The sequence below is a fragment of the Urtica dioica genome, chromosome 3 (assembly GCF_054948205.1).
Source record: "Urtica dioica subsp. dioica isolate 48M chromosome 3, U.dioica_male_clone48M_v1_H2, whole genome shotgun sequence".
NCBI classification, from domain to species: Eukaryota; Viridiplantae; Streptophyta; class Magnoliopsida; order Rosales; family Urticaceae; genus Urtica; species Urtica dioica.
Genome location: NC_142758.1, coordinates 598,839 through 670,927, shown reverse-complemented (window position 1 = coordinate 670,927; position 72,089 = coordinate 598,839). Strand labels below are relative to the sequence as shown.

Sequence of the window (72,089 nt, the reverse complement as noted above, 5' to 3'; positions counted from 1 at the left end):
GCTCTGGGTAGAAGAGAGGAAAAATAAAACTTAATACGATAAGAAAAGTGTGTGTGAGAATGTCAGTGAGAAGCATTTATTTATAAGTATTTGAATTATGTCGGCCGATTTTTTTTTAATTTTTTTTTTAATTCGCCACATATGGAAGAATATGTTGATCCGATAACCTAAATGACAAACTTAACCGCTTCACGTTTTTTTTCTCATTAAAAAAGAAATATGTAGATGAATGGGCTAAGCTATTGTATATATCACCGCCTTATATGGATAGTAAACACCGCTAACAGGTTTTGGGGTTTGTTTTTTTGCTTGTGTATGTCAGATAACTTGTCAAAGGCGGTTACATATACACAAATTTACTTGACACAGCTGAGCCATTATTCTAATAAAGAATGAAAAGTTAACCACAACGTGGCATTCAATCCATAGCATAGATATTAAGTATCTACGCTCCTTAAACTCCTAACCACGCTCTGCCACGTGGAAATCCTTTGCCCCCTTCCTTGAGCGCCACGTGGCGAAATTTTTACTAGTCTCTTAATGAACTCTTAGTGACACGTGGATTCTTGCTGGTCTTCTCAGCTTGATTTTCTTGACCTGTCTTCTCCTCTTCTTCGACCTAATGTCCATGGTTCTTTAAAAAAAAAAAAAAAGGAACCTAAAGGAGGAAATTAAGAGGGTTGCGGCAAAGATAAAGCTTCAAATCACGCTCTTTCTTGGAATCAGCGGACTCGCAAAGGCGAGGGGTCTCTGTCTTGTGGCCTCCGGCGATGGGCCGCTGGACGACGGTGGCGACACTGCCGCAGACGCAGCAAACTCATCTGAGACGACTCTCTGATCGTGAAGAGGCGCTTGTGGAGGTTGGCCGACTCCCCGTAGGCCAGCAAACAGTTCATCTCCATCTCCCCGAACTTGACTCAGCCGAACCGCTTCCGGTCCGACATCGGCCGCGCTTTTGTCACGCCTTCGTGGTTAGTTCTATCCACTCTAATCTCCTTCAATGTTCGTCTTTGACAGTGATTTCGTTGCAGTCGCGGCCTAAAAGCCCTCTCTTGTTATTTTATCTTGTGTGTTGTCTTGATTATATCTTCTTCTCTTATTATCAGCCGTAATTTCAAACAATTCCAATTACGCACAACTTGGTTGTACGGCTAGCGCGCGGAAGAAGAGGATCTTGTTTTTAAATGAAAAAAGAAATAAAAAACGTCAACTTCTATTGTGCACGGCTGCTGACTCCGGTATGCAGGGTCGACCCCCAGGCGAGCTCGACCTCCAGGCAGGGTCGACCTCCAACCAGGGTCGACCTCCAGGCCAGGCTCGACCTCCAGGCGAGCTCGACCTCCAGGCGATCTCGACCCCTAGGCGAGCTCGACCTCCAGGTCTGTATCTTTTTTTTTTGTTGTTATTTTTTCTTGCCCAGGGCAATGGTTTAGTGGCAAGGAAATGGAACTAATGTGGTTTCAATTAGGAAATAGGTTTTCTGGTCCATTTTTTAAGATATCAAGTTAGTTTAAAATATTTTAGTTGCAAGTCAACTTGATTAATAATCATGTCAGCTTAATCTTATCTCATGTCACTTCATCAATTAAAATAAGAAGAGACACCTAATAGAATACCAACAGCCAGCCTCTACAACTTTTGCTATGGTGTGGACTATAAATTAGTGTACCTTAATCTGAGTACTTCATATATGTCACCTAAAATATTATATTTTCTTTTGCTCTCTCAGCTCTCTACGTGATGGTTTCAAGGTTAGTTTACATGGTGTTAGAAAAGTATCCCTTTTTCTTCAGATTTTTTTTACATTCTATTCAATCTTCTTTGTGATTGTACGTGTGTCAACAGTTCTGAGATTACCTCAAACAAATATAAGTTGATACCTGAAATACAAAAAGATGAACTGGGCTGGACATCGAAAGTCGTTATTGCGGAAAAGACAACACCCCGTTCTTCAACTCGAAGCCCTGTCAAATACCAATCGTTGATTTTAGTAGACCCGGAGGTTTTTCATCTTTCTTAACAAATGTTATTAACGAATATTCTCTGCTATATTTACCTTTGTTGTTGATTTTGTCACAGGGAAACAAAATACGGGCAGCGATGTTTGATTCAGCGATTACAGCTTTCCAAAACAAACTCCAACTGACTAAAACATATCTCATCTCAAATGCATCTGTTAAGGAAGCAAAGACAGAGTACAAACAGTGCCATGACGAACTGTACTGGACTCTAAATTCGCGAACAACGATTCAAGAAGTAGAAGAAAACCATGCAACCTTATTGGAATCGACTTACAGCTTCACACCTTTCTCAGATCTTCAACTTCATATGGACAAAATGTCACACATTAGTAATACATGCTTACAACCTGTGGTTCTTTTCTTGTTCACTTTCTAAAATCTGTGTCACTGCAACATAATTGACAAAATACATGTGCAGATATCCTCGCTGCTGCTATAGACATATGTCCAAAGAGGAAAATCCAGACGATATCCTCTACTACAAGCACAATACAAGAAGTGGTTCTTCTGAATGCATAGTGAGAATTTCAAAATTCTGAAATTACATATTTGATTGTGCATACTGTACTTGCTGATTGACATAAGTATAGTACATAAACAGTCAATTATTTTGCCAACCCTATTTGTTCATCCTAAACGAGGAAGACTTATTATCCGAGTAAGGGAAAAGAAATATATAAATGGACAAGGGCTATTGAACAGCATTTGAATAGTTGAATTAATACCATTTTTTTGTACCTATATATTAGCTCTGTTTGACATACCTATCTCCAATTATATTTTTTTTTCCAACAAATTAGTAGCAAATATATAAACTTGATATTCTGTCATCTTAATTTTTTTATTTGTTTTAAACTTTCGTCTGTAACGCGATATAAATAACTTTTGTCACGAACATGATCCAATTAATGGAAGTAAATTGACCATTTAATCAGGATGGAGCCAGAAACAATTTTTAGGAGTGCCATGTATCTATATTTTTTTTAAAAAAAAGATAAAAATTAATTATAAATCGTAGGACATACAAACTTAAACTTGATAAATGAGTTAAAATATATTTCTTTTTATTAAATAAAACTTTAGCATGATTCTTAATTATAGAGGTATTAAAGGGGGTCTGTTTTAAAAAATTTCATCTTGGTTCACCATTTGTAGTCGATTCAACAAATCCAAGTCACAAAATAGAGCATCTATTCGATTCCTCTAACTAAGTCAGCACCTGTTATTATTCTGTGACAATATCAATAAATTAACAAGATAGGAAAGGCATTTTTCATATTCAATTATGCACGTAAAATCTGCTATCTATTTAATAGCATATATTATTTTATATATCAATTTTTTTTTCATAAAAAATTTCTTAATATTATTCCTTATTTTATGCCTGGTATTGATTCATACTCCAGAATATTTGTTTCTATTTACAATGATGACATGACTCTTTTGCTATTTCATTACCGAAGGTTTCAAACCATGACTTTAACGATGTGGGATTCTTTCACTAAAAATGAATGCGAAACACGCTCAAACATTATTCATAGAAGGCCAATTATTGCTACCATTCAATTACAAGTTGTTTCTCACAATGGTTAGTTCACCAACAATAACATCCTTATTTGTATGTATCTAAAAATAGAAATGCGAAATTTACAATGTTTATATGTGTTTTTATTTTTATTTTCAGGAGCTGTTAGTGTTCAGACGAAACCTACGACATGCTTCGTCATTGAACCTGAATTCGACACCGCAAAGCAACTTCGCGGATGGTCTAATTTCTTACACAACACACATGCCAAAAAATTTAAATCTATTTTTTCTTTAAGTTCATGTTCTGTTTATTATTTTTATCTCATCTCTTCCCATTGACTTTTAACAGGATCATCGACAACTCTAAAAAAATTGCTGATCTGATTGACGACAAAAGCTATGAAGCTTTATCCATTCCACTTCGTCCTCCTCCTGGTGATCAAATTATTCCAATCAGTCATGTGCATGATATGGCTCTGATGGTATGAATGCTTAGACATGTTTGTCATATCTTTTTTTATTTACATTTACATATATTAGACATGTTTCCCTTTATGTACAGAGATCGGCATTTTGGGTGAAGGGCAAGTTGAAAGTCACAGACTTTAAACAACCATTTTGGTACGTTTCTTCCGAAAGATGTCACAGAGCAACTGGATCAGTTTTACAAACCGTGTTCGAATGTCTTTTATGTGATACTCCACAAGCAAGAGCTATTCCCTGGTTCGACCAACTAACTTTCGTATTTCCTGTATACAAATAACGAACACTTCTTGACTCTCTACGGTAGTAAACAAATAACAAATTATTCTACCATGTTCTAGGCCTAGAATTGAAGTGGATATAGAAGACTCAACAGGGCTCATATCAGCTACTCTCTTTGGAAAAACTGCTGAAAACATATTCTCATGTCTAGCAACGGACATCGTCGATGCAACATCGATGGTAAGTTACAAAGTTGATCAAACTTCATATTCTTTTGCTACAGCTTTACGACTTATTCATGTTCGTATTTCTTAATTAGGCTCCTAATCAAGCGCCTCCACAGTCCTTTTTTGAGCTGTCATACAAGAACAACTTCCTTGTGTATATCAAAGCTCCAAAAAATGATATGCCTACTGCCATGAGAACAAAGTTCACGGTTGTTTTTGCTGCTGAAGAAACTAAAGACATTGGACATGACACTCTACCCAATATCTCAACATCTGTTGTACTCATCGAACATAAGTCTGAAAAGCAAGATGACCCAGTCATTATTCCAACTCAGACAAAAGACGTAGAATCGAATGAACTTTCGGTTCAAAAATCCGTTGAGAAATATAAACTCATATCTACACCATCCCAACCCGAGGCACAACAAAGTGACGGTCACTCCTCCAAGGTCAGAGCTTCTAACCGTGAAGATCTCAACACCAAGCTCAAGAAGAAGGCAAAAATCGAAAGAAAAACAAACTAAAGTGTTACTTTTGTTGAAATCGAACTATGGTTTTTGATGACTTGCCCTTGAATCACTCTGTGTAATTGTAGCTATATTATGTGGGCTGTTTTTGAAGTTTTTTTTTGGATATTGTATTATCTGAATGTTTCTCTTATCAATCTAAATTTTTCAGCCATGTCAAAATCAACTGTTGCATGTATTTTGAACAACATTTTCAACTTCAAAATGACAAGTATATATTTATCTTATGATTCCAGGTATTTAAAGTCTCATTTACTTCATTGTTTCTCACTTATATATAAGTACAATTTTGTTCAATTAATTGGTAAATGCATACTGTTGTGTGGGATTTTTCCCCATCCAAAAAACATCAAGGCCCAACTCAAGCGAGGATGCATGGCAACCCCGGCCCAAAGAGTAGAACCCGGGATTAAGACAAGTCGAGCTCACCCATGAGGGGACCTCTCATCCTGGCGTCCAGGCTCGACCTCCAGGCCAGGCTCGACCTCCAGGCCAGGCTCGACCTCCAGGCAGGCTCGACCTCCAGGCCAGGCTCGACCTCCAGGCGAGCTCGACCTCCAGGAGAGACCTCCAGTCAGGCTCGACCTCCAGGCGAGCTCGACCTCCAGGCAGGCTCGACCTCCAGGCGAGCTCGACCTCCAGGCAGGCTCGATCTCCAAGCCAGGCTCGACCTCCAGGCCAGGCTCGACCTCCAGGCGAGCTCGACCTCCAGGAGGGCTCGACCTCCAGGCAGGCTCGACCTAAAGGCAGGCTCGATCTCCAGGCCAGGCTCGACCTCCAGCCAGGCTCGACCTCCAGCCAGGCTCGACCTCCAGGCGAGCTCGACCTCCAGGCGAGCTCGACCTCCAGGCGAGCTCGACCTCCAGGCGAGCTCGACCTTCAGGCAATCTCGACCTCCAGGCGAGCTCGACTTCCAGGCAGGCTCGATCTCCAGGCCAGGCTCGACCTCCAGGCAGGCTCGACCTCCAGGCGAGCTCGACCTCCAGGCGGGCTCGACCTCCGCGCAGGCTCGACCTAAAGACAGGCTCGATCTCCAGGCCAGGCTCGACCTCCAGCCAGGCTCGACCACCAGGCCAGGCTCGACCTCCAAACGAGCTCGATCTCCAGGCAGGCCTGATCTCTAAGCCGGCTCGACCTCCAGGCAGGCTCGACCTCCAGGCAGGATTGACCTAAAGGCCGGATCGACCTCCAGTCAGGCTCGACCTCCAGGCGAGCTCGACTTCCAGGCAGGCTCGACTTCCAGACCAGGCACGACCTCCAGGCCAGGCTCGACCTCTAGGCAGGCTCGACCTCCAGGCGAGCTCGACCTCCAGGCGGGCTAGACCTCCAGACAGGCTCGACCTAAAGGCAGGCTCGATCTCTAGGCCAGGCTCGACCTACAGCCAGGCTCGACCTCCAGGCCAAGCTCGACCTCCAAACGAGCTCGATCTCCAGGCAGGCCCGATCTCCAAGCCGGCTCAACCTCCAGGCAGGCTCGACCTCCAGGCGAGCTCAACCTCCAGGTAGGCTCGACCTCCAGGCGAGCTCGACCTCCAAGAAAGCTCGATCTCCAGGCCAGGCTCGACCTCCAGCCAGGCTCGCCCTCCAGGCCAGGCTCGACCTCCAGGCAGGCTCAACCTCCAGGCAGGCCCGATCTCCAAGCCAGGCTCGACCTCTAGCCAGGCTCGCCCTCCAGGCCAGGCTCGACCTCCAGGCCAGGCTCGACCTTCAGCCAGGCTCGACTTCCAGGCCAGGCTCGACCCGAGCTCGACCCCCAGGCGAGCTCGACCTCCAGGCAGGGTCGACCTCCAGCCAGGGTCGACCTCCAGGCCAGGCTCGACCTCCAGGCGAGCTCGACCCCTAGGCGAGCTCGACCTCCAGGCAGGCTCGACCTCCAGGCCAGGCTCGACCTTCAACCAGGCTCGACGGCTCGACCTCCAGCCAGGCTCGCCCTCCAGGCCAGGCTCGACCTCCAGGCGAGCTCGACCTCCAGGCAGGCCCGATCTCCAAGCCAAGCTCGACCTCCAGCTAGGCTCGACCTCCAGGCCAGGCTCGACCTCCAGCCAGGCTCGACTTCCAGGCCTGGCTCGACCCGAGCTCGACCCCCAGGCGAGCTCGACCTCCAGGCAGGGTCGACCTCCAGCCAGGGTCGACCTCTAGGCCAGGCTCGACCTCCAGGCGAGCTCGGCCACCAGGCGATCTCGACCCCCAGGCGAGCTCGACCTCCAGGCAGGCTCGACCTCCAGGCCAGGTTCGACCTACAGGAGGAAGTCCAACCCAAAAATTGTGAAGGCAATCCCAGCCCTGCCAAGGGCTAGGAAAGAAAAGTCCCAGCCCTGCCAAGGGCCAGGAAGGAAAAATCACAGCCCTGCCAAGGGCCAGGAAGGAAAAGTCTCAGCCCTGCCAAGGGCCAGGAAGGAAAAATCTAAGCCCTGCCAAGGGCCAGGAAAACCGATGCCCTGCCATGGGCAAGGAAGGAAAAATCCCAGCCCCGCCGAGGGCAAGGAAAGAAATGTCTCGGCCTTACTAAGGGCAAGGGGGGAGACATCCCGACCCGTCCAAGGGCAAGGAAAACTCCAACCCGACCAAGGGCAAGGAAAACCCCGGCCCTGTCGTGGGCAAGGAAGGAAAAATCCCACCCGCCAAGGGCAAGGAAAATCCCTGCCCTGCCATGGGCAAGGAAGGAAAAATCCCAGCCCCGCCGAGGGCAAGGAAGGTTCAAGCATTGTCCATGGTCAGCCCCTACAAAAATCAAGGGAAAAGGAAAAGACCATCCTACCCCGACTCAGCACACTCCTATAAATACCTTCAGATTCCTCGTTTGGAGGTAAGTTCTCGGACGACTTACAAAACCTCTGCCTCTCTCTCATCTGAGACTTTCTCTCTCTAGAACCTTGAACCAAGACACTTGGACTAATGTTGAGCATCGGAGTGCCCGCCGGAGGAAACCCCTCCGGGGTTCTTTAGCTCACGTTTCTCTCTTTTTCAGGTGAAGAGACGTCGGAAACCCTTTTCTGACACGGCGGAGGCGACAAGTGCCGAGACAACTTCCCCGTTCGACCACCGCGGTCATAGGGTCCGGCCATAGGCCGAACCGCGGACCGGTTTTCGTGTTGATCCATTTTCAGGCATTAACACATACTTTTACCAAAATTTTCATCAACGATTTGAATTTCTTCGAACTTGCTTGTTTTCGTTTTACGATCATTCGCGCGTAGCGCGTACCCATTACTAGTAAATGAAGAAGTAACGTGGACTTTTTCGATTGGACAAAAAAACGGTGGATATGCTATTTTTTGCATTACATGTGTAGGCCATTTTTTTTCTTTCAACTTTGTATCATGTATCATGATATTTCTAATATCATGTTATCCACAGTTATAGTTTGGTTTTCTTACAAAAAATGTGTCAAGCAATATGTCATTAATAAATTTTGTATATATATTTTATATAGATTATGTACGGCCTTGAAATATTATAATAATGATAAAGAATTTTTTTTTTGATCGAATAATAATAAAGAATTAAGATATTAAATAAAACTATATGTCATAACCACCAACTCACTACGTCCAATATTTTTTCTTTGTAAACCATGCATTTTGACTATTGGGATAGTTTCACAGTAGTCAAAATTGCCGACGAATCAAATTTGAGAGTGTAATGAGTTTGGCTTTATTGGGATAGTTTCACGGCAGTCAAAATTGCCTACGAATCAAATTTGAAAGTGTAATGAGTTTGGCTTTAATTGGTCAGTTGTTTGACTTATATATTGTTGGGAAATTTTCTTTCTCTTAATTTGTTTTGTTTGTAGTTCACAATTTTGCACTGAGACGATTTTTAGACTGAATCGGTAGCACATACATTAAAGTAACGTGGCATTTTTTAAAATAATAAAAAATGCAACGTGGCACCTAATAGTTGGAGAAGAAAAGTACTGTGTGGATGCTACAGTGTTTTTGCACTCCCTTTTAGTTATGTATATTGTTACGGGATAAAATAGTCAGACACCGAGCAGGATAGTCGGACTCCCGAGCAGAAATAAGAATCCAGCACCGAGCTCAGGTTAAGTGAACCCAAGGGCCATCCATTGAAAAGGAACGAACCGTTCATAAGTTAAGAACGAAACCCACCGATCAGAACTTCGGAGAGAAGAGAAGAACGTGGGTCAAAGACTAGTCAAAACCAATAGAAAACATGTTTCAAACTCTAAAACGCACACCTTGACGGTTCAGGAACCATACGAAGAGTATTAACCGTCCACCTCAGCGAGAGGCGAAAGGCAGTTACCCAAAACCGTCCAGAACGTGGGATTGATCACCCCACGTTCCTCAGAATAACCGTCAGAGACACGACCACGAAGCCACACCAGACGAGTATAAATAGAAGCCACGGCACAGAACGAAGCATAAAACTTTTTACACACTTATTTTTCACTTGAAACCTCTAGAAACACTGCTCTCTTGTATTAGATTCGTCTGTATAAAGAGAAAGTCTTGCCTAAATCATCTCTGTACTCGGAGCCCTTGTACTCGGAGTCTGTGTATTTTCGTGAGATATTGTTGTACTAATTTTACAGGTCAACAGTTGGCGCTAGAAGGAGGGGGACCAGCTGAAGAGTATGGCTAGTTCGTCCGCACCCGTGAACGCTGTCTCTAACCAGGAGACGGAGATAGAGCACCATAACCGCACCTTGCCTCTCACCTCGGAAGAAATAGCTGAACTCCTTCCGGAACCCAGCCTCGAAGAACAATTCAGACAGATGCAAGAGCGTCTCTCGGTCTTAGAGGCAAATAACAGGGAATTGAAGGGAAGGCTGCAGGCGAAAAGGGTCACACTGCGAAGCGCGATAGTGATCCCAGATGAAGAGCCCTCACACCGATCAGGAAAAGAACCCATCGGGCAGGATCCGCAGGTTAAGAAACCTCGGAAACATGCTAGAGATCGGTATGAGAGGATGGAAGATGATTCTGAGTCCGAGAAGGAGCAGTACAGTCAGGAAAAGATTCCTGATCGGTACCAGCCCATCATGGACAAAGGACATTCGAGCACTTTCAGGCACAGCTTAGAAAGCTCGGAGACCGAAGACAGTGCAAGCACCAACAAAACAAATCTTAGAAGATTGGAACGTCGGATCGAAGAGGTAGCCCTAGGTCAGAAGGAGTCTATTCCGAAAGTCGGAGAAGCTGTCTCCCCTTTCACGGCCCGCGTGTTAGAACACCCGTTGCCTGATCGTTTCAGGATGCCAAGCATCCCAGTATACGATGGAAAGACCGACCCGGGAGACCATATAGACACCTTTTCTTCTTGGATGCTGCTGCAAGGAGCCGGACCAGAAGTTATGTGCAGAGCTTTCTCTATCACCCCGACTGGCTCAGCCAAAGATGGTACAGAAAATTAAAGCCAAACTCCATAGGATCCTGGAAACAGCTATCTAGAAAATTCATGGAACAGTTTGTCGGCTCCAGCTCAGGGCAAACTCCCAAAGAAAGGCTGCTGGCGGTGAGACAAGCCCATGACGAGTCTCTAAAAGATTTTATTAATCGCTATTCGGAGCAAGCTCTTCAAGTTGACGATCTGAACGAAGACTTTAAGCTCTTCGGGATCTCCTCCGGCGTCCGAACAGAATCAGAATTCTGGTGGTCACTTCAGAAGACTAGTCCAAGGGATTACAACGATTTTCTGAAGAGAGCTCAGAAGTATATCAACGCGGAGGAAGCAAGGCTGGCAGCAAGAAAAGCAAAGCCACCAAAGAGCTACCGAGAAGAGCGCAGGGAACGACATTCTGAGGACAACCGCCCACCGAAGAAGAGCCGGTCGGGAGCAGGACCTCTGAAACCTTTCTCCAGTAAGTTCGATAAATATCATAAGCTCAATGCCCCGATAGAAGAGATATTTAGTCTTACACAGGACAAGGAAGATTTCCCTAAGCCAAGGCCGATCAAGAAATATATCTCAAGGAGAGATAAAACAAAATATTGCACTTTCCACGCGGACATCGGTCACCGCACTGTAGACTGTTTCAACCTCAAAGAAGCCATAGAAGCTCTAATCCGAAGAGGAGCGTTGAAAAAATTCAAGGCCGAGCAAGGGGAACAAGAGGAACAAAAAGGTGAGGCGTATGCCGAAATCTCACTCATAGTCGGAGGGCCACACGTGGGAGGAACTTCAAGGAGCGCTCAAAAGAGCTATGTAAGGGAAGCCTACGCAGGACCCCGGCAGATCTTGTTTACAGCCGAGCAGAGGCCTAACAAGATAGCCAAACCTAGCTCGGAGCCTATCACCTTTACATCAGAAGATGCTCGATGGGTAATGTATCCTCACAACGATCCATTGGTTATATCGGCTCTTATCGGCAACATGAATGTACACCGAATTTTGGTAGACACTGGAAGTGCTGTTGACGTGCTCTATGAAGACACGTTCAATAAAATGGGTCTTAAGCAAGACGCGTTGGCTCCCTCCCCTGAAAATCTCTATGGTTTCACAGGAGACTCAATCCAGCCTAAGGGATTAGTCTCACTCCCAATAACTGTGGGAGAAAGCCCGAGGAGTAAAACCACCAACACAACGTGGATAGTGGTCCCCGGAAAATCTTCGTTCAATGCGATCATTGGCAGGCCGACCTTGCAGTCCCTCGGGGCCATCGCGTCGGTGGAATATTTGAAGATGAAGTTCCCTACCGAGCACGGGGTATGTGAAGTAGTCGGAACTCAGGCTATCGCAAGGAGCTGCTATGCGAATTATCTCAAAGAGAGTCAGGACAAAGATGTCCACAAGGTTATGATGATCGACTCAGATTTCGACCCACGCCTTTCGAGCCGAGAAGAAATTGGCCCAGGAGACGAAGTCGAGGAAGTCGCCCCAGATCCAAAGCAACCTGAGAAGAAGCTCAAGATTGGAAAATATCTTGAATCAGGTACCAAAAGTAACTTAATTACTCTCATATCTAATAGCTTAGATATATTTGCCTGGTCACAGTCCGACATGACGGGGATAGATCCTCAAATAGCGTGTCATAGGTTAAACATAGATCCAAAAGAAAAACCTATCAGACAAAAGAGAAGGGCTTTAAACTCCGAAAGGTATACAGCCCTAAAAGAAGAAGTAGACAAACTGATTTCTAACGGATCAATAAAAGAAACTGAATATCCTAAATGGGTAGCCAACCCCGTCCTGGTCAAGAAACCTAACGGGAAATGGAGAACTTGTGTGGATTTTACAGATCTGAACAAGGCTTGCCCTAAGGATAGTTTCCCTATGCCGAGAATAGATCAGTTAGTAGATGCCACAGCAGGCCACGAAATCCTAAGTTTTATGGATGCCTACTCTGGCTACAATCAAATCCCTATGTATGGTCCCGACCAGGATCACGCGGCATTCATAACTGATCGGGGGCTATACTGTTACACGGTAATGCCTTTCGGGTGAAAAAATGCTGGAGCAACATATCAAAGATTAGTAAATCGAATGTTCGCTGAATTACTCGGGGTTACGATGGAAGCATACATCGATGATTTGTTAGTTAAAAGCCGAAAAATAGATGAACATACGAATGATCTTAGAAGATCGTTCGAACTTCGAAGGCAATATCGCATGAAACTAAACCCTCTAAAATGTACGTTTGGTGTCTCTGCAGGTAAATTCTTAGGTTTCATCGTTCATGAACGAGGCATTGAAGTGAATCCAGAGAAGATCACAGCCCTATGGAACATGAGACCACCACGAAACATCAAAGAAGTGCAAAAACTGACAGGATGCATAGCTGCATTGAGTCGCTTTATCTCTCGGTCTACCGACCGAAGTATTCATTTCTTCAATGTACTCAGAGGCTCCAAGGAATTTGAATGGACCAAGCAGTGCGACGAGAGCTTCGAATCTCTAAAGGAACACTTGGCATGGCCTCCGACTTTAAGAAAAGTGCAGGAAGGAGAGCCCCTGGAGATTTACCTAGCCGTATCGGAGCATGCAGTAAGTTGAGCGCTGATCAAGAATGAGGGAAAACACCAGGTCCCGGTTTATTATACTTCGCGGCACCTTAACGAAGCGGAAGGAAGATACCCGGAACTCGAAAAGCTGGCTTTTGCCCTCATCACTGCTTCTCGGAAGCTGAAACACTACTTCCTCGCACATCCGATTACAGTTCTCACCAATTTCCCACTGCGCCAGGTGCTGCAAAAACCTGACGTGTCCGGAAGGCTAATGAAATGGTCAATTGAGTTGACACAATATGACATACACTTCAGCCCCCGACCAGCAATCAAAGGGCAGGCAGTCGCTGACTTCATTGCAGAATTCACCTACAGGCCAGTTGAATTCCCGATTTGGGACATGTACGTAGACGGAGCAGTCAACGAAAATGGGTCCGGGGTCGGAATTGCGCTATCCAGTCCAGAAGGAGACAAGGTAAAATTCGCTTTAAAATTTGATTTTAATACTTCAAACAATGAAGCTGAGTACGAAGCTATGATACATGGGCTGCAAATAGCAAAAGATTTAGAAATCAAAAAGCTCAAAGTATATTCGGATTCTCAGTTAATTGTTAATCAAATGAAATGTGAATTTCAGGCAAAAGGCGAAAAGATGTCGCTGTATGCCGAGAAAGCTAGAAACTTAGCAAGCAAGTTTGAACTTTGCGAAATCACCCAAGTCCCCAGAGCCATGAACGAAGAGGCCGACGCATTAGCGAAGCACGCCACTCAGGGATCCGACTCGGAGTCAACCCCAGTGATCAAAATTGGGCAGCCTAGCATTGAGCAAGCCCCCCATGTGCTTCAGGTCGATCAACGAAAGTCTTGGCAAACTCCAATCAGGGAATACTTGCAGCACGGAAATCTGCCCAAAGAGAAAAATGAGGCTAGAAGCTTGAAGTTCAGAGCTGCTCGATATTTCCTCGAAGGTCAGAATCTCTACAAAAGAGGATTTTCTCAAGCTCTACTCAAATGTCTAAATGAAGACGAAGCCGAGTACACGCTCAGAGAAATCCACGAAGGGATATGCGGAAGTCACATCGGATGCGAAGCATTGGCACACAAGATCATCCGACAAGGACTCTACTGGCCGACATTAAAGGCCGATGCTCGGCGCATGACGCAAAGATGCGTCAAGTGTCAAAAGTTTTCAAACATCCCGAGGCTTCCACCTAATCCACTCATCTCCCTCTCATGCCCGATCCCATTCGCAGAATGGGGAATAGACCTAATCGGAGCTTTGCCAACAGGCCGAGGCGGATGCAGGTATGCGATTGTAGCCATCGACTATTTTTCAAAATGGGTTGAAGCCGAACCCTTAAATAAAATAACGGCCCATGCGATTGAGAAATTCGTATGGAAAAATATCATTACTCGGTTTGGAATACCAGTCAAAATTGTATCCGACCACGGAACTCAGTTCGACTGTGATTCCTTCAAAGGTTTTTGTGAAAAATATGGCATTAACACAGTTTTTTCTACTCCAGTCAGACCACAGTCCAACGGATTGGTGGAGGCCGTCAACAAAACGATAAAACACGGCCTAAAAACGAAGTTAGACGAGCAGAAGTCAGAGTGGGTGGATATGCTCCAAGAAGTCCTCTGGTCATACAGAACCACCGAGCACTCCGCAACTGGCGAAACGCCTTTCTCCCTCGCATACGGTTCCGACGCGGCCATACCGACCGACGTCTTGATACCGACGGTGAGGAGAGAAAATTACTCAACAAAGGTAAACAACGACATTCTAAAAGTTAGCTTAGACCTGTTAGAAGAAAAAAGAGAAAAAGCCAAATTAAGAAATCTAGCTAACCAGCAAAAGGTTACTCGGTATTTCAACAGGAAAGTCCGACCAAGATCATTCAAAGTCGGCGACAAAGTCCTCAGAAGAGTTTTTCTCCACACCAAAATCCACCAGGAATGAGCCTTCAACGCAAACTGGGAATGACCCTACATCATCCGAGAAGACTTCGGAAACGGGGCCTACCGGCTACAACAGTTGAGCGGCGATATGGAGAAAAACCCCTGGAATGCTGAGCACCTTCGTCGATTTTACGTTTAAGTGTTTTACTTGTTAAATTTTCAAAAAGCGGCGTGGTCGCGTGTATCGCGTTTACAATTTCAAAAAGCGGATTGGTCGCACGTACTTATGATTTCAAGTAATGGTTTACCTTTCGTTCCCCTACTCGGAATTAAATCACATTATGTATTCTTATCTTTCGTTTTTATAATTTCAACAAATTAAACTGGGCGGCTGGTTAACTAGCAAACAGTTTTTTAGAAAACTTAAGATTTAAAATATACCTAGTTATACTTTACTTTGCCAAAATTCAGAAACTCAAGTAAATTAACACGAAATATAGATCCAACCAAGTATCAATTGTTCAAAACCCGAAAGGGTAAAACACAAATTACATAATAAAGACCCGACCACGGATCAATTGTTCAAAACCCAAACGGGTTAGCAGAAATTGAAAAACAAAAAATAATAAATATAAGCTCTACTCCTGGTCGCCTTCTTCGCTGGCCCTTGACTCCGAGTCGAGATCGAGGTCCGTCGCATCCAGAGTAGGATTCTTCGGACCAAGGAGCCGAACATCATCGGTCATTCCAGCGGTATATAGATCATCGCGCATATCGCGATAATCCTCGGAAGCTTTGTACTCTTCCACCGCCGCTAAGCAAGCAGCCTCAAGGTCTGCTCGGAACTTCCGGGTTAGCTCTGACTGAACCTTGGCCGTCTCATCCCTGGCAGCATCTCTCTCCTTGAGGAATCGATCATTCCTTTGTCTCATGGAGGTGAGCTCGGAGCCTAGCAATCCGACGAGACCGGTCATGCTGACAAAGCTCTGCGATGATCAAAAGGTCAACCACAATGAGTTATCAAAAAAGGGAAAAGATGCCGACTAGATGAGTAAAAACGTACCGAAACCGCCAAATCGGTGGCCTGGTTAAGCCTCTCTAAAGGCTCGAACCTGAGAACCTCCTGAACCTTCTCGGCAGGGAAACGCTCGCGGAGGAAAGTGACAACCGGAGCCAGAGGGTCAGAGGCAGAAGAAGGTTCGGTCAGGCTCTTCACCGGAGAAGAGCTCGGAGGCTCCGAAACCTTCGAAGTAGACAAGGCCGCCCGCTTGCTGGCAGCCGAAGCCTTGGAAGCCTTGGCACGTTTCGGATTAGGAGGGATCAGCTCGGGAGCGGATTTCTTTTTCGCCATCTGAGCAATCTCTGTTAAGAAAAAAAAGTGAAAATAAGAAAAGACTGGAACATATGCAAATTTATAAGGGGCAAAAAGAATACTCACTCGAATAGGGATAATAATAATATTGGTCGAGCAGGTCTGGATCCGACAACACAAACGTCGACCGATCAGCCTCTGAAAGATCAAAGATCTCTGAGTGGAGTGGGCGCTCGTCCTCAGGGTATTGCGGAAGGGAACCTGGAACCAAACATAAAACATATGAAGAAACCAGAACAAAAACCTGGCTCAGTTTATCAAACAAGAATTCTGAACCAGACTCACACCCAGTTCCGAGAACGGAGCCCTTATGGGGCACCTTTCATAAGAAGCGTTCCCTTCAACCCAGAAGAAATGGTCTTTCCAATTTTTCTGACTGGTCGGAAGGCGTGTAACCACCTTAGACTGGTCATCATTAGCCCGAGCGTAATAGTAACCATGCTGCCCTGGGGCCGACTTAAACGAGTAGTATTGCGAAAAGTCCTGCAAAGTGACGGGGCGATCATAGATTTTTGCCCATAGCACGGCCATCCCAACGAAAATCTTATACAAATTGGGGACGAGCTGGGTAGGAGAACAACCCAGGTCGGAAACGAACTGGGAAATGAGAGGATGCATTGGCAACCCCCCGATCACGTTCAAAATAGCCTTATTGAACGCAATCTACCCGGCAGGAGGCAGACCGGCTCTCTCATGTTCCAAAGGGGCCGAGAGGATAATTCCCTCAGCTATCTCAAATTCCCCCCTCAGTCCTTGTATATATTTCTCGGTAACCCGAGAAGTCCAAACCTTGGCCGAAAACTGGCCCTCTTTCCGTTCAAAGACCAAGGCCTCTTCCTCTTCCTCTGGGAGATCGACCCCAAATGTCCTCCCACTCGGACCCGGAATGCCTTGAGAAGAGCCATCTCCTCGGTCCTGCGAAAGAGATAGGCTCCTTGAATCTCGAGACTCTGACCCGCTCTCCCTCGAAGAGGCGGACGAAGACGATATCTCCACAACCATGGTATCCCTACACGACAGGGAAGACGAGTCAAAAACCTTTTTCTCGTTATCAACCCCCTCGGACTCAGGACTGGGAAGCACGCATGATTCATCAAAAGCCATTACAGGGCGGTCCCATCCGATCTCTGGAATATGATACCAGACGCGACTCCTGAGAAAAGGAAACGAGGACCCATCCGACAAGATAACGCTATCGGGATCGGGCTCCGATCGTCGAACGACGCGAGGGTCAAAACTCAGATCAGGACGCACAAATCCTCCCATAGCCCTAAGGAAGTTGAGAAACTAAGATCCCTAAAGTCCGAAGGGTCTGAATACGAGAAGTAAAGGAAAATACAGACCGCCGAATAACGATCTCAAAGCAAAAGGAATGTATCAGATCAATGATAAAGAGCCTTACCCGCGAGACTGGAGGTCGGAAGATCCGAGCGAAAAGCGAGAGAGCTAAGAGCACAGTCTGAACAAGCAGGTCAAGCCGAGAGCGCTCCAAGACTAAAATTTAGGAGAAAAAGCGAAATGAATTCAAAAGTTGAGAAAAGGCCTTATATAAAGACCACACGAACGGCGGGGATTAAACTTGTCCAAGAAGCCAAACACATCTGACCGTCAAAACAAAAGACGCTACGGTTCGGCAATGCCAAAAATCAAACGACGTCGTACGATGTCCTGCAAAAAGAAAAAAGAATGAGAATTCTACTCGGATCATCCCGAGGCAAGTAAGCAAAGATGAACACGGTCATGAATTAAACCGAAATAGTTCCTTACCATTTTTGCTAATAATACTAAGAAACTGGAGGGCAGCTGTTACGGGATAAAATAGTCAGACACCGAGCAGGATAGTCGGACTCCCGAGCAGAAATAAGAATCCAGCACCGAGCTCAGGTTAAGTGAACCCAAGGGCCATCCATTGAAAAGGAACGAACCGTTCATAAGTTAAGAACGCAACCCACCGATCAGAACTTCGGAGAGAAGAGAAGAACGTGGGTCAAAGACTAGTCAAAACCAATAGAAAACATGTTTCAAACTCTAAAACGCACACCTTGACGGTTCAGGAACCATACGAAGAGTATTAACCGTCCACCTCAGCGAGAGGCGAAAGGCAGCTACCCAAAACCGTCCAGAACGTGGGGTTGATCACCCCACGTTCCTCAGAATAACCGTCAGAGACACGACCACGAAGCCACACCAGACGAGTATAAATAGAAGCTGCGGCACAGAACGAAGCATAAAACTTTTTACACACTTATTTTTCACTTGAAACCTCTAGAAACACTGCTCTCTTGTATTAGATTCGTCTGTATAAAGAGAAAGTCTTGCCTAAATCATCTCTGTACTCGGAGCCCTTGTACTCGGAGTCTGTGTATTTTCGTGAGATATTGTTGTACTAATTTTACAGGTCAACATATATAATGATGAAGAGGATGATATTTTTGTTTTCATTTTTTGTCTCTCTTTTTTCTAGTCCTTTTATATACTATTGCATGTATAAAGTACCTAGGATAGCCTAGTGATAATTCAACACCACCTCATGTGTGGAGGTCGTGGGTTCAATCCCCACTGCAACGAAGCTGCCTTCGAAAAAAAAAAAAAAAAAGCTTTATCTGTTAGGCAATTCCTGTGTGTGAAATGAATCGCTGCTCTTGGGATACTTCTATCAACAAGCCCATGTGTGATGGGTCCCACATATAGTATATTATATTTAAATATATTTATTTTCAACCAATTAGTGGAAACATACTTGAAAAATAATATATATATATATATATACATAAATAAAAAATAAAAAAACATATTATAACAATTATTTCAGTTCACGGAGTTACAGGATTGAGAAGAACGGAGGTGGGTTTTCTAGAGTCCGTGCCGTGACGTAGTGAGTTTTTAATTCGCAGATTGATGATTGGCCCACAATCTTCTAAGATTAGCTAGAAATAATTGATGTCTTTGTGTGTCTCATGGACAATGATTATCTTTAAAAATATGGAAAAAAAATAAAAGTAAAATTTGTTGAAACATAGAAATGATAAAGAAATTAGAACAAGGAAACTTTAGTTCAAATTAGTGAATGAAAAGATGATGTTATTATTCTTTGATTACATCCATGCACATTTGAGGCCATAAATATGGAATCGCGACACCGCACAAATTGAGCAACTTAATAAACACTTTTCCAAGCCTTATCAACCGCTTATTTATTTTCTAAAACTTTCTTAAAGCTTTCGACCAATAGCATACTACCCTGTCTAAATCTACACATGACCGATTTGAAATTGAATTATTAAGATCATTAACTAGAGTAAACTTATCTCAATTTAGAGAAGCGTTGAAGGTTCAATCCACTAGCATTATTTTATTTTTTGCCAAGAAAATGGGTTTGGGAACCAAACTGCATAATAATAATGACTTAGCCTTAAAAAAAATGGAACTTTGTAAATAATATATTCCCAGTGATGTTTCATCACCGGAGGTACGAGAGATTTTATGATAAAAAAAAATAATATATTATCATCATTAAAATTATTAGAGTTATGGCTGGTATTTCGAAACACACAAAATGTATTGAAGAGTCCTTGAATAGCCAATATGACGTATGAGGATAGACAAAAAATTGCAAGTCTTTTGTCTAAGTTGGAGTAAAAATTTATGACCACTTGATTTCACTCAAGAGTTCAGAAAATACTCTGTAATCTAAATAACACATTTTTTGTGGTATTATGATTACTCCCATTTTAAGGTAATCGCATTAACTAGTTAATCAAATTTCCGAGAATGTTTTTTAACATTAAATCACACCAAATAAGGTAATCTTTAATATTTATGAGAATGTGATTAACATTACACTCAATCAAACACACCAAAATGTCGTTAGATCCTGGGAGGTGATTGCTTATATATTGGTGAGAGAACAATAAACACTTTAAGAAAATCGTCCAACGAGCCTCGATGTTTCATCTCGATTTCTTTACGTTTCAGGTTTTGTTTTCTTATCTGTTTTTGTTGTGATATATTTATTTATTTACTTAAACAACATAATACTATCGCCTATTTAGTTTATTACCGCCGTATTTAACAATTGTGGCTAATAAAAAAAAAATTAAAATTTCATTTTAAATATTTATCAATTTTAATAATTTTAGTATGAAATTATATATAGATAATATTTTATTTATACACTCCTTAGTTTGAAAATCTCATATTATGCAACCCCTGTGTTTAATAGAAAATAATGCAGCATCTGTTCCCATGATTTCCTTAGTTTGTAAATCTCATATTATGCAACCCATGTGTTTAATAGAAAATAATGTCAGCATCTATGCTCATGATTTCGAGAAATATCAAGTGTATCCCTTAGTATCACTATAAATAACATATTTATATCCTAAAAATTTTTATTGAGCCTAATGATCTTTTTTTTTATGACTTTCGGTTGAATTTTTTTGAAAACTTTCTTCTCTGATTATTAATTTGATTACCTTTTCAAATAAATTTTCTGAGAAATTCAACCGAATGTCATAAAAAAAGGTCATATTTGCAACATATTGTTAATATTATGAATAGTAATGTTAAGGATGCATCGGATATCTCTATTTTAATTAACGGGAATGATTTTTGGCACGTTTCACGATTTGGAACGATCCACTCAGATGTTGACACGTGGCACCCAACATCCACGTGTCAACTTCTGAGTGGATCGTTCCAAATCATGAAACGTGCCAAATAGCATTGCTCTTTAATTAAACATAGCATACATACCAAATTGTCCCTATTTCTTTTAATCAAATTGGCCTACAAATCGTAGGTAACACGGTACATTTGGTTGCGTGTCACATTCAACCTCATTAAAAGCTTATTAAAATAACCAATAGCATATCGTCTCTCTTTTTCTCTCTCCCCCACTTATCTTTTGTTATCATTTAACACGTCCTTTCACTTTTCCAACAAAATTTCCAAAAAATAATAAAGAGAAATTGCTTAATTTGCCACAAATTTCATAACATTTTCCCACTTTCCACCAAAACGTTAATTTTTCTCAAAATACCATCTCTATGTCAACAATGTTGACATCTAACAGTGAAAGGCAAACATAGATGTCAACATTGTTGATATAGATGGTGACATTTTGGGAAAAATTAGCATTTTGGTGGAAAGTGGGAAAATATTATGAAATTGGTGGCAAATTATGCAATTTCTCAATAATAAATACTTAGCATTTTAATAAGAATTAATTCCTTTTTTACCCTCTGGACTCGAACCTCGATTACATTTCATCCCCTGGACTCGAAAATGTTGCAGCACTAATTTCAGAACTTAGACACGTGTTATAACTTGCCACTTCCGTCAGTATTTGGACGTTAAGTTTAACTTTTTTATGACGTGGCAATATTTTAAAATGTATAAGAGTATTTTCTATTATTTTAAATACTTTTATTATTTAAATATTGTTATCAGGATATATTAATTGTTATTAAATAATTAAATACATCCATTTATTCTCTATGTCCTCTCTCTCTCTCTCTCTCTCTCTCTCTCTCTCTCTCTCTCTCTCTCTCTTTCCTTTCTTCTTCTTTTCTTCTCTGCATTTTTTTATTTCCTGAAGTTTTGTTGAAGTTTCTGAGAGTTCTCTTCGCTCTATACTTGGAAATCCTATCCTTCTTCCCTTCGGCGCTGTACTTTCCAACTTTGAAGCTCGATTCTTCAATTAACGAACTCGAAAGAGACCTCTGTGTATTTCGAACCGTTCCAAATATAAAAATAAAATAAACAAATATAAAATAAAATAAAAATAAGAAAGGGGTTTCTGCACCTAAGTGGTTGGTGACTCTCATAGACTCATTCCATTCCCCATGGCAACCCTCAACTTTCTTGGAATCGGCTCATTCCGACATTACCAGGGAAAATGCTCGCTCACAGATATCAAATGAAGCCGAGCCATAAAAAATTTCACCCCATTTCGTCCGAAAAATCCCCACCATGTCACAGCTCAAGCATTCGGGAGAGAAGAAGATAGGACACCTTTTTCGAGAGCACACCGCGGTGGCCTCACAAAACGAACACTACTACAAATGTTGGATTCTACAACCCATATTCTACAACGCTTACGGCTAAGCGTTGTAGAAACTGGAGATTCTACAACACTTAAAATAAGCGTTGTAGAAACTGGGTGCTTCTACAACGCTTATGACTAAGCGTTGTAGAAGCTTGGTGTTTCTACAACGCTTATTGCTAAGCGTTGTAGAAGCTTGATGTTTCTACAACACTTATGGCTAAGCGTTGTAGAAGCTTGGTGTTTCTACAACACTTATTATAAGCGTTGTAGAATTTCACCATATTTCAGATCTCCCACAACGCTTAGACTATCCGTTGTAGAAGCCTCGCCGCGGCGATGTGTTTTTCTCGCCGCGGCGAGAACTTTCTACAACGGATAATCTTAGCGTTGTAGGATTAGTGAAATTTAATGGACCTCGCCGCGGCGAGAAGAGTTCCAGAAAGCCTTTTTTGGAGAAGATTTTCGTGCCGCGGCGAAGGCTATCTCTCGCCGCGGCGAGAAAATTCTGGGCTTACTTTTTAGTAGCCTCGCCGCGGCGAGAAATAGTCTTCGCTGCGGCGAGAGTTCTACAACGCTTACTCTAAGCGTTGTAGAAGCGTTTTAAAACCTAAAAATTTAAATTTTTTCAAAAGGCTCGCCCGAATTTCAGACTTAGTCAATTTTTCTTCTTCATTCTTCATTATTCTTCTTCTTCTTCTTCTTCTTCTTCTTCTTCTTCTTCTTCTTCTTCTTCTTCTTCTTCATTCTTCATTCTTCTTCTCCACCCTATCTCTCGCTCTCTCTCTCCGCCTTCACTCTTCTTCTCCGCCCTCACCCTCTCTCCGCCTTCACTTCTCTTTCTCTCTCCGCCCTCACTTTTCTCTCTCTCCGCCCTCGCTCTCTTCTTTTCTCCCTTACTCTCTCTCCGCCCTCACTATTCTTCTCCGTCCCCACAAAACCCAAACCTCAAACCAACAAAAGCCACAACCACAAACACATAAACTCCTCCACCACGTCAAACTCACACAAGCCTAGGCATCTCCGGCGACAACTCCGACTTTCTCTTTCTTCCACGCCTCCATGCTCCACATCTACACTCCGGGTTAGTTTTTGGTTGAGAATTATGTATAATTTAGGTTGAAAATAAGTGTTTGTTTGGAATTGAGAGTATGGATTGATATAATTTAGGTTGAAACATCATATTTGTTTGATACTTTTGTTGGAATTGAGTTTGCATTTGATATTTAGTTGAAATTGTGGTTCTTAGATTTCATGTCATCCATTACTACTAGTTGTAGCGGTAACGGTAAAAGAAAAACTAGAAAACGACCTCAAAATACACATCGCCGCGAGGAGAATTGGGTTAGAACCCAGATATTTCTCGCCGCGGCGATGTATATTTCTCGCCGCGGCGAGATACTTCTACAACGGATATCTTATCCGTTGTAGAATATCTCGCCGCGGCGAGAATTCTGGAATTTTTTAAAATTGGACAATGGAACTCTATCGTTGTAGAAGCTTCTACAACGGATGTGTAAGCGTTGTAGAAGCCAAGCTTCTACAACGGATATCTAAGCGTTGTAGAAGCTTCTACAACGCAGGATTCTACAACGCTTAATAAGCGTTGTAGAATCATTCTACAACTGTTTTTAAGCGGTGTAGAATCTCAGTTTTGTAGTAGTGGAACATCCAGTTGAGACCCCTCTCCCCGCTTCTTATCCCATCGCCACTTTCTTCATATTTTAACTGTCGTTGTCGTTTTTTTTCCGATGCAGAGTCATCGTGGTCGGCAAAGGCCCGGTCAGAGTCGGAGCCGGACCCGGCGGCGCTGGAGCGAGAGCTGAGCGTGGCGATTGCGGAGGAGAACTACGCGGAAGCGGCGAAGATAAGGGACGCGCTAAAAGCCCTCGGAGAGGACGAGAAATGGTTGGTTGACCGGAGAGTCGCTTCGGGTCGGGTCGAAGGAGTCTGGAAGGGCTTCGTGAGAGAGACCACCTTCTGTGTGGCGAGCCATGGGTGGGCGTGGCGGGTTTGGTTCTTGATGTTAGGGTTTTGGGCGAAGTGGTGGTGGTTGTGCGATTGGTACGGCTTCGAGGCCGTGATTGAGCAGTGCGGCGACGTCGACGCCATTGGAGAGACAAGAGTAAAGGTTCGAGCTTTAGGTCAGAAATGGAAGAACGATTTGAGAGCTGAGAAAGAATAAGAAGAAGCCATGGCTGAGTGTGGCAACAGAAGACTCTGCTGAGGACACCGAGGAGTTTCAGAGAGAGAAAGAGACGCGAGAAGATAAGAGAGAGAGAGAGAGAGAGAGAGAGAGGAGAGAGAGAAGAAATGAAATATTTATTTATTTAATAATTAATATATCTAATAACAATATTTAAATCTTAAAAGTATTTAGAATAATAGAAAATACTCTAATACTCTTTAAAATATTGTCACGTCATCAAAAAATTAAACTTAACGTCCAAATACTGACGGAAGTTGCAAGTTGTAACACGTGTCTAAGTTCTGAAATTAGTTCTGCAACATTTTCAAGTCCAGGGGTGAAATGTAATCGAGGTACAAGTCCAATGGTAAAAAAAGAATTAATCCTTTTAATAAATAAATAATTAAACCAAAAGTACCAGCACAATCAAAAATCTCACTCGAAGTTCAAAAAATCTCTAAAAAGGACAAGGTAAGAATAAAATTAATTCGTACCATAATCTTATTTGCACAAACTAATCGACCATCATTATTGTAACCGAATTTAAAGAGATAATAGTGGGCCCCACCTTGCCACTCCTACAGCGCCGACACATTGGCAGACAAAAATATTTTGTATGGACTTTGCCACTCTCCAGACTACTATATATACCCTTCTTCTCACCTCAGCAATCACAACCAAATTAACCACAAAAAAGAAAAACAATCTTTGTTGTACGATCGAGCAAGAAAGTACGAAGAAGAAAGAAAATATTTTTAAAACAAATACTATTATTCCCTTTTTTATATTATAAGGCAGTAAATATCATGGGCGTTGAATCTGTGGTGACTTCCTCTCCGCTCGGCCCTCCGGCTTGCGAGAAGGACGCCAAGGCCCTCCAGTTCATAGATGAGATGACTCGGAACACCGACTCGGTCCAGGAGCGAGTCCTCTCCGAGATACTCAGCCGGAACGGCGAAGCCGAGTACCTCAGCCGGTTCGGCCTCGCCGGAGCCACCGACCGGGCTACTTTCAAGTCCAGAGTCCCCGTCGTGAAGTACGAGGATCTCCAGCCGGAGATTCAGAGGATCGCCAACGGAGACAAGTCCAAGATCCTGAGCTCCCACCCCATCTCCGAGTTCCTCACTAGGTACGTAGTTAATTTCTCGGCATGCAGAGACGTGGTGGTGTATTATATATCGTTTGAATCTGAATATAGTATTGTTTGTTTGCAGTTCCGGAACTTCAGCGGGAGAGAGAAAGCTCATGCCGACAATAGCCGAGGAAATGGAGCGGCGTCAACTTCTGTACTGCCTCCTCATGCCGGTCATGAACCTGTAAGCAAATCTCTCAATGAGTCAGCGAATCAAGCTTTGACTTCTACTTTGACTAAATATATGATATGAATTTACAGATATGTCCCTGGGCTGGACAAGGGGAAAGGGCTGTACTTCCTGTTCACAAAGGCGGAGACGAAGACAGCCGGAGGGCTGGTGGCTCGGCCGGTGCTGACGAGCTACTACAAGAGCGAGCAGTTCAAGAACCGTCCGTACGACCCGTACAACGTGTACACGAGCCCCGACGAGGCAATTCTCTGCCCGGACTCGTTCCAGTCCATGTACGCCCAGATGCTCTGCGGCCTTTCCCACCGCCTCTCCGTCCTCCGCGTCGGCGCCGTCTTCGCCTCCGACCTCCTCCGCGCCGTCGAGTTCCTCCAGCTCCACTGGCCCCACCTCGCCCGCGACCTCGCCGCCGGCGCCCCCGACCCCTCCGTCGCCGCCGCCGTCTCCGACTCCCTCCGCGTCCCCGACCCCGCCCTGGCCGCCTTCCTCCGCGCCGAGTGCCAGCGCGACGACTGGGCCGGCATCATCGCCCGCGTCTGGCCCAACGCCAAGTACCTGGACGTGATGGTCACCGGAGCCATCCCGACCCTGGACTACTACAGCGACGGCCTCCCCAAGGCTTGCACGATGTACGCCTCGTCGGAGTGCTACTTGGGCCTCAACCTCCGGCCCATGTGCAACCCCGCCAAGGTCTCCTACACCATGATGCCCATGATGGGCTACTTCGAGTTCATCCCCTCCGACGCTGTGGACGGCCTCGTGGACCTCGCGGACGTCGAGGTCGGCGAAGAGTACGAGCTCGTCATCACCACCTACTCGGGGCTGTCCCGGTACAGAGTCGGGGACGTGCTCCGCGTCGTGGGGTTCCACAACTCGGCGCCCATGTTCAGGTTCGTGAGGCGGAGCGATTAATTATTATATATGTTGTTATGCTTCTTTGTTTTGCTTTTTATGTTTCGGTGGAGTCACAAGTTGGCAGTGTCCTTTTCTAATCAACTTTTTAAGTAACCTAGTCTTCTGTTGTGTTGTGAGAGCATTATGTGATATATATGATTATGTAATTCTCGCAACTAGGGTCAGAATCTGTGTAATCGAATGTTAAAGCTATGACATGTGTGTTGTGTGTGTTTATGTGTCATGTCCTTGTCTTTCTTTTTTCTTTTTCTTTTTCTTTTTTTCGTCTCAGCATTTGTTAAAAGTTGAGGAAAAGGCGTGTGATCCCAAAAGTGATGATAATGGCCACAGGATCTTGGATCTATACGTGTATGAATTTTTTATTATTTTCTTACTATTGTTTGAGAGTCAGTAACTTCAGTGGAGACCATGTAAAACATGTCATGTTTCGCGGTATTCTAATTAATTAAAATCGGTTATTTAATTCAAGACCGTTTAGGATTTATGTGCACGTGCGATATATTCCTCTCCGATAGCTAGGTTTTGATTTTGATGCGAATCTGCGATTGAGCGTTGGAGTTGGACCATTTGTTTATTATTAACGGGCCAAGCATTTCATTTAATAATTTTTTTTTGTCTCTTTTTGGGCATATCTTGCTTTTTGTTTGGAAGTATTATTTAAGCAGTTTTCGCGGTCTTGAAATAGTCTACCGGTACAATTCTTTTTTCTTTTTCTTTTTTTGGAAGAAAGCAGAATTTTCGAATACAAATATTTAAAATGTGAACAAAGATGATTCACCAATAACACTCACAGATGAAAGAACGAGAAAGTCAGAGCATCTTGAATATGTAAAATGCTTTGTTGATTTATTCTGTAATTACATTCTTCAATACATCGAGTTGTTATGAGGATGGTACATATTTTAACTAACAATCTTAGACCATCTCCAGTGGAGCGCTATGCGCTACCTATTTTAGCGCAAGTGCTCCACTGGACCTTCATTCCCCACGCTATAATAGCGTGGTATGTATTTTGACAACAGTGCAGCGTTATTTGTAGCGCTGACTGTTAAGCCGCGTTATTTATTTTTTTTTTTTGTAAGTTTTAAAATTTGCCTAAATGCCCAAATTTCATATAATTATTTAATATTTATCCCTAAAATTATTTAATTTATATAAAATTTATTATTTTGTATAATTTGAAAGACAACAATATTTTAAAATACAACAATGATATTTGCACATTGCAAGAAAATTTTAATTGAGTTGTGTTGTAATTTTTTAATTGAGTTGCATGTGTTGTAATTTTTTTTTTTTTTTGTAATAATACTCAATATTTATTATTTTAATTGAGTTGTGTTGTAATTTTTTTTATTTTAATTGTATTGTGTTGTATTTTATTTTTTGTGTTGTGATTTTTATTAAATAAAATTTTATTTTATTTTATGTGTATTTATATTTATAATTATAATTAATTTATAGAGTAATATTTTACTCATTATCATAATTCTTCTAAGTTATCTAATTAGTAGTAGTAATAAAAAATATAGGGGTATAATTATAAATAGGAAATAAAGGGGGAAAAATAGAGTGAAAAATAGAGTGGAAAATAGAGTTCGGTTGGAGAGAAATCACTGTTTACTGAAAAATAGAGTGAGAAATAGAGTGATCGGTTGGAGATGGCCTTAGCTATCTTAATTAACTATCTTTGACTAATGCTGTAACTGACGTTAGATTATACACTACAAGAAATACCACATTTAGCGACGAAACTATTAGCGACGATTTAATCGTCGCTAATAAATCGTCGATAATCACCCTTTTAGCGACGATTTTATCGTCGCTAATTTTTTGGTGCCAAAAATATTAAAGTTTGGCGGCAAAGATAATTAGCGACGAATTTCTCGTCGCTAATTCTTTTTTGTCGTCGCTAAGTTCCCGGGAAAATAATTAGCGACGATAATATCGTCGCTGAATGTGTTTTTGTCGTCGCTATACAATTAGCGACGATAATATCGTCGCTAAATGTTTTTGAATTTTTGACGAATTTTAAAGAGGGAAAAATCCCTCACATTAAATTACAACGAAATGATTTAGCGACGAATTGTAATCATTTAGCGACGATTTAATCGTTGCTAAATGTTTTTGAATTTTGACGAATTTTAAAGAGGGAAAAATCCCTCACATTAAATTACAACGAAATGATTTAGCGACGAATTTTAATCATTTAGCGACGATTTAATCGTTGCTAAATGTTTTTGAATTTTGACGAATTTTAAAGAGGGAAAAATCCCTCACATTTAATTACAACGACATGAATTAGCGACGATTTTTAAACATTTAGCGACGATTTAATCGTCGGTAAATGTCTGGTTATGAACTGAAAATTTAAGTTCATTTAGCTACGAATTTTAAACATTTAGCAACGATTTAATCGTCGGTAAATGTCTTTAAATACCAGATCGCGTATTTAGTTTCCCCCATTTTTCCCAGACCTAAAAATCTTCATTTCTCCAATCTCTCCCAAAAACCCAGTTCTCCTCCGACGAACTCTGTCCTCCGCCGTCGTCCGCCGTCCCCGAAGCTCCGGTAAGTCGCTCTCTCATCATGTCTCTCTCTCCTCACATATCTCTCTCTTCACGTCTCTCTCTCTCCTCAGATCTGTCTCTCCGAAGCTCGTCGCCGTCCACCGCCGTCCTCCGCCGACGCCGAAGTCCAGCTCGTCCGCCTCTTCCTCCGCCTGCACGGCTCTTCCTCGATCCGCCACCGCCGGTAAGTTTATATATATATATATATATATATATATATAAGTTATATTTTATATATTTACATAATTTAGTATATAATTAAGGATATAAGTATTTATATAATTAGTTATAATTATATAGGATATAAGTATTTAAAATTGTTTAATTTTGTGTAGGATGTTTGATAATTTAAAATTGTAAATTAGGATTAGAGATTAAATATGTATATAAGTATAGTAGATTAGAGATTAATAAATTAGGAAATGTAATTTTGTTAATTACGATTCAAGGCTAGGGTTCATGGAAGTTAATTTTTGGGGCTTTTTGATTTCTTAAGGCTTGTTTGTGATCATGAGACGTTTATGAGAATGTTTAATGGTTGGGTGATGATTGTAGGGCATGCTTTAATTTTTGTTGAATTTTTTTGGACAAATTTTGGTTTGGAATTGTGTTGGACGTGTGAATTTTGAGGTTTTGTTTGGAATGCTATTTAAAATTCTGTTGATTATGAGGCTGTGATGATTGTTGTGAATTTTGAATTATTGAGACTTGTTTGTTGTCTTGGCCGAGTGTTATCTTGAATTTTGAATTTTGAATTTTGCCATGTGTTATCTTGGCCGAGGATTTGAGTTAGCCGTGTTGTTATTTTTGGCCGAGGACTTGTCTTGACCGATTGCGTTTTGTGATTCTGAGCCTCGGGTTATTTATTTTGGTGATTTTGATGAGGATTCGCCTTTTTGTGATTTTGGTGAGATTGATGAAATGTGATTATTCCGTTTCGCGTTCGATTTTTGAAGTTGTGATTGGATTAGGAATTAATTTGAAAATGGATTTGACAGTTGAGTTTTGGTTGTGTGACTTGTCTTGACAAGGATTTTGTGCCGCACCATGCAGAGTTTCAGCGCCAGCAGAAGAGCATTTCACGTCGAGGCGGGGGAAAACGAGTGGCGGGACGACGAAGCAAAGGTCGCGACTAGTGTTTTATTACATATTTTGTATATAGTATATTTTTATTTGCATATTTGTCGATAATCGAAATCGTAACCGTATTTTATATATAAGTTCATTTCGATAATATAATTTGATTTTTATTTGATTTTTAATGTTAGACTTTCATAAACGAAAAACAAAATAAAAAATAAATAATTAACGACGATAAAAATTAATAATTTTAGAAATTGAAAAAAAAAAGTTTGTAATTAGCGACGACAAAGTCGTCGCTAATTATTAAAAAATTAACGTATTAGCGACGACTTAATCGTCGCTAATTCGCGCGCGAAATTCACCCGCGGGAATTACCGACGATTAAGTCGTCGCTAAATAATTAAAAAAAACTCCTAGTTTAAACATTTAGGGACGAAAAAATCGTCGCTAATATCGTCGGTAAATATTTAGCGACGATTAATTCGTCGCTAAATATATTTAGGCACGGGCATTTAGCGACGATAAAAATCGTCGCTAAAATCGTCGCTAAAGAGATTTAGCGACGATTATGGGGGTATTAGCGACGAAAAACATCGTCGGTAATGGTGAGATTTGTTGTAGTGTGTAATTTTTTTTTTATTGTAATAATACTCAATATTTATTATTTTAATTGAGTTGTGTTGTAATTTTTTTTATTTTAATTGTATTGTGTTGTATTTTATTTTTTGTGTTGTGATTTTTATTAAATAAAATTTTATTTTATTTTATGTGTATTTATATTTATAATTATAATTAATTTATAGAGTAATATTTTACTCATTATCATAATTCTTCTAAGTTATCTAATTAGTAATAGTAATAAAAAAATATAGGGGTATAATTATAAATAGGAAATAAAGGGGGAAAAATAGAGTGAAAAATAGAGTGGAAAATAGAGTTCGGTTGGAGAGAAATCACTGTTTACTGAGAAATAGAGTGAGAAATAGAGTGATCGGTTGGATGGCCTTAGCTATCTTAATTAACTATCTTTGACTAATGCTGTAACTGACGTTAGATTATATCATGATTTGCCATCCGTCTCAACATGACCTTCGAGAGACACTGACTTTGTCGAGCTTGTAGTTTTTCAACTTCAAAAAGCGCAAGCAACATATTTCTGTGCTTTGCCACTAAGTTAATTTACTCAACTGATTTAATTTACTTATCGCTATGTCTCGAATAAAGTGCGTTGGTCAAGATAGGATTCGCCACTACCAAAAAAAATATAAATATACTACAACTATTTCTGTTTAAGACTGCATTTTAGCTATATAAAAAAGTAGTAATTGGTGAGACCATTTAACAAGGAAAACTTGATTTCTTATATTATATGGCTATCGTCAAGCTCGACAACGTGCTTCTCTTCCCCGATGACGTGGTGAAGCTGGCCGACTTCGGGCTGGCCCGCCCCGTGGAGGACGCCCAGCCCGGGGTCGTGTGCGGGACCACGCCCTATTGGGCGCCCGAGAATATGGTGACAGGTGGCGGCATCCAGGGCCAGGCGGCGAACGTGTGGGCCGTGGGGTGGGTGGCGCTGGGAATGTTAGCTATATTGCTAATAATAGGCGGGAATAATAAGACAAATTGCATAACTAAATTAAATAAATAATCATGAACGAAATAAAAATACATACATAGACATGAAAACAAAAAAAATGAATAAATTAAAATAACTAAACCGGATATCACCAAGAAACCGGTATAGAAAGGGAAATGGAGAACACGTCGAGGCTTGTTTGACAATTTCCTTAAAGCGTTATTGCTCTCCCACCGGGTGTTGGAATAACGTGAGCAACCGCCTCCCAGGATACAACGACGTACGAGAAGAACAAAACACCAACTTGTTCATCTCCGGCGAACTTGAACTCAGCCATTCAGCCCATTTCCTTTCTTGCTTATTCATCCACTAGAATGAAAAGACTAACCATCTTTATATAGCAATCATTTGATCAGTTTTCAAATAAAAACCGTAGCCAAATAATGCCCCATAAAGTCCATATGATATAAATTATATATATGACATAAAGTCCATATATAACCAGCCCTTAAGGCTATTGATATATCAAACGGTCAGCCACAACCATAGCCTTCAATGGCCAATGAATTCACAAAATTAAATACTCTTTAATTTCATTCAACCACACTTTATTCCAACAGGGAATGCTAACGGGGACTCTCCCGTGGGACCACCGCGGAACCCTCTCCGACCGAGACCTCATGGAGGCCATCGCGGCCGAGTGTCCTCTTCTGTTGGAGCGCCGCGGAGTCTTCTCTCACTCCGCAGAGGACTTCCTCTGCCGATGCTTCCGCCGGGACCCGCGCGAGAGGCCCACAGCCGTATTTACTTAAACAACATAATGCTATCGTCTATTTATTTATTTACCTAAACAACATAATGCTATCGTCTATTTATTTTATTACCGCCGTATTTAACAATTGTGGCTAGTAAAAAAAATTAAAATTTCATTTTAAATATTTATCAATTTTAATAATTTTAGTATGAAATTATATATAGATTATTTTATTTATACACTCCTTAATTTGAAAATCTCATATTATGCAACCCTTGTGTTTAATAGAAAATAATGCAGCATTTGTTCCCATGATTTCATTAGTTTGAAAATCTCATATTATGCAACCCCTGTGTTTAATAGAAAATAATGCAGCATCTATGCTCATGATTTCGAGAAATATCAAGTGTATCCCTTAGTATCACTATAAATAACATATTTATATCCTAAAATTTTTTATTGAGCCAAATGATCTTTTTTTTATGACTTTCGGTTGAATTTTTTTTTATTTCGGACCTCGCCCTGCAACAACTTTTCAGATGTTCACCCCCCAATATTTTGGCGGGCAGAACCAGACGCACACTAACCGGGGCGAAGTCACTACGGTCACACCAGTGCGCACGGGACTTCGCCATTTTCAAGAGGGCGAACCCAGCCCGACCGAATTCGAAAAATTCAAAGAGTCGGTAACAGCCGAGCTAAAGGCTGTCCGCTCAAAATTCCACAGTGAGACCAGCTCGGCCCCAGAGATAGACCGACTTGTCGCCGAAACGGGAAGAACCCATTTCGCAAAAAATATAACCGACGTCTTTATTGGGGATGCCGGGAAAGTTCAGCTCTCGCGGTATAACGGGACCTCGAACCCGAAAGCTTATATCCTGTCTTTCAGGATTGCGATGGGACGAGCCATGCTAACAGAGAGAGAACAAGAGGCAGGGTACTGCCAGTTGTTCGCCGAAAGCTTGTTTGGAGCTGCCTTGGAATGGTTCTCCAGACTCGAGCCGAACTCCATTGATAGCTTCGCCAAACTGTCGGCAGCCTTCCTAAAACATTATTCGATGTTCGTTGAAGACGAACTCACGATAGCGGACCTATGGGGGGTTCAACAGAAGGAAAATGAATCCTTAAAGGATTATATGATCCGCTATAAGGACGTCCTCTCGAAAATTTCCAAATGTCGACCCCGAATCAGCCATAACTTCCCTGAGGAACGGATTATGGCATGAATCGAGGTTCAAATTGGAAATGACTGTGAACCGACCCCTATCACTAGAAGACGCGGTCCACAAAGCCGCGAACTACGCCAAAGCCGAGGAGGAGTTCGCCTTCTTGGAAAAACAGCGTGCGGCCGAAAAGAAACCCCACGCTAACACATGGGTACGCCCCGTAAGCGCTGGGAACAATCCCCGGAGGCCCAACTCCCAAGAGGTCGGACCACAGGCCAGGAAGCAGCACGCCCATCCAGGTTTCGCTTTCAACATAGGGGAAGAGAGCAAGGAGTGAGGTCCCCAGACAAAAAAAATGGACTAGGGATCCAAACGCGTTCTACGAATTCCATCAAGCCACCGGCCATGCCACAATAAATTGCGAAACTATGCGCAAAATACTGACCGAAAAATACGCGAATGGGGAATTGAAAAACGTCGACCTGGGTCCCTCGCCCAAAAAGAAGGTTTTTAATAACCGTGGCAGAGGCAATCCCTCGCCAAAAAGATCTAGGCCCATCGAAGAAGGGGAGCCGGAGTCCCCACCGACCACGGCAAAACACCGAGTCGACTTCATAATGGGCGGATCAAAGTTTTGCAAAAGCTCGGTCAACTCAATAAAGGCTCATCAGCGTCAGCTGATGAACAAGACCGTCAAGATCGGAGAGGACCAAGATGTTCAAATCTCATTCTCCGAGAGAGAAGCTGCCGGGACAGCGGACCAGCATGACGACGCGCTCGTAATAACAATCGACGTGTCCAACTGCGAGGTTGCCCGAGTCCTAATTGATGGAGGGAGCTCTGTAGATCTGATTTTCAAAGATACCCTTAAAAGAATGGGAATCGAAGAATCTGAGATCGAGAAGGAGCAGACCCAATTAACAGGCTTCAATGGGTCGACCACTCCCTCAATAGGAACCATCAAGCTGCCCGTAAAGACCAACGGAATAAATAAGATAGTCGAATTCCAAGTTTTGGAATGCCTCTCCCCTTACAATATTATCTTGGGGCGACCATGGATACATCGGATGAGGGCCGTCCCCTCTACCTTCCATCAGTGTATCCGGTTCCCCACGCCTGAAGGGGTAGGTGAGATAAGAGGTAACCAGACGACCTCCCGTAGCTGCTACCTCACTAACCACAAGCAAAATATTAAAGAAAATAGTGAGAAGCAATAACAATTAACAAACTTAGAGCCAAAAAAAATGAAGGCTCTAAACTAGAAGAGTTGGACTCCCCGAGTACTGAAATGACAGTACAAATACAGCTCGATGGCCTCGACCCCTCCAAGTGCGTGGGAATGGAGCCGAGCTAAAGGGGGGGATACGACGAGAACTGATTTGTTTCCTAAAACGAAACAAATCTACCTTTGCTTGGACCACGGAAGATATGCCAGGGATTACTATCGACATTACGTCCCATCAACTTAACGTAGACCCAAGCTTCAAGCCAATAAAGCAGAAAAGGCGTAAACTTGGTCCCGACAGAGCATCAATGGTTAACGACGAAGTCGAAAGACTACTAAAGGCTAGCTCAATCCGCGAAGTCAAATATCCGGACTGGTTAGCAAATACCGTCGTCGTGAAAAAGAAAAATGGAAAGTGGAGGGTGTGTATCAACTTCACTGATTTGAATAAAGCATGCCCTAAAGACAGCTTCCCCTTGCCACACATCGACAAACTGGTAGAGGCAACAGCGGGGCATATGATGCTTTCGTTCATGGATGCATTCTCTGGATACAACCAGATCCTAATGCATCCGGACAATCAAGAAAAAATAGCTTTTATAACCGACCGAGGCACTTATTGCTATAAGGTCATGCCAATTGGACTAAAAAACGCTGGCGCAACCTATCAAAGGCTAGTCAACGAAATGTTCAAAGAAAAAATAGGAAAAACAATGGAGGTGTACATCGATGACATGCTCGTCAAGTCCCTAAGAGATTGTGATCACGTAGGGCACTTGCAGGAATGCTTCGAGGTATTGAACGAACACCAAATGAAGTTAAACCCCGCCAAGTGTTCCTTCGGGGTATCATCTGGGAAATTCCTTGGGTATCTGGTCACCCAGCGTGGAATTGAGTCAAATCCAGATCAACTCAATGCCCTAAGGGAAATGCCATCGCCCCATAATAGACGAGAAGTGCAGCGACTGACAGGCCGCATCGCCGCCCTCAACTGCTTCATCTCTCGATCCACCGATAAATGCCTCCCGTTCTATCGACTCCTAAAAGGAAACAAGAAACTCGAATGGAATGAAAAGTGCATGGAAGCATTCAAAGAACTAAAAGCGTACCTAGCGACACCCCCGATTTTAGCAAAACCTGTGACAGGGGAACCTCTCTATCTGTACGTCGCCGTCTCTCAGGCAGCGGTCAGTGGAGTGCTCGTTAGGGAAGAGCAAGGAGACCAACGACACATATTCTATGTAAGCAAGTCGTTAGTCGACGCCGAAACTCGATATCCTATCATGGAAAAATTGGCATTAGCCGTAGTTTCCGCAGCGCGAAAACTCCGGCCGTATTTCCAATCCCATTCCATAACAGTGATGACGACCCAACCGCTAAGAAGTTTTCTACACAGCCCCAACCAATCAGGGAGACTGACCAAATGGGCAGTAGAACTAAGCGAATACGAAATTGAGTATCGAATTAGGACTTGCGCTAAGTCTCAAGTTTTAGCGGATTTCCTCGTCGAACTCCCGAGAGAGGACCCATCCGTGACCGAAGATGATGGCACTTGGATACTTAAAGTAGACGGAGCATCATCAAAACAAGGGGCAGGGGTAGGAATACACCTGACATCGCCCCACGGCGAGGTCATTGAACAGTCATTCAGACTCGACTTCGTTGCATCCAACAACGAAGCCGAATATGAAGCGCTAATAGCCGGACTAAGATTAGTTACAGCCGTAGGAGCAAAGCAAGTGCAAGCTTACTGCGATTCACAGCTTGTGGCGAACCAATATTTCGGCGAGTACGAAACAAGGGATGAGCGGATGAAAGCCTATTCGAAGGTCGTGAAAGACCTTGCGGCGCAATTCAAGAAATTTTCCCTAACGCGAATTCCTAGGGGCGAAAACATCTCTGCAGACGCACTAGCTACATTGGCATCTACTTTGGACCCGGACCTCAAAAGGGTAATACCAGTCGAGACAATCAAATAACCTTCTATAGCCATCACTGTCACGGCAGTAATAGCTATAGAAGGGGGGGATTGGAGAGATGAAATCATACATTACATCACGACTGGTACGGTCCCGTCCGACAAGATGGCAAAACGAAAGCTGATACTAAGGAGCGCGAGATTTTGCGTAATAGATGGAAATCTATATAAAAGAAGCTTCGCAGGACCATACCTTAAGTGCGTCAGCACGGACGAGTCAAAACGAATCCTGGAAGATGTACACGAGGGAGAGTGCGGAAGCCACACAGGGGGTAGAGCACTCGCCGTCAAAATAAAAAAGGCAAGGCTACTTTTGGCCGACCATGCTGGCAGATTGCGAGGCACATTCGCGCCGCTGCGACCAATGCCAACGCCACGCTCCCAACATAAAAAGACCCGCCGAAGAGTTGTCCTCCATCTCGTCTCCATATCCATTCATGAAATGGTCGATGGACATCGTGGGATCAATGTCGTCCGCTCCCGACGGATTAAGATTTTTACTGATCTTAACAGATTATTTCTCAAAATGGGTTGAAGCAGGCGCTTTCGTCCTGGTAAAGGACGTCGACATAACCGCATTCATCTGGAAGAATATAATCTGTCGGCATGGAACCCCCCACGAGATCGTAACAGACAACGGGTCACAATTCATATAAAAAAAATTAGAACTTTCTGCTTCCGCAATAACATAGAATTGAGGATGTCGACACCTCAGTATCCCCAAGGAAATGGACATGCGGAAGCAACAAACAAAACTATAGTAGACTCAATACGAAAGAGGCTCGACGCCAAGAAAGGGCGATGGGCAGAAGAGTTGCCCGGCGTGCTCTGGGCATACCGAACCAGTCCCCGACGACCAACAGGAGAAACCCCGTTCTCCTTAGTTCACGGGGTCGAGTCGGTCATCCCGATCGAGCACCAGATGCAAACCCTTAGGGTGACACACGCACCTGAGGACGAGTCGAAAAACAACAAATCATTATGCGACTCCCTAGACTTTGTGGAAGAAAGACGGGATGTGGCCCTGGCATGAATGTCCCTCTATAGGCAATCCATTGCCAGATTCTACAATAAGGGAGTCAACGCAATAAGATTCGACGTAGGAGACTTGGTTCTCCGAAAAGTATTCCAAAATACTGCCGAAGCAAACGCGGGAAAACTTGGTGCAAATTGGGAGGGTCCCTACAGGGTCACGAAAATAGCACATCCCGGGGTCTACGAACTCGAGACACTCGGCGGTGTTCCCGTTTTGCGATCATGGAACGTGATCAACCTCAAAAAATATTACTGCTAAGTGCAAGAATCGAACTACGACTGACTTGATCCCTACATAAGGGTACGTAGGCAGCCTTTCTTTGCAAAGGCACGGTCCCAAAAATATAAAAATCTTACTCGTCTGTCGGGTAACAACCGCAAATATATAACAAAAGGGTCCGAAGCCCACACCTCGTCCTAGGACCACGGTATAAATACCTCACAACCGAGGCGAGATCCGAAGTCTCACCTCGTCATCTCACGTGACATCTGAATCAGAGGATGCACCTCGCCAGAGAGGACCTCGCCCGGACAGGATTCATTTGTTCACTCCAGCCTAAGGCAAACATTTTAGATCCTGGATATCTAAAAGACTTAGCAACTATTAAAACGTATGGCACCGCGACTCCGGCCTAGGGGAAACGTTTTAGACACTGCAATGGTCTAAAAGACTTAGCCGCTTATAAAATACCGCCATATGACCTCGACCTAAAATCTTAAGGGAAACATTTTAGATCCCGCCGATCTAAAAGACTTAACAGATTTTATAAAATCCGAAGTGATCAAGACTTCGGCCAGGTAAAATTCTACGGAAGCCCTCAGAACGCAAAGGCGACCTGAATGACTTGGACAATATACACACATTCATAGCTTTCTCGAAATAATTGAGCGAGCTAAAAGACTTGGCAAATATTGAAGAAATGAAAGTTGCATTCAAATAAAGTAAATAAAAACGATAATAAGCATTCCAAAATATATAGGGGTACTAAAGCCCCCTATAATTGTCTCAAAATAAATCAAAGTTTCGCCCAAAACAACCGGGCCCAAGCAGGAAAATAATAATAATAAAATGAATGAATAAAAGCAACAAAACGCAAAAAACAAAACATTGATGGGACCGCGACGAAGGCAGCTCTGAGCTTAAGTCTCGGGATGCTCGGGAGACGGGTTGGATCGCTGCGCCTCTTCCTCGACCTCGGCGATCAGGTTCAGGACCTCGTCTGCCACGCCCATCATCGATCCGTGCTCATCAAAAGGAGGAACCTCCAGCTCGGGAACCTCGGTGGAAGCATCGGGGGCGGAGTCGGGTTGGGCCTCAGGAGGAGAGTGATCAAAATAGAGAGTGAAAGGGACGTCCTTGACCTCGGGAACGACGACAGCGGCGAAATCTGCCTCGTACTGAGCGATATCGTCATCGGTGTCTTTCAGTTCGCCCGACCAGTCCGAGATGTCCCCCTTCAGAGCCTCCGAGATCAACTCCATGTTGCCTCGGCATTTCTCGAGCTTCCTCAGGATAATGATGGCTTCGTCCATCTTCTCCTTCTGAGCACGATACTTCAGTATCTGCTCTCGGTAGCGCATCGAGGTCGCCTTTTGTGCCGATAGGACCGCCCGAGCCTTCTCGATGTTCGCCGATCTTTTGATCTTCCCCAGCTCGCTCAGAGCGGCAGCCAGATCCCGATCCCTATTCCTCACCTTGGCCTCGAATACGTCCAGCTTCTTCTTCAGCTTGGTCGAGTGGACGCCCCATTTCTCGATCACGGTTTCCTTCCTCGCGACCTCGGCCTCCAAGCCCTTGGCCTTCTCCACCAGATCGGTCTGGGCGGCTTTGTATTTCGCCAAGAGCGCATCCTTGGCAGCGACATCCTCCTCGAGGGAAGTTACCTTCCCGCCAACCTCCTTCAGCTCGGCCTGAAGGGACTCTGTCCCCTTTTTCACCGTGTCGAGCTCGTCGAGAGATGCTTTCGCCTTTCGGAGACGCCTCTCATACCGGTAAACCCCCCGGTTGAACTGGGTACATAGCTGCATAAAAAAAGGGGGAAAGAAAATGGAAAACATTAAGTATTTCAGTTCGACCACTTTGGAAAACATTAAGTATTTCAGTTCGACCACTTTGGGGAAACTGACTGACTAAAAACTACAAATGTACTTACCCCGGTGATGGTCGACGCCATGCATCGATACCAGTCCGACTCCACCAGCTCGGGGACCTTAGGCAGCTCGTGACCATCTATGGTCATCTGCCTGACAAGCCCCGCGGACGAATAAAAATCGTCGCAGAGAAGGTGATCCTGCTTATAGTGAAAACTGACGCAGTGCTTCTTCTTCGATCTTGAAGAAGAAGCACCAGGATCATCCACGTGCCCTCGCAAGGCCGCCCCGGGCCCTCGCCGCATCGCTCCCACCGGCCGGCGTGCTCTCCCCTTGGGCCGCTCCGCCTTCGGGAGCTATCTCTGGTTCGCCCGGGGCGACTACGGGCTCCGGGTCCCTGTTCTCATCACCCTTGTTCTTCTTCTTCTTATTCCTCTGAAGAGGAACCTCCTCTTCTTCATCTCGGCCCTCGCTCCGGCCGGCTGAAGTTTTCCTCTTCCTGGGCTCCGCGGTGGCTCCGTCCGGGCCATCCACTCGCCCCGCAGGCGCGACAGAAGCATATCTGGGGGCTTGATCGTCCTGAGCCTCTACGGCCCCCACAGGGGCGACCTCAGCCTCGACATCCACGACAGGGTTGTCGGCCTGAGAGCGCTCCCCAACGACCTCGACCTCGGGGTCTCGAGGAGGATCCGAGGGCGCAGCAGCCGAAGAGGATGCTGCCGCGGTCTTCTTACTTCGCCTCGCATCCCGGGCGCTGAGTGGCACGTTCATCGTTTCCTCGGTGACTATAATATATATATATATGGATGAAATAAAAATGAAATAAATAACGGTAAGAAACTCGTCGAGAAAAATCATATAAAGGCATCGAGCTTACCGACTCTCGGAGAAGGAGGCCAAAGTCCGGCTGAGATAAACCGTTCCGGGGTAAAGCTCGGCCAATCGTTGATGCCCTCTCGAAGCAGGTCGAGCTTGACTGCAAATTCCGCGACCGGAGGAGCCTTAATCTTTTCTACAAATAGCAAAAATAACGATATACGGTTAAGGCACCTATAAACGAAAATATGCAATAAAATTTTAACAAACAAGTTCGCATACTCGGAGAGCTCGCCCACTTCGCCGAGAAGTTACGAGCTCGACTCCCGAGGGATTGCTCATTGACGGCGAAGTAAAAATAGCGCCGTCCCCAGTTCTTGTCTTTCGAAGGGAGGCCGGAAACCACTCCCCGGCCCGCAGCCTTCGAAAGATATAAGCACTTGGGGTCGTGTTTCGAGTTCGCCTTGACCACGCAAAGACGGACCAGATCCGTCAAAACGAGGTCAACTTTCTGCTCATGGGCCACGACCAAGAGACCCATGACCATTCGGACAAAGTTGGGGCACATCTGAGGTAGAGTTAACCCCAGGGCCTCAACGAAGTTGAAAAGAAGGGAATGGATCGGGAACCGAAGCCCACACGATTCCAGCCAGACTTCGTACATACAACAGTACCCTTCGACTACGGTATCCGCTGTAGCAAGAGGGGGAGGTAGGAGAAGCCCGATCTCGGGGGCTATTTGATATTTGTTACGAATGCTCATAAGGTCAGAGCTTCTGACAGCCGAAGGCATGAGGATGTCCTCATTACCCAAAGGATTGGGTCCCGGCTGCGGAATCTTAGTCCCAGACATCGAAATAAATGAAAGTTTAAGCTAAGAAGGAAAGGGCGAAGTGTTTAAAGATGGGAACTTCATCTAAGATTGCTAACAAAAATAAGGGCGAAGTATTCAGAAAATAAACTTTAGACTGAGTTCGCAAGACGAAATGAAGAACTTTAAAGCCGAAGTCGCAAAAAATGAAAAGCGTTTGAGAGAAAATAGAGGAAAGTATTTCAGAAAAATAAAAGGAATGAGAAGTTACCTTTTCGCTGAAGCCGCTTGGAATATAAATGAAGTGTGACGTCCCTTCGAATCATTCTTATTTATAACCATTTATTCTAAAACCGAATTCCGAGAATATCTAATGATTGCGAATCAAATCAAATATTCTGAGATAAGATAATATCCGACTCTTCGATTTCGACTGACGTAGTGTAACTGAGATCGCGCCACGCGTCACAGAAGTCTTAGGTGTGCGCACCACGCGCCAAAAGAAAGAAATTCCGAAGTAACTTTTCGGATTTGGCTGACGAAGCGCGGTAAAATTGCGCCACGTGTCGAAATAATCCCGAAAATATGCACCGCGCGCGCCCAAAACCAAAAATTCGAATCTTTTCCCCCCAGTTTATTTCGGGATTTCGAAAAATACGCTCAAGTATTCTAAAAAATATTTGAAATATTTTTCAAATACTCGGGGGCTGATTGTGGGGGTCAAAAATCAATTTTCTAAAAATAAAAACCAAACCATTTAAGTTGGGCTTAGGGTCGACCCAAGCCCAACAACAGACCCAGTCCGACTCTCAGGGATCTGTATGGACCCAATTCGACTCATGGAGCTCGGCCCAGGCCCAATAAATAGTCTGGTTCGCCATAGGAAGAACCGCCTGCGTTGACTCAGCACGAAGAAGTGGTCTCGATCAGATGAAAGACCTCGCCGCGAAGATCGGATCTGGGATAGCTTTGACTAGCGACGCGATGGAGACGAGCTGACGAACACGTGTCCGCTTCTACAGGCCAACCTCGACTATAAATAGAAGCTGATATGTCAAAATTCACACACGCAAGCCATTAATTACTTTCGATAATTCATTATTTTGTACTGAGTTCGTCCCTATTAAGTTCGGCACTTCGCCTCCCTCTAGTCTGTAATTTATTCAGTTATTAATAAAAACTTCGAGCATTTATATTTATTTCGACCCATTTCTTTAAAATTTCATTTGCTTCTTATACGACGTCTTCTGAAACTCATACTTATAATAAATCAAATATATATATACTATATTATAATTTGAGGTTGTTGAAATCGACATCAACAATTACCTTTTTGAATAAATTTTCTGAGAAATTCAACCGAAAGTCATAAAAAAAAGGTCATATTTGACACAATAAAACTTGATAAAGTATAAGCAACATATTGTTAATATTATTAATAGTAATGTTAAGGATGCATAAAAAAAAAGAACTTTTAGTTTCTGTCTCTAAAAAAAATATCTAGATATTTTCTCTCTGTACAAGTGGGTTTTTCCCTTTTGACTTTTGTCTTGTGTAGGCTTTTGCCTGGGTGGTGGGTTTATGTTGGTCAGACGTTCTCTTTTCACTTTTTTTAACCTCTAGGAATTCTCTTTTTCTCTGAGAGTGCTGTGCTTTTTTTGGTGGTGTTAGTTTTTTTTTCTTTGGGTTTGTGGGAGGGAAACACTGGGTAAGGGTTTTTGTCACAGATTGGTGTTTAGTACTAAGGGAAACACGGTGAGGGCTTTTGTCACAGGTTATGGGTTTGTGTTGGTCAGATGTTCTCTTTTCACTTCTTTTAACCTCTATGAATTTTCTTTTTCTCTGAGAGTGCTGTGCTTTTTTGGCGGTGTTAGTTTTTTTTTTTTTTTTTCTTTGGGTTTGTGGGAGGGAAACACTGGGTAAGGGTTTTTGTCACAGATTGGTGTTTAGTACTAAGGGAAACACGGTGAGGGTAAGAAAGGTTATGGAGTTACCAGACCACCATGATGAGGAGGTGGAGAGAACAGCGAACAGCCTTGCTCTGACTCTCAACATCTCGAATGAAGATGGCGTTTTTCTAGAGGAAGGAGAAGAATTTATCTTGGCTGGGAAATTACTCTCGACCTGGCCTGCAAGCGCCAAAAGAATACATGAACTGTTCTCCGTAGTCTGGAAGTGCAACAAAAGTTGGGTTGTGAAGGAGTTGAAACCTGGCTTGTATCAGTTTCGTTTCAGAGATAAAGAAGATATGGAGAAAATTATTGCAAGGAGACCATGGACTTTCAAAGGCTCTCAGATGATCTTCAACCCTTGGCCTTCTTACCTGACAATCGAAGAAATTTCTTTTGAGATGTCTCAGTTCGAAGTCAGGTTTGGAGGACTTCCGCCAGGATATATATCGGAGAAATATGCTGAGCGAATGGCTAATATGGTGGGAACTTTTCTTAAATACCTGGGTAAAGCTGATAATGAACTCCGCCTGAAAGTCGAAATTGACTTGAAGAAAGGGATTCCGCCAGGTTTTTTTTTTGGTCGTGATGAACTTTCACCTCTATGGGTCCAATGTCGGTACTGCAACTTGGGAAAATTCTGTTTTAAGTGTGGGAGGATCGGCCATAACGAAAGCCAATGCGATAAGGATAAATTTCTCTGGGTCCACTCCGACCATTCTCCCGTCGTTCAAATGTATGGCCAATGGATGCACTCGGAGAATAGAGTCAAAGCACCGTTAGAAAAACTGAGTCACCTAGTAGGGAAATTAAAAAGAGGAGCAGGAGGAAGAGCCTTACTGGAGGATGCGGCAGAGATCAGGTCGGAGATCGTCGGAAAACTCAACAACATGGATTTGGCTAGTTCAGTGGAAGAAGTCAACGGGTTTGGTAAACAGTGGGGCCCAGGAAAAGATAAAAGTACAAAGCTCCAGAGGAACGAGGAAAATACTCAACGGGCAAAAGGGATGTTAGACGTCGTTCTGCAGACTGAGACAAGACGTGACACCTGCAGCTCCTCTGATCAAAGAAACAAATCACCTGTCAAGCATGTTTTTACGGAAAACAAGAGTCCCGCTTTTCAAAAAGAAAGTGGGAAGGAAGGTCAACTTTTGGGACTCAGTAAAAAACTGAGTGAAAATGGGTGTCAGGTAATGGGCTCTTATTTGAATAAGCCCAATAAAGAGAATGGAGGGCAATGCTTACCTTCAGGTGGGCCTGATGATCATTCAGAAGAAAGTGGACTAAAACGCAAAGTTGACACTTCTAAAAGAGTGGAAACTGAAGAGAGGGAGCGGGAAATGGGAAAATGCAAAAAGCAAGCTACTGAAGGGTGTGTCTCGAACCCAGGCTCTGATGTGCGGAAATTAGCGGGAGAGATGAAGTTGATCTTCAGTGAAGGGGTCCAAGAGTTGAAGAAAGACAAGGATACGAGCCTAAGAAAGATGGTGAAGGCGTTTAGGAAGAAACAATTGACTAAGGGGGGAGCTACCAGGGTGAACGAGCCAAGAGGGATAATACCGGTTATTGTAAGTGACCAAAGAATTACCGAGGGTGATTCTACTGAAACCGAGGAGGCGGGTCAACCCATGCCCCCCCACCGTCAATGTTAGTTCTCTCTTGGAATTGCCGAGGCCTTAATGGCGACTCGGCGGTGGAAGCTCTCCGGGGGCTTATAAGAAGGAATAACCCGGATATTGTGTTTTTGATGGAGACCAGGAGAAGCTATGGTAGTATGATGGATTTGAGGAAACGGTTTGGTTTTTTGGGAGGTGAAGGGGTTTCGGCCCATGGGCTATCGGGGGGAATTTGTTTGTGGTGGAGAAAAGATGTGGAGATTGATATTTGGAAGCTCGACAAGAACATGATTTGGGCGGTGGTTAGAGGTACTACAAGAACCGATGATTGGGATTTATTCGGGGTCTACGGGCCTCCTCATGTCACGGGAAAGGCTTCCTTTTGGGATGAATTCCCATATACCGTCATGAAGATGAGAAGGCCGTGGGTTACTGTTGGAGATCTCAACGTGATCCTGGATTCTAGCGAGAAGAAAGGTGGGCGTCCGGTTGAGTGGGCTACCGGGAAATTCCTCCGAAACTTTTTGGCGATCTCAGGAGGGGTAGACCTTGGCTCGAGAGGTGGGTTCTTTACTTGGTCTAACCGACAACATGGACATGCTAGAATCATCGAAAGGCTTGACCGAGCTATTGCAAGTCCGGAGTGGATGTGCTTTTTCTCCAAGGCCGGGGTTAGGGTGCTTCCGGCTATTGCCTCGGACCACAATCCTATCCTTTTAGATTGCTTCCTTTTAGATGAAAAAGGGAAGAAGCCTTTTCGGTTCTATGAGGCTTGTGCGGGTGAACCGGAGTGTAGAGATATCATCAATGAGATTTGGAGCCAACCGGAGTTTGGTCCAAAACTCCTCAACTTTGTAAAAAAAAGTCATGGAGTGGGTAGAAAGCTTCAACGATGGCAATCCTTGACATGGGGAAAGACCAAGGAGGCCATAAAAGCCTTAGAAGAGGAGATTCTTACTCTCCAACAAAGGGGGAATTCTTCCGGGAGTGCGGATAGGGAAGATGAGGCGAGAAAGGAGCTAAGCGGGCTTGTGTTGAAAGTGGAAAAAGTGTGGAGACAAAAGTCTAGAGAGGCTTGGCTTAAGGATGGCGATGCTAACACCCGGTTCTTTCATACGGCTACGATAATCCGTCGGAAAAGAAACTACATCGGTAGAATGAAGGGTGAGGATGGTAGGAATCTTGACTCGAGAAGACACATCGGGAATCCCCTCAATCACAAATTTGGGGATCTCTTTCGATCTTTGAAACCGTGTTTTCCGGGAGATCTTGAAGGCCTCATTCCACGAGTGGTCGATGAACAGGATAACAATAATCTCGTGGAGATTCCTACAGCGGTGGAAATCAAGATGACTGTGTGGGCTATGCCCGCTCTCAAAGCTCCGGGGCCGGATGGTCTTCAAGGCATTTTCTATATAAGATATTGGGATATTGTCGGGGCCTCATTGGTGAAGTATGTGCAAGAGTTTTTCAAAGGTAAAAGACTTGATCCCGAGGTGAGTTTCGCTCATATTGTCCTTATTCCTAAAGTTAATGGAGCGGACTCTTTTGACAAGTTTCGGCCTATTAGCTTGTGTAACTTTAGCTTCAAGGTCATCACCCGCATCATTACGGCACGTCTTCGAATAGTGCTCAACAAAATGATCTCTCCTTTCCAATCGGCGTTCGTTCCGGGTCGATGGATCGCCGAGAACACCATTCTCACCCGAGAAATCTTAGAAGTTATGGAGAAAAAAAAAAGGGATAAAGATGGGTGGATTGGGATTAAGATGGATATGAGTAAGGCGTACGATAGAATGGAGTGGAAATTTATCTACGCCGTTCTCCGTAACTTCGGAGTCTCGGGTAAAATGGTGAAGCTTATCAAGGAATGTGTGGGATCGGCGTCTAGTGCTATTCTTCTCAATGGGAGCCCTCTCCAAAAGCTCAAACTTGAGAGGGGCCTTCGGCAAGGTGATCCGTTATCACCTTATCTCTTCATAATTGCCTCGGAGGTCCTTAGTCGGATTCTTGGGAGGGCGGAGTCTCAAGGTGGTTTTCAAGGCATTAGTATAGGCAACAACACGCCTCCTATCTCTCACTTAATGTTCGCCGACGATACCATCCTCTTTTGCCGAGCCACAGAAGAAGACGTGAACTCTATGTGGGGGTGTGTGGAACGCTACCAAAGTTGGTCCGGGCAAAGAGTTAACATCGCCAAGTCCGGAGTCTTATTTTCTAAAAATTGTAAAGAGTCGATGAGAAGTGTCTTGAGGGGGAGACTTGGCATGAAGGAGTGTGACCCGAAGGAGCATCACCTGGGAAACCCTTTGAAGCTAGGAAGAAGCAAGATTGCTAGTTTCGCTTATTTGAAAGAAAAAGTCCAAGGGAGGCTTGAAGGGTGGATGGCGCGTACTATTTCCAAAGCCGGTAGAGCGACTCTCATTAAATCAGTGGTCCAAAGCATCCCGGTATACGCTATGTCCACTTATAATCTCCCCGTCACCTTTTGTGATTCTTTGGATAAAATGGCGAGGAAATTTTGGTGGGTAGGAACAGATAATAGAGATCGGTATCTCGCCCCGATGAGTTGGGAAAAAATTTGTAGGCCTAAATGGAGCGGGGGGTTAGGGCTTAGGAGGGCAAAAGACATCAACAAAGCCCTTCTCTCTAAACTGGGATGGTTTATGGCTTCGGGCTCTCATGCTACTTGGGCTTCCCAACTTAGACAGAAGTACTGTGGGAATATTAAATTTGGCAAAGTCTCCAAATCTCCTAATGACTCCAAATGTTGGAGAGATATTCTGACCACCCAAAATTTTATTAACCAGAATGCTACATACTTGGTGGGGAGTGGTAATTCGGTAAGGATTTTCTCTGACAAGTGGGCTTTCAAAGAGAAATTCATTGAGAGACCAAATCAGTTCATCCCAGACCCTTTGGTGAGTGAGTTGTTTGTCGAAGGCCAACGTAAATGGGATCTGGGTAAAGTCTCCAATATTTGTGGCAGGGAGGTGGCGGAAAAAATTTCGGCCCTCAAAATCCGTGCCTACCCTAGAGATGATGCTATTTTCTGGGACGGTTCTGAGAATGGAAATTACAGTGTCAAATCTGCCTTGAGAGCTCTATGCAACGTCCCAATAGTTGATGGGGATGGTTTGTGGAAGTCTCTTTGGAAACTGAAACTCCATGAACGAGCCAAGATGTTCCTTTGGAGAATCGGTTCAGACTGCTTTAATCTGGGGAAAAAGCTAGCCAAGCACTCTATGGGTAATGACTCGCGGTGCCGGGTCTGCAGGATGGAGGATGAAACGGTGGCCCATCTCTTTTTCCGATGTGCAGCAGCGAGGAGGCTTTGGTTAGTTGAAGGATGGGGGCATTCTTGGAGCTGGAGAGTCGAAGACGATGGCAAGGAGATTCTCAATACTCTCCTTGATATGAATATTAGTCTTAACTCCAAAGGGGTTCGTCGGGATGAATTCCTTATTCGGGCTTGGGCTATCATGGAGTCGTTATGGTCCAGCCGGAATTCATTGATTTTCAACGGCGAGATGGAAAATGAGGACGCTTCAATTAGATTCATTAGGCAGAGGGTTTTGGAGTTCTGTGGGAGACCGGTTTCAATGATGGTTAGTGTCGCTACTCCGACGACAAGTCTTAGACATCAATGGAGACCTCCTGAAGCTGGTTTCGTCAAGATTAATCTTGATGCTTCCTTTGCAAGTCGAGGCGCTGCTGTGGGGATTGTGGCGAGAAATGAGGAAGGTGCGGTTCTCTGGCTGTGGTGTTCTAAGATTTCAGCTGCGTCGGCTCTGGAGGCGGAGCTCCTAGCGGTGCTTGAGTCTGTCTTATTAGCAAAGTTCAGAAATTCCGGTCGGGTTATCTTTGAAGGGGACAACAAGGTCATCATGGAGTGTCTGGAGCTTCATTCGCAGAGCCCGAACTGGATGCTTACTCCCATTTTTGAGAAGATATGGGATTTAGTTGATAGTTTTAATGTTTGTAATTTCATATGGTGTCCTAGACTTGTGAATGGTTCGGCCCATGAACTGTGCCGTTGGGCGAACCAAAGTTATTTTACCGGTTTTTGTAATTTAAGGGATCTCCCGCCCCTTGTGCGGGAGAGCTTTGCGGTTGATGCCGTGTCTTAATGAGAAGTAGGGGGTGCTCTTTCCTACCCGTCGCACCAATATCGGGGGCGGAAGGTTTTAGGGAGGCCCCGTTTGTTTTTCAAAAAAAAAATGTTAAGGATGCATCGGATATCTCTATTATAATTAAACACAGCATACATACCAAATTGTCCCTATTTCTTTTAATCAAATTGGCCTACAAATCGTAGGTAACACGGTACATTTGGTTGCGTGTCACATTCAACCGCATTAAAAGCTTATTAAAATAACCAATAGCAAATCGTCTCTCTTCATCTCTCTCCCCCACTTCTTTTGTTAACACATCCTTTCACCATTCGATCAAAAAAAAAAAAAAAAACACACACACACACACATCCTTTCACTTTTCCAACAAAATTTCCAAAAAATAATAAATACTTAGCATTTTAATAAATAAATAATTAAACTATAAAAGTACCAGCAGAAGCAAAAATCTCACTCGAAGTTTAAAAATCTCTAAAACGACAAGGGTAAAAATAAAATTAATTCGTACTATAATCTTATTTGCACAAACTGATCGAACATCATTATTGTAAGTTACAATAATGATGTTCGATTAGTTTGACTTACGTTGATACATGTAAAGGTAACATATTTAAAATACAAAATGTACGTATATAACTTAAATAAATAACAACTAATAAATAAATAAAGATTCCCATGAGATGTTAATCTAAATAACACATTTTGTGTGGTATTATGATTACTCCATTTTAAGGTAATCGCATTAACTAGTTAATCAAATTTTCGAGAATGTTTTTTTAACATTAAATCACACCAAACTAGGTAATCTTTAAGATTCATGAGAATGTGATTAACGTTACACTCAATGAAACACACCAAAATGTCGTTAGATCCCGGGAAATGATTGTTTATATATTGGTGAGAGAACAATAAACACTTTAAGAAAATCGCCCAACGAGCCTCGATGTTTCATCTCGATTTCTTTATGTTTCATGTTTTGTTTTCTTATCTATTTTTGTTGTGATATATTTATTTATTTACTTAAAACAACATAATACTATCATCTATTTATTTTATTACCGCCGTATTTAACGATTGTGGCTAATAAAAAAAATTAAAATTTCATTTTAAATATATATCAATTTTAATAATTTTAGTATGAAATTATATATAGATAATATTTTATTTATACACTACTTAGTTTGAAAATCTCATATTATGCAACCCCTGTGTTTAATAGAAAATAATGCAACATCTGTTCCCATGATTTCTGTTGTTACGTTGTTTTGTTGGCTTTATTTTTTAGTGCAAATAGTATGGAAAGATGTCGGGCGTTATGGTTCATCTTCTGGATTGACATCTTTCCTCGTGTGTGCAGACACTATTTCAGGCAAGTTTCCAGTTTCGTCAGTTTGCTTCGCTGGCGTCTTACTGCAGAGTTATTGCCTCGCTGCTGTCTTCATTACAAGATATCTGCCTCGCTGGAGCCTTCATTGCAAGATATCCTCCGCTGCTATCTTCATTGCACGAATATTCACTTTGATGGAGTCTTTACTTTGTGATATTCGCTTGAGGCCGGGTAAGGAAACCCGAGATATCTTCCAGGATTGTTCAGCTGCTATAAAAGCCTTGCGCTCTCCCTTAGCAGATTTGACACTTTTTGATCAAACACTCAGAGCTCTTAGACGTGCAAGACCGGCGGACTGGGAGGCTGTGTGTTTTGGTTTTAAGTGGTGTATTCTCTCAAACACTATTCCACAGATTGAGTGTATGTGAGTGTTGGGTCCTTGTGCTTTTCGTGATTGAAGGTTCACGTACTAGTGAAGACTGAAGGTCATCCGAGCCAGGAGGTTGCTCGAAGAGTGGAATTGAGACAGAGCTCAAATTCAGGGGGAGTCCCTGTCTAGGTGATCACTGGTAGTAATAGTCTCTAGGTTTTATTGATTTGTTGATTGTAATCAGATATAAACCTTGTGTGTACTATTGACTACAAGATAGTGAAAATCCTTTCCACTGGCAGTGTGCCCCCAGATGTAGGTGTGATTCACCGAACTGGGTAACCATATCCTGTGTACTTTGTTTACTGCACTTTTTGTTGTTTATCCATATCTGTGTTCAAGAAAGTTGTCGGACACATTGTCAACGCATTGTGTGCGACATCTTGCCGTTGCAACTAATCAGAATTTCAATTGGTATCAGAGCAGGCACCTTGATCTCTTAGGTGGTTTCCTGTATTTTCTTTCTGATTGCCTATTATGGATAGTTCCCGAGAAGGAGGTTCTGTCAATCGTCCTCCAGTACTCGACGGAACCAACTATGGATATTGGAAGGCACGCATGACCGCCTTCTTGAAGTCCCTGGATAGTCGAACGTGGAAAGCTGTGATACATGGGTGGGAAGCTCATGTGACTACAGATGACAAAGGAGCTCGTACTGGAACAAAGCCCGAGAAAGAATGGACCCCCACTGAGGATGAGGCGGCCCTTGGTAACTCCCGTGCTCTCAATGATATATTTAATGGTGTCGATAAAGATGTTTTCAGGTTGATAAATACTTGCACTACTGCCAAAGAGGCCTGGGAAATCCTTGCTGTTGCCTATGAGGGAACTACAAAGGTCCGGGAACAAAAACTTCAGTACCTCACAACCAATTTTGAAGCCCTCACGATGCTCGAGGACGAAACTGTCGCTGAGTTCAACGTTCGCATTCGTGATCTCGCCAATGAATCATATTCTCTCGGAAAACCAATGACAGATGAAGATCTTGTTCAAAAAACCCTGAGAGCTTTGAGCTCTAGGTTCAAGATGAAAATCACGGCCATTGAGGAAGTCCATGATCTAAAGACATTGAAGTTCGACGAGCTAATGGGATCTCTCATGACGTTTGAGCTCTCTCTCCCTAAGGTGGAAAAGAAACAAAAAGGAATGGCCCTCAAAAGTTCTGTTCATGAACCAAGGGATCAGGTATATTCAGACTCTGACAATGATATTGACGATACTATTGCTATGCTTGCAAAAAACTATGGCAGGGTCATGAAAAGACTCAACCAGATGAATGGGAAAAATGTCTCACAAGATGTCAAGGACAATTTCCAACAACGTTTCCAGAAAAACACTTATCCTCACAGGAATAGTAAAAGTGGTGAACGATCTGGGAAAGGCAAAGGCATTCAGTGCCACGAGTGTGAAGGTTTTGGACATATTCAGAAGGAGTGTCCCAACTTCCTCAAGAAACAGAAAAAAGGGATACAACGCTACTCTTTCGGATGAAGAAGATGAAGAGAGCGACTCTGATCAGATAAGTAATTTTGTAGCCTTTACTGCTTCTGTCCATACTCATGAGTCTACTAATGAATTTGGTGAATGCTCTCAGAAATATGTTCTTGATGATGAACTATCTGACGATGCTATGAATGAAGCCTACAATACCCTTCACACCAAATGGGTTGAGGAATCCCATATTCTAGACAAACAGAGTGCACTCATCCTTACCCTGACTGAAGATAAGGCAAGGCTTCTGGAGACTATTGTGGATCTGAAGAAGGAAGTCAGTCGTCTGAATGGCGAACTCGAGCACATGACTAAAACTGTTAGAATGCTGAACTCTGGGACTGACAGCCTTGACAAAATCCTCACCATCGGCAAACCCGCGAAGAACATGAAGGGACTTGGATATACCCATGGAGCTTCATCTTCCCAGACTACGTTCGTTCCTCAAAAGCAGACTAGCCAGATGTCGCGAAACTTGCCTCAACCATCTGGTAACAACAAGTCTCATGACATTTCTCAATATCATCAATTTGGACCAAACAGGTCTCCTGTCAACAGACCTTGTTGGGTATGCCATTATTGTGGAAGGAAGGGACATATCCGTCCTTTCTGCTATCGTTTGTATGGGAGGAATGTCCGTCAGCACAGGTCCATCCACAGAAATGTCTCTTCTCATCAACAACCTGCTACTCGGCTGGAATGGAGAATGAAAAATACCTCCTATCGTGCCAATATTGCCTACACCTCTCTGAGTGCTTCCACCGGGAATGACTGGTACTTCGACAGTGGCTGCTCTCGCCACATGACTGGGGATCACACCTTCCTGACCAACGTAAAACCTTACTCCAACTGCCATGTTACCTTTGGAGATGGAGTCAAAGCCAAAATTGTGGGTAAAGGTCAATTAAACTATCCTGGTATGTCTTGTTTGACTGAGGCTTTGTTGGTAGAAGGACTTACTGCTAATCTTATTAGTATTAGTCAACTTTGTGATCTGAATTTGCATGTCAACTTTACTCGTGATAAGTGTGTGGTGATTAATGAAGATCAGGATGAACTTATGCGAGGAAAAAGATCCCGTGACAACTGCTATATGTGGTCCCCCGTACCAACCAGCAATTGTCTCTTGACCAAAGTTGACGAAACCAAGCTGTGGCATCAAAAGCTTGGTCATCTAAATCTCAGAAGTATGCAGAAAATTGTCTCTGAGAATGCTATCATCGGTGTCCCAAACCTGAAGATTGTCGAAGGAAAAATTTGTGGTGAGTGCCAGATTGGGAAACAGGTCAAGAAGTCCCACAAGATGGTGCAACATCTTACCACATCTCGAGTTCTGGAACTTCTCCACATGGACCTGATGGGACCGATGCAGGTTGAGAGCCTTGGAGGGAAGAGATATGTGTTCGTCTGTGTGGATGACTACTCCAGGTACACTTGGGTTGATTTTATTCGTGAGAAATCTGACACTTTTGCTGTTTTTGAAGCTCTATGTAAGAAGGTTCAGAGAGAAAAAGGAGAGAGCATAGGCAAAGTGATCAGAATCCGGAGTGATCATGGGAGAGAATTTGAGAACATGAGCTTTGCTAAGTTTTGTACTGAAGAAGGGATAGCACATGAGTTCTCTGCTCCTATCACACCTCAACAAAATGGAATTGTTGAAAGGAAAAATCGAACCCTTCAGGAGATGGCTAGAGTAATGATGTTGGCCAAGAATATTCCACCACATTTCTGGGTTGAAGCTCTCAATACTGTCTGCCATATTCACAATAGAGTTACTATTCGTCTAGGTACTTCCAGCACTCATTATGAAATATGGAGGGGGAGAAAGCCAAATGTGAAATACTTTCATGTCTTTGGTTCGGTGTGTTATATTCTTGCTGACAGAGATCCACGGCGTAAATTTGACCCGAAAAGTGATGAAGGTATATTTCTTGGATACTCTAGAAATAGTCGTGCATACCGTGTTTTTAACAAACGCACTAAGACTATAATGGAATCAATAAATGTGGTGATAAATGATGATGATCATGATGTTACTAACAGTCCTAATGATGAGGATGAAGTTTTTCCTAGTAACCCAGATGTCAGGACAGATGCTGATAACCCCTTGGACGACATCTCCACTGGAAATCCAAATGTCAGGACTGATGCTGATGACAAAGTTAGCGACATTGTTCCAGATGAAGGATCCCCTCCTGAGACTGAACAGAGAATCCCGTTTCGAAGAATTCAGAAAAATCATCCTGCTCATGAGGTGATTGGCGAAATCAGTGAAGGAATAAAGACTCGTCCAAAACCTCCTGTTAACTACCGGGAAATGATTGGTAATCTCTGCTTTGTCTCTAAGATTGAACCAAAAAATGTTAATGAGGCTATTGATGATGAATACTGGGTTAATGCTATGCAAGAAGAACTGGTTCAGTTTGAAAGAAACGAAGTCTGGGAGCTGGTTCCTAAGCCTGACAATGTAAATGTCATTGGAACTAAGTGGATTTTTAAGAATAAATCTGATGAACATGGTAATATAACTCGGAACAAAGCTAGACTTGTGGCGCAGGGCTATTCACAGGTGGAAGGCGTAGATTTTGATGAAACATTTGCCCCTGTTGCGAGACTTGAAGCTATCAGACTTTTGCTTGGCATCTCGTGTCACCTGCAATTCAAGCTCTATCAGATGGATGTTAAGAGTGCTTTCCTCAATGGGTACCTGAATGAGGAAGTTTATGTAGCTCAACCAAAAGGGTTTACAGAACCCAGCTCTCCACAACATGTCTACAAACTCAGAAAAGCTCTCTATGGCCTTAAGCAGGCTCCTCGTGCGTGGTATGAAAGACTGACCCGATTTCTTGTGCAGAATGGATATACCCGAGGTGGCGTTGACAAGACCTTGTTCGTGAAAAAGGAAAATGGCAATCTCATGATAGCTCAGATTTATGTTGACGACATCGTCTTCGGAGGAATGTCAAACAAGATGGTGGATCTTTTTGTTCGACAAATGCAGTCAGAGTTTGAGATGAGTATGGTCGGCGAATTAAACTACTTTCTGGGCTTTCAGATCAAACAAATGAGTGATGGTATCTTCATTTCCCAAAGTAAGTATGCCAAAAACTTGGTGAAGAAGTTTGGCCTGGAGAAATCCTCTCACAAGCGGACCCCTGCCGCTACTCACATCAAACTCACTAAGGATGAGCATGGAGAATCTGTTGATCAAAGTCTCTACAGGAGTATTATTGGCAGTCTTCTTTATCTCACTGCCAGCCGACCAGACATAGCCTACTCAGTAGGTGTATGTGCGCGCTATCAAGCCAATCCCAAAGCTAGCCATCTGGCTCAAGCTAAGCGAATCATAAGGTACATCTCAGGAACTGCTGATTTTGGTTTACTGTATACCTATGATACTTCTTCTACGCTTGTGGGATACTGTGATGCTGACTGGGCAGGTAGCACGGTTGATAGAAAGAGTACTTCTGGTGGATGTTTCTATCTTGGAAACAATCTCATCTCCTGGTTCAGCAAGAAGCAAAACTGTGTTTCCTTGTCCACAGCTGAGGCTGAATACATCGCTGCTGGGAGTAGTTGCACTCAGCTCCTCTGGATGAAGCAGATGCTCGCTGAGTAAGATGTTGGACAAGATGTCATGACATTATTCTGCGACAACATTAGCGCCATCAACATCTCAAAGAATCTTGTTCAACACAGTAAGACCAAGCATATTGAGATCAGACATCATTTTATTCGAGATCTTGTGGAAGAAAAGAAGATCAAACTCGAATACATTCACACCGAGAAACAGCTTGCAGACATTTTCACCAAGGCTTTGGATGCTAACCGGTTTGAAAATCTCAGATCTTCTCTTGGGTTATGTGTTATTGATCAATAGCAATTATTGTTTATCGGAGGATTTTTTGGTCTTAACTTATGTACTAATCCTTCGCTGACTCTTGTTCGTGTTACTGGTGTGTTTTTTCTCTCATGGGCCCATGTATCTGGTTGGCCCATTCGACTGATTTGCCGGGCTAAAATGCCAAGTGTTGTCTCTCTGGGCCTAGGAACGATCAAGGCCCACTTAAAGTCGCGACGTCGTTTTTCTTGCCATGTTCTCACTCATGCAGACGGTTACTCTCCCGAGAAAGAAGGGGAAGTTATTTCCTGTTTGAATTTCGAAATTTCCTATTCTTCTTCGGCGCCCTTAAGATTTGTTTCCCGAATTTTCTTTCTTACCCATTTTGACAGTTATCCTTGTGGCAGTTTCCCTAAAAACTTATTCAAAATGGTTGGAACAAGAAGTGGGATCAGTACTACCACTCCGTCAGAGAAAGCCACGATGAAGAAGAAACATGTCGCCACAAAGAAACCTGGGGCTGAGAGTAACATGCATGGTGTCCGGGTTCGAGGTCTGAAACCCAGCATACGCGCCGATGGTCAGGCCGGAGGTGCGAACGCTGGGTCATCGGTTCCTCCTAAGAACCCATCTCTCTCTGCCGCCAGAAGCGCTATTCTGAAGAAAGCTGCCCTTTCCATCGCCGACATCACATGAGAAGCAAGCTCCAGCAGTTCCTCCTCTCAAAAGGGACAAGACAAAGCTGATCGCGAAGAAGAAGTTAGGTCTGGAGAGTCCCATATCGAGAGCCCCCATAAGATTGTTCGAGGTAACCCTAAAGCTCTTAATATTCCTGATGATAGTTCTAGGGATAAGAATTCGCGTCTTGATGTTCATGAGCCTACACCTGAGGATGTCATTGGAGGGATGATGGGCTTGAATAAAGATGTCACGAAAGATGTGCCCACATCTTCCCTGGGGCTCAAGAGGAAGGGAGATCAGGTTCTGGAGGCTGCAGAGGATATTCTCGCATCTCTGAAAAAGAAGGCTCAGAGAGATGATGATGTGTGCTTAGCCACTCTTCTGTCTGAGAAGAGGAAGAAGAAGAAGTCTCCTAAAGAAAGCTCTTCGGCTGTTCCCATCCCGGCTCAGAAAAAGAAAAAGGAAAAGATGGTCATGATCAAGAAACGAGTGAAGAAGTCGGGTCTGACTCCCCTGTCTCCAGTTATTGAGGACCAGGTGATTGAAGAAGAAGACTCTGTAATCCCTCTTAGTTTGGGAAACAAGAGGTCTGTAGGAGGGCAAAAGCTGCCAAAGAATATCCCTGCTGCTCCCATGGATAATGTCTCCTTCCACAAAGAAGATGGTGTTCTCAAGTGGAGATATGTCTATCATCGCGCCATTTTTCCTGAAAAGGAATTGTCCACTGAGGCGCTGAAAATTGATGCCATTATGGAGCTTCTTCACGACGCCGAGATGCTGAGGACTGTCACTGGCATTGGAGTGTTTTATCCGGCGCTGGTTAAAGAGTTCATTGTTAATCTCTCCTCTTCCTTTGATTCTCCAGAAGACCCAGAGTTCAGGAAGGTCTTTGTCAGAGGTCACTGTTTTGAGATATCTCCTGATGTGATCAACAAGTTTTGGGCCGTGGGAAGATCATCACTGCTGATCGAGTTCCTTCTCTAGACATCATCGTGCAAGAAATTACTGGTAATGAGACCAAGGTCTGGCCCTCTAAGGGAACTTTGTCCTCTGCCGAGCTCACCGTCAAGTACTCTGTCTTGTATCGCATTGGCATCGCCAACTGGGCTCCCTCCTCTCATGGGTCCAGCATCACAGCAGATCTCGCTCGGCTCATTTTTCAGATAGGTACTCGCTCCTCTTTCGACTTTGGTGATTTTGTTTTTGATCACTTGGCAAAACATGCCAAGTCTTTTGCAGTAAAGCTTCCCATCGGCTTTCCCTCTCTTATCTCTGGGATTCTGCTTGATCAAAACAAGAACATCTTGAGGAGTTCTGATGTGGTGGGAAAGCGTCCTGGTGCCCTTTCCTTCAGTCCCAAATTATTTGAAGGGAAACATGTTCAGGATCTTGTCAGACCTTCTGGCGAGACATCTGACGCACCTGCGAGCAATCTGCACTTGAGTTCCATGTCTGAAGATGTTCAGAGAAAAGTGGTGAAAGAACTCCTTGAAGAGGTTGAGATTCTGAAAAAGACCATCGAGACTCTCTCATCCAGGAAAGTCAAATGTGAAGCTCTTCTCAAAGACCTTACTGCCCCGAGCTCTGCCACCTCTTCTCAGCCAGGTCCAGCCGCTGGGTCTCATGTCTCTGAAGCCACTGAAGACTCTGATTCTGAAGATGAGGTGTATGTCTCTGAGATGATCAGGATACTGTTGGTTGATTCGTTTATGGTCTGTAATATTCTCTTTTCTAGACATCTTTTGATACTATAAAACTTGATAAAGTATAAGCAACATATTGTTAATATTATTAATAGTAATGTTAAGGATGCATCGGATATCTCTATTATAATTAAACACAGCATACATACCAAATTGTCCCTATTTCTTTTAATCAAATTGGCCTACAAATCGTAGGTAACACGGTACATTTGGTTGCGTGTCACATTCAACCGCATTAAAAGCTTATTAAAATAACCAATAGCAAATCGTCTCTCTTCATCTCTCTCCCCCACTTCTTTTGTTAACACATCCTTTCACCATTCGATCAAAAAAAAAAAAACACACACACACACACACACACACACATCCTTTCACTTTTCCAACAAAATTTCCAAAAAATAATAAATACTTAGCATTTTAATAAATAAATAATTAAACTATAAAAGTACCAGCAGAAGCAAAAATCTCACTCGAAGTTTAAAAATCTCTAAAACGACAAGGGTAAAAATAAAATTAATTCGTACTATAATCTTATTTGCACAAACTGATCGAACATCATTATTGTAAGTTACAATAATGATGTTCGATTAGTTTGACTTACGTTGATACATGTAAAGGTAACATATTTAAAATACAAAATGTACGTATATAACTTAAATAAATAACAACTAATAAATAAATAAAGATTCCCATGAGATGTTAATCTAAATAACACATTTTGTGTGGTATTATGATTACTCCATTTTAAGGTAATCGCATTAACTAGTTAATCAAATTTTCGAGAATGTTTTTTTAACATTAAATCACACCAAACTAGGTAATCTTTAAGATTCATGAGAATGTGATTAACGTTACACTCAATGAAACACACCAAAATGTCGTTAGATCCCGGGAAATGATTGTTTATATATTGGTGAGAGAACAATAAACACTTTAAGAAAATCGCCCAACGAGCCTCGATGTTTCATCTCGATTTCTTTACGTTTCATGTTTTGTTTTCTTATCTATTTTTGTTGTGATATATTTATTTATTTACTTAAAACAACATAATACTATCATCTATTTATTTTATTACCGCCGTATTTAACAATTGTGGCTAATAAAAAAAATTAAAATTTCATTTTAAATATATATCAATTTTAATAATTTTAGTATGAAATTATATATAGATAATATTTTATTTATACACTACTTAGTTTGAAAATCTCATATTACGCAACCCCTGTGTTTAATAGAAAATAATGCAACATCTGTTCCCATGATTTCTGTTGTTACGTTGTTTTGTTGGCTTTATTTTTTAGTGCAAATAGTATGGAAAGATGTCGGGCGTTATGGTTCATCTTCTGGATTGACATCTTTCCTCGTGTGTGCAGACACTATTTCAGGCAAGTTTCCAGTTTCGTCAGTTTGCTTCGCTGGCGTCTTACTGCAGAGTTATTGCCTCGCTGCTGTCTTCATTACAAGATATCTGCCTCGCTGGAGCCTTCATTGCAAGATATCCTCCGCTGCTATCTTCATTGCACGAATATTCACTTTGATGGAGTCTTTACTTTGTGATATTCGCTTGAGGCCGGGTAAGGAAACCCGAGATATCTTCCAGGATTGTTCAGCTGCTATAAAAGCCTTGCGCTCTCCCTTAGCAGATTTGACACTTTTTGATCAAACACTCAGAGCTCTTAGACGTGCAAGACCGGCGGACTGGGAGGCTGTGTGTTTTGGTTTTAAGTGGTGTATTCTCTCAAACACTATTCCACAGATTGAGTGTATGTGAGTGTTGGGTCCTTGTGCTTTTCGTGATTGAAGGTTCACGTACTAGTGAAGACTGAAGGTCATCCGAGCCAGGAGGTTGCTCGAAGAGTGGAATTGAGACGGAGCTCAAATTCAGGGGGAGTCCATGTCTAGGTGATCACTGGTAGTAATAGTCTCTAGGTTTTATTGATTTGTTGATTGTAATCAGATATAAACCTTGTGTGTACTATTGACTACAAGATAGTGAAAATCCTTTCCACTGGCAGCGTGCCCCCAGATGTAGGTGTGATTCACCGAACTGGGTAACCATATCCTGTGTACTTTGTTTACTGCACTTTTTGTTGTTTATCCATATCTGTGTTCAAGCAAGTTGTCGGACACATTGTCAACGCATTGTGTGCGACATCTTGCCGTTGCAACTAATCAGAATTTCAATTTCCTTAGTTTAAAAATCTCATATTATGCAACCCCTGTGTTTAATAGAAAATAATGCAGCATCTATGCTCATGATTTCGAGAAATATCAAGTGTATCCCTTAGTATCACTATAAATAACATATTTATATCCTAAAAAAAATTTATTGAGCCAAATGATCTTTTTTTTTTATGACTTTCGGTTGAATTTTTTTGAAAAATTTCTTCTCTGATTATTCTAAAATTGAAGAGGAACACCGGAAGTCTTATCATTGAACTCGAATATGATTTGATTACCTTTTTGAATAAATTTTCTGAGAAATTCAACCGAAAGTCATAAAAAAAAGGTCATATTTGACGCAATAAAACTTGATAAAGTTTAAGCAACATATTGTTAATATTATTAATAGTAATGTTAAGGATGCATCGGATATTTATATTTTAATTAAACATAGCATACATACCAAATTGTCCCTATTTCTTTTAATCAAATTGGCCTACAAATCGTAGGTAACACGGTACATTTAGTTGCGTGTCACATTCAACCCCATTAAAAGCTTATTAAAATAACCAATAGCAAATCGTCTCTCTTTATCTCTCTCCCCCCACTTCTTTTGTTATCATTTAACACATCCTTTCACTTTTCCAACAAAATTTCCAAAAAATAATAAATACTTAGCATTTTAATAAATAAATAAATAATTAAACCAAAAGTACCAGCAGAAGCAAAAATCTCACTAGAAGTTTAAAAATCTCTAAAACGACAAGGTAAAAAAATAAAATTAATTCGTACTGTAATCTCATTTGCACAAACTGATCGAACATCATTATTGTAACCGAATTTACAGAGATAGTACACAAAAGAACTCCCGCAAAAGAGCCCTAAAAAAATGAAGAACAAAAAAAAAAGAGCAAAGAAAAATTGTACGAAAAAAAAAAAAAAGGGGTAACCAAAAAAAACTCCTTGGTCAAAAGACTCAAAACTCAAAACTTCCCTGCGACGAAAGAGTGAAAGCGAGGGCAAAACGGTAAATATCAGTACCCAAGGGCGGTGGGAAGAGCGGCGGCGAAGGGAGAGCGGCAGAGAGGGCAATTGAGGGAGAGGTGGGCGATGCAGGCATCGAGGCATAGCTTATGGAAGACGTGGCGGCAGGAGAGGCGTCGGATTCGGTCCCCAGGGGATACGGTGGACATGCAGACCACGCAGCAATCCCCCGCAGCGGAGGTGGATGTGTAAGAGAGTTTGTGGTTGAGGCTGAGTTGGTCTGCCAAAGTGATTGGGCCGTTTGGGATTGGGCCCAGTCTGTGGGCCAGAAGGCCCATAACTGCCGACCGCAGGTAAGCCACGCAGCTCGCCACGATGGCCAGCACGAGGACCGGGATCGAGTCCGACGACACGTCGTTTAGCTGCGCTTGTAGACCCATCTGATATTTCCAAACCTTTTTCTCTTTTGTTTTGTTTTGTTTTGTTGAGAGAGAGAGAGAGAGAGAGAGAGTTATGGAACAATTATGTGAGAGGAGGGATATATATGGGGAGAGAAATGGGAAAGAGAGGATAGGTTAATGCTATAAAATATAAAATATAAAATAAAATAAAGCATGTGGGGTGTAAGGTTGGTGAGAGGAGTAATAAGAGAGATCCCATGCAATGCAAGTGTGTTTTATACACTAGTTTTTTTGTTTTTTTTGTTTTTTTGTTTTTTTTTTTTATGGTCTCTATTGGATGTAATAAGTAATAACCAATAGCAACATAAGTGTACAGTTTAGAGCTTCTACAATGGAATCTATTAAACCTTCATTTTGAGAGTTTAGATTGGTCCAATAGAAATTATTTGAGACTTTCATTTGGAAGGTTTGAAAAGCAAACCATCAAATATTTTGAGGGTTCACTGTTCACACCTTAAAAAATTATGTTCACACCTTAAAAAATTATTGTATAATTATATTTTAGTCTTATATTTTGTATAAGTTGTTAAAATTAACCTCATTTCAAAAATTTAATCAAATATTTTATTTACATAAAGCTAAAAATATTATCATTAAATCCTTTTAATTTAATAATTCGATATACTTAGTTGTGGATGAATAAAAAAAACATAACACAATGTATAACAATGTTATTAAATATTAAATGTAATATATATATATATATATATATATATGAAGATATGCAATGTTCAATTTAATTAAATATATATTTGTTTCTTAATTATATCTTTCACATTAATAGAAATATTCAGATACAATAGTTTTTTTTCAAGTTATATAATTTTTCGTGTTAATAGCAATGATCGAAATATCATCACCGTTATCATTCCGGGACTCAGATTTGGTATCCGAATGTAAGCCAGATGAATACCGTGAAATTCAAAAAAGACAAAGGAAAACCGTACCATTGAGAATAATGTTACCGTCGAGGAATACCGTAAAATACTGTACTTACCGAGAGGAATGTAGTGGATAAATATTTTTTAAAAATTCATACATAACATATGATAAAAATGGAAAAAGTCTACAATAATAGTTCAACAAAAATCAAACACAAACTTAATGACATAGTTCAATACAAAGTGCAAAATCAAAATAATGATAATATTCATGTTAAAAATAAACTAATTATACATAAAGTTTCATATTCTACAGCAAATTTAACAAAAAAAAAAAAACCCAAAAACACATTCAAATCTAAATCCTATTTTTGGATATAACAAAAAAATTGGATACAAACTCCAATTAAATACAATAATGAAGTTAGAAATTAAGAATTTGAACTAAATTATCAAAAACTAACAACACATTTCGTGAAGAACACTAAATACCATCATATTTTAAGAATTGTCGGTATTTAACCACTTACCGGTAATTTCCGTCGGAATGCATAAGAATTTGCCTAACGACAACTGGAAAAGAAAACTGGAATAGTTTCCTCGGAATCAAAGAAAAATTCTGGTTATGTACATACCGGTATTGGGACTCTAAAAAAACTGATTCAGGTCTGATTTCCAATCGGAATCCGCGTAAATTTCAATCTTTGATTTATAACGTTCTCTAAGCAGAACATTTGTTAGGACCGAATTATGTTCAAAGGCTAGAGGATACTAAATTATTTATTGCAATATTTAACACTTATTTTCGTCTTTAATTATAGTATACAAGAGAAGAAGAAAAAGTAGGCACCATTTTATTTTACAATCTGAGGAGATAGTTCTTTCTATTTTAGTTGATTTTTTTTTAGGAAAAGAGCTCGAGGCCATCTACTAGAGAATGGGTATAACACCCGCAAATACAATTTTTTTCTTGACCCAAAGAACAAAAAGACTAGATCGCAGATCAACCGCTAACGCTAACGCAAAATACATGTAAAAGTCTATTTTGTGTATAAGAGGCATGATAAGAATAGAGTAAACGTCAACCTCTTTCAAATATCCCTTATGAATGGTGGAGAGATCTAAGCAACCGCGGTCCATTGACCAAGAAGAAGATAGGTCTTCAGGCTGCATAGACAAAAGTCTAACAGAGTTCCCCGAGCGGGAAGTTGAACGACGACTAACTCGACTCCAAACCAAAACATAATTCAACCCAACAAAAAGTACGAACAAGGTAATGAAAATACTAAAAATTAAAAGCAAATAAAAGCAACACCAAGAACCTAAACCCTGATCTGAAGCACTCTGCAATTCAAAACCAACACCCGATAGAGCATGTGTATGTGCGACTTTCGGGTTTGTTCTTATCTGCGGCGAGGAGCGACGACGGAGATAAGAACAAACCCGAAAGTCGCCATTTTTTTTTTATTTTTGGTGACTTTTTAGATGCGACTTTAGGTACGGAAAGTCGCACCTAAATGTCGCACCCGAAAGTCAAGACTTTTGGGTGCGACTTTTCGCACCCAAGACTTTTAGGTGCGGACTTTCGGGTGCAGAAAAGTCGCACCTAAAGATATCTTTGGGTGCGAAAATTGACTTTTGGGTGCGAAAAAAGTCGCACCCAAAGGTCTTTTTTGTACTAGTGGGTTGTCAAGCACCGACACCGCAAAGACACACCCACAGTCGGTAGCCCGAGACAAGCGGCGGAGCGGAACTTCCATAACTAAAGCATGACAGATGACCACCCAAAACCAAAAGCCCGAGGAGAACGACAAAATAGTGTTGCGAAGCCGCGAGGTGCAGACCCAAACATTGAAGAACGGCGGAGCTGCACACCCTTGAAGACGCAGAGAGGCTGTCGAAAAAGCAGTTGGTTGGATTTGAAAGGCTAACCAAACCTGGAAAAAAGTTCAAGGAAGGAGAAAAAAACAAAAAAAATAAAAGCTTGCAGAAAACAAGACCATCACCAAATCTCAAGCCATTCATCAATGATCGTCTTTAGTCAGCTTCTAAGCAAAGCGGTCGCGCAACAAATATTACGGTGTAGCAGACTAGTTTGTCGCCGTGTCTTTGTCTGAGCTCTAGGTTGTGAACTTTTGGTAATTTGCATCATTGATAGAGACGTCTAACTTCTGATCATGGAGTTGATGCCCATATTTTCCTATGTACTATTTTATTTTTCTACTTTATTAGTTGAAAAAAATCTGTTAGTGTTTTCTTTAGTATTTAATTACACGTTTTATTATTTCATGCACAAAATAAGGCTATATATGTTTATTTCCGTTTTAGTTTTTATATTGGAGGTATATATTTGCAAACTTTGAAATCTTAGAGAGTAAATTTGTAAAATTGAAAAGCGATCGGGAAGAAAAAAAATGAAAAGTTAGGGTATTTGTTTGTAGTTCACTCTTGCTAATAATGACCCATGTGTTGTTGTCAATTAGACCGGGTTGTCCATGAGCTAACCAGTCGGACTCTCTTTTTTAGAGGTTTTGGGATAAATCCCCCTTAAATTTTTACACGATTAACACAATGCCCCCTAAATTTTTAAATCTTACAAACGTTTACCTTAAAATTTAAAATTGTTACACGATTACTCCTTCCGTATAAATATTAACAAAATTTGTGACATTCTGATACAAATTTACTTAAATATCATTTTCATTATATTACTTAGTTAATTCATATTTTATTTATTATTAAGTTCCATTTTTTCTTCTTCTTCCTTTTTTTTCTCTTGGTCTGATACTCAAACCTCTCAAACACATTTCAATCCCTCCACTTATCAACCATCTTGTCCGCGCAGTCTCAAAGGCCTTCCCACACACAACATCATCGAATGGAACACCGCCTCCCTCTCCATCGGCCACGTGCCGCCACTTTGCGCCTCTCATCTGCCCCTCCTGAAATGAAATGAATTTTTTATAATTAAAAATTAATAAATTCTCAAGATTACAATTTCTCATAATAAAAATTAAAAATGAAATTTGTATATTAAATGAGAATACAATTAACAAAATAAAGAAATATATATAAGAAAATAAATTAATAAATACAGAGGGCACCGAAGCTCCACAATATTGACCAAAGCCGGAGGTCGGAGGAGGAAGAAGGGGAGCGGCAGAGGGACCGAGGAAGTGGTTGCGCAACGGGTCGCGTTTCGGCCGTCGGACGAGTCATTATTATGGGGCTGGGAGACTGACATTGACGCTGGCGAAGAGAAGTCCACCGAGAGAGAGAGAGAGAGAGAGAGAGAGAGAGAGAGAGAGAGAGAGAGAGAGAGAGAGAGAGTTTGGACGAGTTGCCGGAGTTGTAAAGGAGGCCAGAGCGTGGTTGTTCAAGGAATTACCGGTGATATCAAAACCACCATCGACTTGTCAACTCAAGTCAAAGCCCAATTTAATTTTTTTTTATTTTTATGTTCGCTATCTCAATAATTTTTTAAAGTTCAAATTCTCGGTATGCCCATTTGCTGATTCTTGGTCTCTGGAGTGGTAAAGCTCTGCGAAGTTATTCTTAAAATAAAATATGAATAACATAAAAAAATCAAATAAAAGGATATTAAGTTAATAGTATCAAATTATCATACAAATTGTTAAAATTTAGAGGGAAGGGGTAATTGTGTAATAATTACAAATTTTAAGGTAAACGTTTGTAAAGTTTGAAAATTCAAGGAACATTATGTTAATTGTGTAAAAGTTCAAGAGAAATTGATGTAATTAATCCTAAAAACAATAGTCCATTGTCCCGTCAAGTCTATGATGAAATATTGGGGTATATAATTCTTTCAGACGTGTTTGAAAATGTAAATATATTATAAATTACGTACCGTAATATATTTGATTCCGTGGAATTCAATTTCAAAGTAGTGTGAGACTTGAAAATACCTAAAGCAGTGTAAATCTAATCCAAGAAATGATATATAAAAAAGTGATCGTATATATAGTACGTGTGTAGGAAAGAGCTACGACAGAGAGGCATTATTTTCTGTCTCACTCTTTTAGTTGTGATGATGAAGATGATGATGCTTTTGTTTTCATTTTTGTCTCTCTTTTTTTCTAGTCCTATTGTTGTGACTATTGCATATATAAAAAGAAAGCTTTATCTGTTAGGCAATTCCTAAAATGTGTGTGAAATGAATCGCTGCTCTTGGGAACCCATGTGTGATGGGTCCCACATATAGTATATTATATTTAAATATATTTATTTTCAACCAATTAGTGGAAACATACTTGAAAAATAATATATATACATAAAAAATAACAAAAAAACATATTATAACAATTATTTCAGTTCACGGTCACAGGATTGAGCAGAACGGAGGTGGGTTTTCTAGAGTGCGTGCCGTGACGTTGTGAGTTTTTAATTCGCAGATTGATGATTGGCCTAAGATTAGCTAGAAATAATTGATGTCTTTGTATGTCTCATGGACAATGATTATCTTTTAAAATATGGAAAAAAAAAGTAAAAATTTGTTGAAACATAGAAATGATAAAAAGGGTCCTTTAGAAATTTATCTAGTTTTAATGGGCTAATTTGCTAATTATCTATCAAAAGAATACATGGAAAAAAAAAGTTATTATGTTTAGAAGTATAAGTGAAAATCAAATTTCTCCCCTATTTTTTCAAATTCAAACAAAGCTCGAAAACACAACAGATTCTCAAGTTTTTCTCTCACATTTTTTTGACGTTTAGTAATCTTTAGCGACCGACCTTTTTATAAGAACCGAGTCTTATTTAACTACCTACTTCTCTAATACTCTTAATTCTACCAAATAACTTTTATTTGTAAACCATGGGAAAATAATGAAGCATTTCTCTTTTTCTTTTTTCTTTTTTTGGACCATTGAGCATTTTCGCTCAGACCCGTTAAACTCATGTGATCTTTGTCGGACCATTTGAAATCATACGATACTACAAAATTATAACTAACAATTGCATGTTAACTAATATTTAATTAATAATTAGATATAAACCAATTTAATGACGTGACAATATGGTTAATAATAGGAGTGTTAATTTTCAAGATTCTGTCGGAATAATTCTTTCTTGCTTTAGGAAGTGAGTTGGCTGAATTTCTCTCAAGCTCGGAGCGAGGAAAGACGTCCAAGCATACTAATACGATGGATTGATCAATTTTTCTTAACCCTACCATCTTATTTATATGAGAAGCCCAAATCCTATTGTGCTTCGATCAAACAAATCCAAGTGCCGCGTACAGTGATGTACACGTCTATCACAAGTTTTTATTGAGCATTGTGGGCTAATTTCAATGGTTCTTCATAAGCCTATTTAAATGTAAGTGGTATTTTAAATAGCTCGTTTTACTAGAGCCAAATCAACAACTATAGACCTAATAAATCAAAGCTAGAGAAACACGAGCTTGAGTGTTGACACTGTTACTTCTTTTGCTATGGTTATATCAAATATATGTGACATTATACTCTTTAGATTGAACTGAACTTCTCAAAATTATCATAATTATATATACTTAATCCTTAAGAGTTAGTGGAGGACACTTAGAGTTTCATCGCGACTTTCCAAAGGCTCTCTCTGCGATCAAATGATAGAGGGACCAAATGGAGATCGTGCCAGAGAGTGATGTGTTGAAGCTGAATGTTGACATTGCTATTATGGAGTCACTAAAGTCATTTTCACTAGGAGGAGTAATTCGGCCATTCGAGCTCGCGGTGGAAAATGATATCAAGCTATAATAGTGGAAACATATTATGAGACGGCTACGAAGCCCATCCGAGAGATTAGCGATTACACTGCCCCAAGGCTGGCCCTGACCTAAGGCGGGCAAGGCTTGTGCATTGGGCCCCAAAAAAAATTATTTGACACTTTTTGCCTATTTTTCCAGAAAATTTACATTTTTTTATCCTAAAAATTTACATTTTTGGCCCATTTTCTAAAAAAATTACATTTTTACCCTGAAAATTTAAATTTTTATTAGTATTATAGGGCCCCAAAATATTGAATCGCATAGAGTCTCCGGTGAGTTTGGGCTGGCCCTGCACTACCCTCGGACCAGAACAATACATGATATTAAAGCATTGATGTGGTAACTTCGTATATGGCTAGTGACTCTATTTCTTTTTTCTTTTACTAAACATTGGTTACGGTGATTCCCTCGCTATATATCAGATGCAGGACGTAGGTATAGTGGAACTTTTATTTTTTTTCTCCAATATTTTATTTTTATTATTTACACTATTTTTTTAATTAGTTTTCTTAAAAAAAAAATTTATGTTAACCCCGAATTTATATTTCTGGATCGGTCCATAAACATATGTAGATGTTAAAGATCAATGGTCTAACTGAAAAAAAAAAAAAAAAAACCCCCTGTAAATTTCTTTCACGATTTTTATAATATTGGTAGGTACAAAAACAACGAAGTCTCGAGTTTCTAGTAACTATCTAATAATACTAAAAGAAATTAGAACAAAGAAACTTTAGTTCCAAATTTCCAATTAGTGAATGAAAAGATGCGGTTATTATTCTTTGATTACGTCCATGCACATTTGAGGCCATAAATATGGAATCGTGACAACTTATGCACCGCACAAATTGAGCAACTTAATTAACACTTTTCCAAGCCTTATCAACCGCTTATTTATTTTTTAAAACTTTGTTAAAGTTTTCGACCAATAGCATACTCTACCCTGTCTAAATCTACACATGACCAATGTGAAATAGACTAAGGTGGGTCTGAATTGAATTATTAAGATCATTAACTAGCGTAAACTTATCTCAATTTAGAGAAGCGTTGAAGGTTCAATCCACTAGCATTATTTTATTTTTTGCACAAGAAAATGGGTTTGGGAACCAAACTGCATAATAATAATGACTTAGCCTTAAAAAAAATGGAACTTTGTAAATAATATATTCCCAGTGATGTTTCATCACCGGCGGTACGAGAGATTTTATGATAATAAAAAAATAATATATTATCATCATTAAAATTATTAGAGTTATGGCTGGTATTCGAACCACACAAAATGTATTGAAGAGTCCTTGAATAGCCAATATGACGTACGAAAATAGACAAAAACTTGTAAGTCTTTTGTCTAAGTTGGAGCAAAAATTTATGACCACTTGATTTCACTCGAGAGTTAAGAAACACTGCAAAATCGTATCGCTATGGAGATAAAGGCATATAGCGAAAGTATCTCTCTTTCCAAAGAAATAAGTACAGTGATGAATAATAAAATTCTAAAATTAGAAAATTTGAATATGGATATTTTTTTTTTCAAAAATAAATATGATTACCTAATTAATAATGGTAAATTAGGTACAACATAGTTGACCTCACTTCTCATCAAATAGATTGAAACGTTCACATCATTAAATTTATAAAATTAATTGTGACATCATTAAAATCGACTATACTATTTAAAATATGGAAATTTTGGCTAGTTGGCAATTTGAATATTTCAAATGGCCTACTATATATAATAAAATAATTAAAATACTATAAAAATAATAATTTGAACATAATTTAAAATGAAGAAATTAATTTCGAAACTTAATTACAATGAACATAATAATTTATGAGCTACATGTGCCTTTCAAAAAACCTAGAAAAGAAAAAGAGAGAAATCGTTATGAATACTTATTTTATTCATCAAACTGATATATCAATTCAAAAGGCTAAGCAAATAATTTGAATCACGTAATAATAGTTCACGAATCATGCTATAATAACTAACTTTGGTTTAAATATTGATTTCAAACGTAGTTTATATTGTTTAATATGCGTGTTCCCCGTCGGATACTAATATGGACGTGACATAAATGGCAATATTTGGCAATTGGGAATTTGTAAAATGTCACCATAATTTCCAACAAACATAGCCCATGTGGTGTGTACGTGACTTAGTTTATGCAACACGTTAACTTTGAAAAAAAAATTAATAATTAACGAAAAGAAATCATAACAACAACAAATAATAATACTGAATGACGCGTTGGGGGGAATTGGGCGGTGGATTAGGATTACACACTATGTATTAATAGAAGATATAATCTTTTAGATTAAAAAAAGAAAAGAAGAAAAGACTCAAATTTGATATATAATTGACCGTGTCTCTCATAGAGATTTTGCGTGATCTTCGCTTATAATGTTAGAATTATTTAAAATCAGAGATTAATTCGATAGCAAGACTGAATCTGGACCGTCCACGCCGATACGCATATCCACCGGCAAAACAACTTGCCATACTTTTTTTTTTAGGCAAACCATCCTACTATTTATTATCTATTTAATGCTTATACTAATCATTGATAGCATTGCATGTATATCACTTCTTATGAATAAGATATTAAATGCACGTCGCTAATTAAAATTTAAGAAGTTTATAAGGGTGTCAAATAGAAATAAGGGTATGTAAAGGAACTAGAGGGTACGGGCATAAACCCGACTTGGCCCAATAATTTATGGAGTGGAAATTTCATGTACAATCAGAATAAATTTAAATCTTATTTAGAATCGCTAGTAATTGCATGTTAACATGCCCTAGGAATTAGTTCAGCCCGAACTATCAAACCGCTCTACGATAATGTAATATTATATTTATCTTTTTAATTTAATATAAATGACAAATATCGCTCTCGAAAATATGTT

The 72,089-nt window shown here is 41.6% G+C and overlaps 3 protein-coding genes and 2 long non-coding RNA genes across 5 annotated transcripts in view; 3 read left to right on the top strand and 2 right to left on the bottom strand.

Annotated features, from left to right (window-relative positions):
* LOC149401879 (uncharacterized) overlaps positions 1–48 on the bottom strand; it is a 1,614-nt gene extending 1,566 nt beyond the window's left edge. The window contains exon 1 of the long non-coding RNA XR_016296220.1: positions 1–48. This exon is cut by the window's left edge and continues 151 nt beyond it. This is a non-coding gene — a long non-coding RNA (uncharacterized LOC149401879).
* A 4,133-nt stretch (positions 49–4,181) lies between these two features.
* On the top strand, positions 4,182–4,725 carry LOC149401878 (uncharacterized). The gene is made up of 3 exons (XR_016296051.1): positions 4,182–4,271; positions 4,373–4,493; positions 4,573–4,725. It is a non-coding gene; the product is annotated as an uncharacterized LOC149401878 (long non-coding RNA).
* Positions 4,726–25,115: 20,390 nt separating this feature from the next.
* LOC149401877 (putative indole-3-acetic acid-amido synthetase GH3.1) lies at positions 25,116–26,706 on the top strand. Its single transcript, XM_089609143.1, has 3 exons — positions 25,116–25,554; positions 25,640–25,741; positions 25,819–26,706. Exons 1-3 carry the CDS (start codon positions 25,232–25,234, stop codon positions 26,657–26,659), a joined length of 1,266 nt encoding a protein of 421 aa, XP_089465269.1. The 5' UTR covers positions 25,116–25,231; the 3' UTR covers positions 26,660–26,706.
* Positions 26,707–34,236: 7,530 nt separating this feature from the next.
* On the top strand, positions 34,237–35,025 carry LOC149401876 (uncharacterized). The gene has a single exon (XM_089609322.1). It carries the CDS (start codon positions 34,237–34,239, stop codon positions 35,023–35,025), a length of 789 nt encoding a protein of 262 aa, XP_089465448.1.
* Positions 35,026–61,866: 26,841 nt separating this feature from the next.
* Positions 61,867–62,581, bottom strand: LOC149401875 (E3 ubiquitin-protein ligase RHA2B-like). Its single transcript, XM_089609798.1, has one exon. It carries the CDS (start codon positions 62,520–62,522, stop codon positions 62,133–62,135), a length of 390 nt encoding a protein of 129 aa, XP_089465924.1. The 5' UTR covers positions 62,523–62,581; the 3' UTR covers positions 61,867–62,132.
* Positions 62,582–72,089: the final 9,508 nt, after the last annotated feature.

Excerpts from the sequence above, each read along its gene's own strand:
- LOC149401877 (XM_089609143.1), top strand. The coding sequence starts at position 25,232 with ATGGGCGTTGAATCTGTGGTGACTTCCTCTCCGCTCGGCCCTCCGGCT. Across the intron at positions 25,555-25,639 it reads ATCTCCGAGTTCCTCACTAG|TTCCGGAACTTCAGCGGGAG; the intron begins GTACGTAGTTAA and ends GTTTGTTTGCAG. Across the intron at positions 25,742-25,818 it reads CTCATGCCGGTCATGAACCT|ATATGTCCCTGGGCTGGACA; the intron begins GTAAGCAAATCT and ends ATGAATTTACAG.
- LOC149401876 (XM_089609322.1), top strand. The coding sequence starts at position 34,237 with ATGCGCAAAATACTGACCGAAAAATACGCGAATGGGGAATTGAAAAAC.
- LOC149401875 (XM_089609798.1), bottom strand. The coding sequence starts at position 62,522 with ATGGGTCTACAAGCGCAGCTAAACGACGTGTCGTCGGACTCGATCCCG.